The following is a 72,089-nucleotide window of genomic DNA, read 5'->3' on the forward strand; positions in this document are numbered from 1 at the left end:
GCTTTGCATGATCATGAGTTACGTTCGGCTTTGTGCATGCCATTTTGCATTTTGCCCCCTGCCTGCGGGCACATCTCTTTTACCTCCCCTGTTTGTCAAAGTCTTTGGCCTTGTCAAAAATAGGTCGGCTCTAGGCTTTGACATTCAATCCCGTCACTTATGACTTTCGAGTTCTATCAAAGAGGGGCAACTGTAGACACCCCATTTTTGACCGACCTTAAGACCCAGACGTCATCGATTGAGCGCTCGGTGATGACGCATGTTGTGCTCGTTCTGAGGTTACAGAGTCTCGGCTGAGAGCCTTGCCTCCGGACTTCGGGACTCTTTTGTGTTTTGCCTCGATTTGTGAACTAGGTTCTGTTTTCTCTTCCCGAAGGGAGGGAGAGGTCTCGTAGACCATCTCTCAGTGGCCGTAGGCTACTTTTCGTGGTCGTAGACCACTGTTCCCGTTTGGAGACCAGTTTCCAATTTTCGGAGCCGTCGGCCGTGCGCCTCAGTTCGGAACCGCTTAACTTTCTCCGTTTGCTCCGATTTTTGGCACACACCTTATTTCCTCTCTCTAGAGGGACACTGTGGCCCGGGAGACCACCTTCGTGGTCGCACGCCACTTTCGATGTTTAACAGTCAGTTTTCGGGGCACCCGCCTGGGCGTTTTGGCCCCCGAACCCTCGTTTTGCATCCGTCTTGGTTCATTTTTGGCATGGACCCTATTTTCATTGTTTGGGAGGTGGTACAAGGGTGGGAGACCACCTTTTCTTCTTGGATACCACTTTTTCCCGCCAGCCGATTTTTCTTGTCAGGTAGCTAGTCTCCCTGACTTTTGAGCCACATTTGTTGGTCTCCCACCACACCACTAGCTTGCATTGAGTGAAGAGACCACCCTAGGAGGCTGCCGACCAGCTTTTGGGACCTGAACCTTTTGACCCTGGTTGGCCGACCAGGGCAAGTGGTCGCCCGACCACTTGAACTGGTCGGCCAGCTTTCCCCTTTTCTGTCTCACTGAGTTGATTCCAGCTGTGCTAGCTGAAGGGCACAGATTGGATCCTCTATACACGTGTATAGAGGATCTTCAATCTTGGTTTTAAGCTTCTAGGAGAAGCTTTGGACCCTTGGCTCTATAAATGAAGGGCTCCTCTTCCTTTGCAAGGGTTCAAGAGTTGGCTAAGGCTCATACATACATATCCCTCTATATCTCTCCCTTTAGGCCTTGAAAGGTTGAAGTTCTTGACCCCTTTGCATACCATCTCCTAGCACAACACCTCCACTATCAACCTAAGCACCTTGGAGCTTGTTTTCAGAGGCTAAAGAGTTGCTGTTTTGGTCCAGAAGCTGCTGGAGTGCTTGAGCTTCAAGGGTAACACCCTATTCCCTCTTTTGGTCTTTATTTTGCTTCATCTTTTAGCTATACTTGAAAGCATATTTGGGCTTTGTCATAAACTGAAAAAAGTCTTATTTTGAGGTCCTTAACATGTTTGTTTAAGACCATTTTTCTATTGGGGGTCATCTACCCCTTTTGCATGCTTCATTTCATCTTATTTTGAGCCATGCCTTAGGGCCTTTGCATTGACCTTTGTTTGGTCTCTTAGCCACTGAAATCCAATGGATTTTTAGTGGCTAGCATGCTATTTTGAGCACCAAAATCAGAGAGGGGTGACCCTCTCACCCCTTGTCTTGTTTACTAGCATATTTGGCCTAACAAAGGAGCCCTTATTTGCATGCTTCCAAGCCATGTTTCAGGCCATTTTTGGTGGGTTTTAGGACCTGCATAGGCTTTGACCAGAGCCCATTTTTTCATTTTGGGTGTGCATGTTGCATGTGTAGAACAACCCTCTTTATAGCCTATCAAAGGAGCCTATCATTCTTGCATGCATAGACCATGTTTCAGTGGTTTTTTTGGGCTTTATTTGGCATGTCATACCTCTAACTTTTGTTGGTTTGGTGACCTCTTGATTGCCTCACATGCTTGTAGTGCAAATCCTCTTTACTAGCTTACATTGCATGCTATTTTGGCCTTTGATTCTAGCACTTTTTGGCCATGCTTTAAACTGATTTTGTGCATGTTTTGGACTATCTTAGCTCTATTTTTATGCCTCATGGTCGAATGATACTTGCTATGCATGGTTGTAGTTCAATACCCTTGCCTAGCTTTGAGTTTTGGAGCCTATTGCATGCTTATGTTGAGGTGTTTCCATGTTTTGGGACCATCATGCATCATATTTCAGAGCTTACATATATGCCATATTCCCATGTTTTCCCCTCTTTAAATGCGTTTGAGAGTCGTGCTTGTATGCCTCGTTTTTGGACCATTGCATGAGCTTCCTTTCCATGACTTTCGAGGCACCATTTTAGTCCATTTTCCCACTGTCTTGGATCTGCCTAGGGTCTGTTTGGGGCTGGTTTAGCCATTTGTGCATTGCTTTGTGTACCTCTAGTGTAATGCGCTTCACTAGTTTCGGTATTCGGGCCATCTAGCATGCATTGTGTGAGGTGTTTGCATGATTCGAGACCATCTTGCATGTCATTTCAGAGCTGGAAAACGTATGATTGTATGCCATATTTCATTCCTTACCATGCTTTGGTAGAATGGCATTTGATGCCTTAAGTTCGGTCCCTTGCATTGGGCATGTTTGCATAAGTGTTCCTGCTTTTAATTTCATCATGTTTGGCCACTGATTTGAGTGTGGCTGAGGCCCATTCACTTTAGTTTAAGTCTATCTTGCATTGTGTATGCCATGTCCATGTTGTCGCATGCTTGATCGTCGTATTGTGTATGCCTTGATTATGCCTTTGTGTATGTCCATCGTCATATGTGCGTTGTGTATGCCATATAGCGTCATTTGCATTGAGTATGTCATTCGTAGTTCATAGCATTGCGTATGCTAGTTGCGCCTTTGCATGTATTCCTTGCATGTTTGTATGTCTTATTTGCATTTCGTTTAGGATTGCATGCTAGTTGTTGCATTGTGTTTGCATGCCATGCCATTCTAGTTGTTGCATAGTGTTTGGAGTCGGGTTTAGTCCAAACACGGGAAACGAGGGACGTTTCGTACTCAAAGTGACGAAACGTGCTTCGATTCCCGGTCGCCGACACTCTTAATTACCCATGATGGAGTGTAGGCTTTATTGTGTTCATTTGTGCATCCATTTTACATCGAGTCGTGCAATCCGACTCCTCGGCCATCATGCATCGCGATGCATGATTGGTGGCACGAGGATCGAGGACTACACTCCCTAGAGCTTATGCAATGACGGGGAGAGTGGTCGTGCATACATATGTTGAAAATACCTTGCCATGACCCTTTCTTGCTCTCTGTTGTAGCAAAACCGGAAACCAGCAGCAAAAACTGGTCGATAGTATCCCTACAGCATGGTGGAGTTTCAACCTTCTAGAGTTTTGTACAGTGTTCTGGGACCAGTTGCAAACAGAGGCAAAATCGGGGCATTGCGATGGATTTTCCGGCAAGGCAACTCGAGCATGCATGCATCCCTATCATTTAAGACCAAGCCGAGGCAGTCCATTTCATACGTTTTGCATGCTAGCTTATTTATTTTAGTTAATTTTTCAATTAATTAGGGTTATGTAATAATTAGCTATAATTCGTTATTCATTCGGCTGTGTATTATTTATTCGGACCCTCCGAGGAGGGCAATGCTGTAATAAGTGTGCGTGTTTGTGATGTATGTCTTCCAACCCCACATCTTTCTCCCTTTTATTTACCAGCTTATGATGGTTAGTTTTAGAGCACGTTTAAATTAGCATCCTTATGCTCGTATGTTTGCATCCATTCATCTGTCTTGCATGCACTAGGCTCGGCGCATCATGCTAACTGCATTGTATTTCAATTCCAAGTTGAATATATGTATCGATTGTTGCATCTCATATGCCATATTAGAATAACTGAGCCTATTGTAGTTGCATTTTTGCATGTGTTGCATTAGGCATTCTTAGCATAGTTAGGATTCATACATGATTTCTAATTAGCTTCTTTCTTTGGCTTGGAGTACTCGGTAAGTGTTTATGCTTTAGCATCCTTGCATGTGTGCGAGTGACTGCCATGATAGCATGATTACCATGAGACTATGTGCTTATGTGATATAACTGCCTAAATGCCTGTGGGTGAAAGTTGGGTTGCTTGAATTGGAATAATTCATCGAAACCCGTGTTTTAGCCTGCTTGCGAGTAGCAAACTTCAATCTATTTTCAAAACAAACGGATATGCGATGCTTTGTTCCAACTTAGGCAATCTAGTCTATACTTGTATGTTGTACGCATCACATAGTAATTCTAGGCTAATAAACCGAAATAAGGGCACATAATGTTTTCAAAACTCGATATCATGGTTAGTAGAGGCCAATCTTTGATCGGGCGAGCAGGGGTGCTCACGAAGTGACCTTCCCCAATCGTACCCAAGTTCCCGAGCCGAGACAACTTTGGTGATGACGAACACGTGGCCTTAGGCACGAGTCAGGATTTTCTAAATTCCCTCAAAATAAAATATTTAGGTGGCGATTCTGTATCTAGTAAAGCAGTCCATGTTTGACACTTCTTTAAAAAATCAGTTTTTCAAAACGATTTGCCGGATTTGGACTCTTTGATGATTCATTGGTCTTGCATTGCACTCCGCGAGATTAGATACAGGACCATGGCATTGAGTCCTGAACTGTAGTAAGCTCAAATGAACAAAACGGGATTCCCTCCCAGGACGTTCGGGGACGTCTACACATACCACATTAAATTTTAAAGTAACCACACAATTAATAAATTTAAAAATAAAATAATAATAATAAATAATGATTTACAAAAAATTAAGGTGGCTACCTAGGTAGTCCATGTTGAAGGTGTTCACAGTGGCATGTGAAGTTGTTTGCTCACGTAAAAGTGTTGCTCGCGTGCAGAAGGAATGTGGTAGAAAACATTGGAAATGTTAATCTGTAGGGTGGCGTAGGAGACAAAAGAAAAGTAGTCTAGAAAATGGTGTTTTGGGATTTTCAAACTTTTTGTAGTTAATATCTTTTTAGTTATTTTTATCTTTTTTTATTTTTTGTTATTTTGCTTTGTTTGTTATTTTTAAATATTAAAAATCTTTTGAGGTGGAGGTGTAGGTTGTGAGTTCATGAGTAGTAGTAGTAAGAGAGTTTGTTCATTTTTTGAATCTCTTTCAATATATTCTACTTTCTTGTACTTTTAATTTCATGTTTGCAATGAAATTCTTTACTTTTCCAATTAACAAAAAAAACGTTACTGCTACGTGAGAAGAGAATGATTTGAGAGGGTAATTTTTGAGAAAAAATAGGCCGAACTGTGAGTTGGGCTTTGTGGTCCAAAGTGCGACGGACTGAGTAAAAAGGCCGTAATGATTACTCCGGCCCAATAGAAATAGTTACTCCGGCCCATGAATTATGAAGTTACTTCGGTTCAAGAATAGTAAAGCTGCTTTAGTCCGGGCAGGTTTGAGCTAGGCTGGTCTCGGAGTTAGTCCGGTCGAGATATATCTCTAATAGGTCGGTCTAGCAGTATCTTTGAGTTAAACCGACCTAGGAGTTATACCGGTCGCAATTTGTTAAGATTGGTTCAGCCGTGCTATGGGTTGAGCAGAGGAGAATCGAGATGAGTAAAAACAGAACCGAACTAAGAGTAGTTCGGCCTATTCAGCGGCTCTACATGGCTAGGCTTATCTCGGTCAAATGACAGTTCGGCCGTGATGAAAACCATCCCACTTGGTTTAAGCAGTGGGGGTGGGTGTAAAAGGATAAGCATTATCCTTAGGAGTATGAATCCTAGGAGGACTCTGCATGGACGAATAAAAGTCCTACTAGGATTGTGCCACATGAAACTTATAAAAAGCTCACAAACATCACCTTGGAGGAGGTAACAGAACACAACACAATTTTGCTTTCTGAGAATATAGAGCTTTGTCTATTTGTCAAGCTTACTGACTTAGGTATCGGAGAGGTTTCCGGCACACACCCGCCGGCTAGCTCACGTTTGTGTTTTCAGGTGATAAAGCGGCGTCGTACGGAGGAGCGTGGACTTGGTCAACAGGATTATACGAGAAGGCGTAATTCTTTCCCGTACAATAGGTTACTACTAATGAAGGTCTCTTTAGGGAGACAAGAAGGTCACAACAAAGTTAAGAGGGCAAAATTGGTATTTTGTTTCTTTTTTTTGGTGATGTCATCATTTTAGGTTAGTTCAACAAATTGTTGACTAACAAAATGACTTAACTGTTACGAGAGTTAGTAAAGGAAGGGATGACAATGATATTTTGGATAATAAAGGAGTGGACAGTGTTATTTCAAAGGTATTTACGGGATGTAGGTGTAATTTATTTTTTTTCTTATATATAACACTGAATTGCACCAAATTTCATATCTCAAATATTTCTTACATTGATTTTTACTTTGATATTTGATTGGAAGTAAAAAATATATAAATGTTTTTGTTATAGCTAGCAAGGTGATTTCGAAAATAGATTATAAATTTTAAACAACGGATTGGGTGATTAGCGAACGAATTGATATGAATTAGACGATTTTAGCAAATTAGCAGTATTTTATATAGTCCTAAAGGGAGTAGTCCCTTAAGACTCCATCCTCTTTATACATTTGAAGACTTTATTTTATGGGTTCCATGAGATCCACAAAAACAATTTGCACAGTTCATCTTGTAATTATCAAAGACAATAATATATATCTACAAAATTAGTTTAATTGAATATCAATAGACATACAAACTTATAAAATAGATCATATTAGTTTAAAATTATATTTACTATTTATTTTATAAAACAAAATATGTTTAATTAATTTGTCTATCGATAGCCAAACAAATTAATCCTTTTATATATGTTCTTCCCTTTGAGGATTACCAGATAAAGGTCACCTTTGTGTGCCTTGTGTAGCTCAAGAAATGAAGGGCTTGTTTGGTTTGTTTTTTAGAAAAAAATTTTACAAACAAAATTTTAAGAGTAATCAAACTAAATAAATTTTTTCAAAAAAAATTTCAAAATTTTGTTTGGTTACCTACTTTTCAAAAAATCTATCTCTCTTATACACATCAAATCAATCATTTTTTTTTAAAACTCTCTTCCCAAAACAATTTTTTTAAATCATTTCTGAAAAAAAATAAACCAAACAAGTTTTCGTACTTTTTATCTCAAAAATTACCCTACAAATACAAACCAAATTCAAGAATACGGAGATGATGGAGTCTTGAAGAAAGTCGCTCTCTGTTATAAAATTCCGCTTTGATAATTTTTTTATTTTTTTATTTTTTCATTTAAGTAATTAGAATAATTTATTTTAAAAGCATTAGTAGCTCTTCATCATTAGAATAATTTATTTTAAAAGCATTAGTAGCTCTTCATCATTATTTTTTATTTTATTTAATTTTAAATTTAAATAAAAAACTTAATGTGAAATGAATTGTTTAAATTCTTTCATTAATTTTTTTTGTTATTTTCTCTTATTATAAATTTTCCTTTTAATTAAATTGGATGAAAAAAAATTCATCTCAAATATTTTATTTTTTAAAATTTTTTCATCATTTGATGAATTTTAATTTGATAAAAAAAAATATTACTTTTTTTTATATTTATTTCCTAAACATTTAATGAAAGGATTAAACATGATTTTTTAGCATTTTTTCACCACATTTAAATTTAATGAAAAAAAGGATTCAGAATTAGAGATGTTTTAAGGATTTGTTTTGAAAGTGGCTTTTTTTAGTAGCCTTTGACTTTTTTTTAATTAAAATAAAGTAAAAAAAAGTTAAAATGTTTGGGAATGACTTTTTCAAAACGAAACAAAAAAAATAAAAACAAAAAATAATAATAATAAATAATAATAAAATAAAATACAAAAAGTAGAGGAAATGAAAATGAAATTTTGAATTTTTTTTATATAACGTTTTGGCTTCTGATTTTTTTAGTGGATTTTTTTTCTTTTTAACTATAACCGTCTATTGCCAAACACACCTTAAGTCTTCTTATAAGAGTAATTTTTAAATTTTTTAAGCATACAAATTAAATTAAATTAAATTAATAAATATAATGATTCACAAAATTTCATTAAATTTATTTTAATTAATGAATGATCGATCTATTTCAAAATCATATTTGTCATTCATTTTATAAAAATAAATTCTACAAAACTATGTGATTATGATATTAGATTAATTTGAATTTTTTTTTTACAAATCATTTGAAACGGTTAAAATCATTTAAGTGGGATGATAATAGAGATTATGATCATGTTTGTTTGGCTCCGTGAGTGAAGGGATTAGACTAATAGTGAGGGAGGACCATATAAAGAGTGTTTGGTTGTGCAATGTTGTAATGGGATTTACACTCCAAATTGACTAGCAATTCCCCTTCTTGATTGGACTAACATGGAAAGAAAACATACGGGATTAGAAATATAGTGATAGGATTATTGGATTAAAATGCTAAATAAAATGGATTAAAATATTTTTAATATTATTTTTTTTTCAAATAATTTATTTGTAAAAGAAATATTTAAATTTTTTAATAAATACTATAAAAATATGATTTTTTTTAATTATATTTAGTGAATTTTTAAATAATTTTTATGCAAAATTTATATTTTTCTAAGTGTCTCTAGATTAAGTGGACTTAAAAAGTATAAAAATAATAATTATTATAATATTAAAAAATACTAAAAATTAAATATTAATTTTATATATTAATACTATCTATAGTATTACTAATCCGGTTATGTACAAACAAATACTCTTTATCTTACATCTCCAACATAATACTATACTATCACATTAATAATATTTGCACTTAATCTCATCGTACTCTTAATCCTCTCCACAAATAAACGAGGCCTATGTGTTTAATTAGATTATTTGACAGAGACCAAGGTAGTGTTTGGTTTAATTTTTAATTTAACATGTGGATCAAAAATTCAAAAAAACATGTTTGATTAACAAATTTTCAAAACTTTTTTTAAAATTATTGTCTCTTTTATCTCTTTTTCTATTTTTTATTTTTTTATTAATAAATTTAATCAATCACTTTTTCTCTTTGTCCTCTCTCCGCTCTCCTATCTCATCGTCTCACATTTTTACACATCAATCAATCAAATTTTCTCTCAAATTCAATTACAAAAAAATAAAAAAAATAAAACAATGTAAGTAATCTAAAATTATTTTCAAAATTCACAACTAAATAAATTTTTAATTCTTAAAATTCTTTTCAACAATTTATCTTTCAAAATATAACTCAAAATTCTTTTAAAAAACTAGACTAAACTAAACCCAAATATTTAATTATTTTTATATTGCAAAATAAAAATACTACATGCAAGTAGGCGAAAACTAAAATAAAAAATTGACGAGTAACTAGATTGAGGACTACAACTAAAATAAATTTTAAGAAAATTTTACTATGTATACCCTTATTATATGCATCTCTAAATTGTATCATTTTCTTTTTTAATTATGATCAATTTTTTTTAGTTATAATTTTATTTTAATTATAACTTATAAAATCTTTAATTATACTTTATATATTATTTGATTATAACTCAAAAATATAAGGGTGATGCACCAATAAATCTCAAATCTTTATCTTATGACCCATTTGGTCCTATATTTTATCTTATGATCCAATTAGTCCCAAGGTAATGTTAATGACAAATTAACCCGTGTTACACTAATTTTTTGCGCCTTTTATTAAGGGTAAATGAGGAAAACCCCAACGTCGTATTGACTGAAATGCCCAAACCTGTACTCTCTAGAAATTTGTTTTCCTCCAAACAAACCCGTAATCGAAGAGTCGTGTATGGAAGGTTGATTTAATAACCCCGATCCACAATTAGCCACTAATCAGTAGTTAAGGATGTTAATTAAGTGAATAAAATAAATTATGGGTTTATTATGTGATTTGCATGATATTTGGCTTACTATCTGTTACTTGTAGAAATATCTGTCTGGAATTCCGTTTTAATATGTAAATTGAAAGCCTTATCGGCATTCGAAACCGAAATTGACTTGATTTATGTGCTAGTTAGAATTTATAGAATTTTATGGTAGGCTTAATTAAAATTCGGTTCGGAAAGATTAAATTTGATTAAAATAATGACATTTGTTTATTGGTGAGCCATGACCACTTATTAGGCTAATTGAGCCCCACTCACCTCCCTTAGCCATTCTTCATCACACTTGATCTTTGAGAGGAAGAAAACGTGGGAGAGAGTGAGAGAGGGAAGGAATTGGGATCAAGCTTGAGGATTGGGTGAAATTGCTAGGAGACCTTGGTGGTTTGCTCAAGAACATATCTAACCATAAGGAATTGAGAACTTTAGGTAAGAATGTTAGTCTCTAGCCTTGTAATTTAGTTGATTAATGCTTGAAATCAGTTATGTAGGCAAATTAACATGTGAATCGAATTAAAGGTTGGGAATTAAGAATGAATTCATGCATGCATGCATGTTTTATAGCATTTTGAAGGATGGTTTTCAAGAATTCCCTCATGCATGTGTTGAGTCTATTCTGATTTTGGAAACACAATGAGTTTCATGTGATTTGGTAGCATTTGATCATGTTTTGAAGAGCCTTAGCTCAAAAATGTACTTGCATGTGATGTTCATAAATTGATTTTGAATTTAAGTTGATTTTGTACAATTGATATCCTTTTGGGCCATGATTTCTTGAAATGATCTTTTAAACATGTTGTTCTATGAGTTATTAAGAGTTTTCCAAAGTTTTGGGCCCAGAAAATTGAGTTTGATGCTTCAAAGGTCGAATTTGAGCTTGGTGATCAAATCTGGAATTTCCGGAAATTTGATTCACGCTCGTGCGTGGGACTTTACGCTCGAGCGTGAACTCTGAGTACGTGCACTCCGCTCGAGCGTTGAAGTCTACGCTCGAGCGTGAAATGCATATACCCAGAAGTTCTTGTGTTTTATAATCCGCTCGAGCGAGGGAATCCACGCTCGAGCGAGGTTCTGAGTCTTACGCTCGAGCGTAGGTCGAGCACCCGTCGAGCGTGAAAAACATGCATCCAATACTTTTGTCAAGGTTTACAGTCCGCTCGAGCGGAGAAGTCCACGCTCGAGCGGGGCTTCATTGTCTGCATGTCCGCTCGAGCGAGGGAATCCACGCTCGAACGTGGACCTTATTTTCAACAAATATTGAGAAATGTTTTCCAATGCATTCTTGCATCCTCATTCCATCCTAGGCGTTTCTAAGCCATGTTTAAGACTCCATAATGAGGATTAAGGGTTAGAAACACACTAAGATCAAGCGACATAAGTTACGTACAATTCGAACGTGTATTTCAAGTATGTGTTCGTATGTGTGTTCATGTAGGTCACGCGCCTCAGAACAAGTGCAGGGTCGCCTTACCATCTAGTTAGGGCTACCAATCATCTGTGAGTAATAACTTTGTAAAGTTATGTTTAATGTTAAGTATTTTCTGAATATTATGATACGAAGTAATTAGTTCTCTGAAATGCCATGCTATGTTTGAAATGAATGAATGGTTGTCCAACATTCTAAAAGTTATTCGTGGCATCCTTAGCATCATATGATATGCGTCCCTTTATGGGTCATCAGGTCCCTTTATGAGTCATCAGAAACGTCTCTGTGCACATGAGTCATCAGAATGCCTTTAAGGCCATCCCTTTATGGGCCATCAGATTTGTTAACCCTAAGGGATGTACCACGTATGATTATATGCAAAATCTGAATATGGGAATGATTATGAATATGTGTATGAATCTGTTTCTGATAAGAATTTGATTTCTAACTCTGTGATGGACATCATTCATTAAATCCTTTATTCTGTTATTATTCACTAGGCTTTAGCTCACTGTTTGTATATATGTGTATATATAGGTGGGCATTCTGGAGATCGAGCCCGAAGGCTTTTGTCTAGAATTGTGTTTCTATTGTCAGCCAACTATTGCGCCTCACGTGGAGGTTCCCAAAGTGTTCCGTGTTCAGCCCTGTTAATTCTGTATATGTATGAGACTGGATTTGATTATGTTGGTTGTACTTAAGATACTGCAATGTGTGTGGGTATAATGTGTGGTTGACTATCGGTTATGTATATAAAGTTTGAAATACTCTGTTTCATGTAAGTCAGCACAGCTCATTGGATAACTATATTTATGTAGTTGCTTCCGCTAGGCCCTTAATCTTGTTAATCTGTTTAGAGGCCTTTGGTAGTCCAAGGATTACTGGCCGGTTACGATGCTAAACCTATAGGGGCGGGTTTGGGTTGTGACAGTTAAACAGTACGCCGATGTTAATGGCATAATGTTAGGCATTGCAGTTGTAGATTATTGTTTGACGAGGTGAAATTCGTGTGGACTGGGACAATAGGATAGGAATTTGTGTTTTACCCTAATCCCTAGCAAATACGCAACCCCTTCGTTCTTGATACATCAACATCGGCGGTGTTGGTGGCTGTGACACTGTTGTGCTTTGAAGCAGTGACCGAAAAATCTTCGTAATCCGACAACAATGGCTCCAGGTACGGTAATCGTTTGTATACATCAAGCCTTGCTTTCATTTGTGTTCGCACTGTTAAGATTTGTGTACGCTACACTGCCTAACATTACGCAGTTGTGGAGTTGTGTGTGTAATAGCAGGCGAACTGCATAATGTTATGAATTTTGTGAAACACATGAACATTGAGATTTGCGTACGTTGTTGTAGTGTTGTTATTTTTTTTTTGGGGGATTTCGAGAAATGCATGCTTGATGCAGAGGGTAAGGGGTGTGAATTTTCTGAATTTGTGGTAATGCTAGTGTGGTGAATGTAACTGTGATGGTAATGCACTTTTGTGATCAGGTGTGTCCTGGGTTTTTTTGTTTTGGGGAGGGAATGAGAAGATAGTTTAGCTATTTTGTTGGCGGTGTATATTATCATGTACCTATAGGGGTGTGTGTATGGTGTTTTTGTGCTTTTTACATTGAAGGCAATAGTAAGGGTGTTCGTTGCGTTTCTATGTAACGTAGTACAAAATAGTGAAATTAGTTAGTTGGGACGTGAAAATGGTTAGTTTTTTATAGTGTTGCATGTAATACGTCGTCTTTGTCCACTGTGTTATGAGAATTTAAACAGAGTTTAGTGTGTGATGTTACTATTGTGTTCATATTTTACATTTGTGGTATGACATGGGGCGTAAAAGTATGTGTTTTTTTGATGATTTGCCTGATGGTGGAACATGTCGTGGTGTAAAATTATGAGTTTTTCTTGGTTATGGCTCATGACATTTTGTGTGTGTTGTTGGGAGTTTTAATTTGTTCTTGCTGATTTGCATGTAATACATGTTCAAGTAGCAATGGCAGTAGGAATGGTAAAAGGAAAATTGGCATGAGATCACCGCAAACGTCGACAAGGTTGGCCAGTAAAAGACAATCAAAACTCCCATTCAAGAAACAGAAAGGGCCTGGTGATCCTGTTCGGAAAGGTGATGTTGATCCGGCAAAGTTAATGTACCGATCAAACATATCCGGACTAATTAGCACAGTTCTGGAATTGGAATTACGCGATGGCCACATTAAGCAGTTGCAGAAAACCCCGTTCTGGGTGATGATTGATGCTATTTGTGTTCACGAGCTGGATCCTAAACTATTCAAAAAGTGTGATGCGACGGTATGTCGGATAATACAAACTTACGACCCTGAAGATGAGAAGTTCCACATTGGTGGAGCTAAGTTGCCATTGCATAACAATGACATCAGGTTGATATTTAGGGTACAATGTGGGAAGGAGAAGTTGGATTTGACACAAGGTGGGAAAGGGCTGCCCGATTTCATGCAAAGACGTTGCGCAAATGTTAGCCAAATATCTTCAAAAGTTATAAAGGATTTGCTGGCAGAAGCAATCTGTGGTCGTACAGAGCGTGACGAAGAAGATGTGGTGAAATTGTTGTGTCTTTACATTTGTGCCAAGTTGTTTTTCGCAACGACCGGCGAGCATATAGGTTGGGCGTTTGTTTGTGTGATCGACAAACTAGACACGTTAAGACACTATGACTGGACTGCAACAATAAGGAACACGTTGATTGGGTCGCTAAATGAGATGCACAATAGGCCGGAGAAGGTGATTGGTTGCGTCGTAGCATTGCTGGTACGTACAATAACAACATGACAATCACATACATGGTTTAATGGTTGTTTGCTGGTTTAATTTCAGTGTTAAAACATAAAACACAGTCGTAAGTCGCTTTCACGTTTATTTAATGGTTGTTTGATGGTTTAATTTCAGTTTCTCATTTGTGAACATTCAAACATCGTCTCTCCGGAGCGACCTAACGTGACGCTAAGGTTCTGTCGATGGAACATTGGAGCAGCTGTGGGGAAACTAAGAGTAATAAATTTGTCGGCAGAAGGTTGCATTGAGGTATGGAATTAGAACCCTTTTTAATTGTTTTTAAAATTTTCCCAGCACAAACATTGAAGTTCTGGTGTGTTTTATTTGTAATTTTACTTAGGTGCATTGTGGCAAACTTGTTGGGACAATTACTGAGTGTCATACTCTCAAACTGGCTGCTGCTGCGATTGAACCGAAAGAATGTGGTAGAATTATGATGGATATGGATCCAGCTGAAGTGTGCGATGGACATAAGGTTATTATTGAGACAGATGATGTTGGCAGCGTGGAGCCAAGCTTCAATTGTTGGCAGCTGGACACAAAAACCGGTGGTAACATGAAAATAGAGAGGCAGAATGATTATGATAATAAGAATACTGGAACACCGACCAGAAAGGAAAAAGTGGGTGGGAAGCTGGCGTCACGTGGAGAAGTTTGGCCGGTATTGTTCCCGGATCTTCTAGAACTGTCCAGCACTCCAGATGGTGAAGCCGTGGGTGAGGAACAAGGGGGGTGAACGATGAGTTGATAACTTGTAAAGTCAGAATTATTGAGTTAGAGAGTGAAATCAATAGAAAAGATGTACAAATATGTGAACTGGAGCAACGTGTGGAAACACTGGAGAAACTGCTCGGGTGGTGTCACGACCCAAACCCGGCCCTATGGGTTTAGCACCGTAATCGGCCAGTAATCCGAGATTACCGAAGGCCTGCTTAACAGTAGTACAGTAAAACAGAGTACAGGGCCTGGCGGAAGCCAATACAGTAATTAAACCATGCCCAATGAGCTGTGACAGTCTGTATGCAAAAAGACTTTTCAAACATATATACATTCAGTGGAAAGGTATACACAGTATATACAATCATTCAGAATAGGGACTCAATCCCTATGTAACGGTACAGTAAACATTCAGTCTATACAAACCATTCAGTTATTACAAAACAGCAAGACAGTACAGAAAGGGGAGTCCTAAAACACCCCTAAGCCTTAGCATGATAGGCTCGGAACCTCGCAGTGAGGCACAGTAGTTGGCTTGACAAAACTGGAGTAACCCTGACGCTCCTAGCCGCGGTCTAGTGCCCGAACACCTACATATATATATGAGCAGTGAGCTAAAGCCCAGTGAATAACATAATGCGTAAAGAGGTTAAGAATGAATGTCCTTACAGTATGAAAACAGTTCATTTAAATAGTATTTCAGTTGTTCAGTCAGTACAGTCATATGTGGTACACCCATTAGCATAACAGTACAGTAAACAGTAGGTCTTAAAGACAGAGCAGTAAATGATGGCCATCAGTCAGTAAACAGTAGTGGTTCCAACAAGGGAACCGACAGAGATTTTTGTCACAGTAACAGTAAACAGTAGGTGCTAAGGATGCCACAATGCAGTTCAGAATATAGGAAATACATTCAATCAGTTAACAGTAATCAGTTTAAAACAGTACAGTTCAGTTGTTCAGAAATAATCATTTGTGAACATATCTTTACACAATCGTTACTCACAGAGTTTGGGCTACAGTATGCTAGAGCGTGCCTCCCCAGTCGCCAACCCTACACAGTTAACAGATTGAACACACTAAGCCACACAGCTGGGAAAGATAATAACTTAATCCCTAATTTGCCTCTGTGTGTTCTACATCTATGCCCTCAATAAGATGTCTTAAACTAGGCCTAAGAATGCCTAGAATGGGATGAGGATGCAAAGATGTACTCAAAAAGCAATTTCAGAATTTTCAGAAAACAGGGGTCACGCTCGAGCGTAGGTCACTCCGCTCGAGCGGACATGCAGACAAAGGTACCCGCTCGAGTGTATAATTACCCGCTCGAGCGTTCTGCAAAAACAGTCAAAAGTGCTGGATGGGTGGAATCTCCGCTCGACGGACGCTCGACGCCCGCTCGAGCTTGAGACACATGATTCCGCTCGAGCGCCCAATCTTCCGCTCGAGCGGACTGTAAAACAGTGCAGAGATACAGGATGCTCGGATTCCACGCTCGAGCGGCACTTCCCCTGCTCGAGCGGAAGTGCAAAATCTGGAAATTCCAGATTGCACCTCCAAGCCAAAAACCAAGTTCAAAAGCATCAAAACCAATCCTCTTGGGCTAATTTCTGGAAAAACACTTGTAAACACATAGTTAAACATGATTCAAAACTTAATTTGAGAAATCGAAGCCCAAGGGTGTTTAATTCAAACCCAATTTCAAACTAATTTCATGAACATGGAGAACATGCAAACATGCATGAATTCAAATCAATTCAAAGCTTCAATTTGATGCTCTAAGGAGCCAATTGTTTCCAAAACATGATGAAATCATGGACTTAAACATAATTGTGAACATGCATGTAACATTTTGCCATGAACTCAACTCAACATCTACAATACGACCATGCATGCAAGGATTGAGCTTCAATTCAACAACAATGAACCAAAACATGACTTAGTTCTACAATGAAGCATGAATCATGCAAGAACTAGCTCAAACACATCAATAAATGTTGATTTCTCTTACCTATGTCTTCAGTTAAAGGCAAGGGAACTAGATTAGCAACCACACTTCAATTTCCTCAAGCAATTCTATCAATGAACTCAAGATCAACTCAATTCTCTCTCACTCTCTATCTTGGTCGGTTGAGTCTAAGGAAAGAGCTGATGACAAGTGTATGAAATGAGGCTCAAAGATGAATCAAGAAGTGGCCACTAAGGCTAGTTCGGTAAATAAGGCCAACTTAAGCAATTGATCAATATTTAATCTAATTTAATCATACCTAATCAGTTTTCAGATAAATACACTATAAAATCACATTAATTCTAAGGATCATAAAACATCAATCAATTCCCGGTTCGGCCGCCGATAAGGCCTTTAATTAGCAGCTTAAACATAAAACATGAACAGATCAAGTAAACAATCAAACAGATAGAATGCAGATTAACACGCATACTCAGTCAATTCAGTTCCAGTTTTCAGTCAGTCAGTCAGTTTAGTACTTTAATCAGTTCAATTATCAGTCATGGTCAGTTCAGTTGAACGGTAATCAATGTTTATCGGTAAGCAGTGGTGAGGGTTATTACAGGCGGCATGTTGGGAATTTGTTTGCAGACTTAAATAGTGTGATTGTCGATAAGGATTCTGAAATTGCGCGACTCAGCAAGCAGGTTGACCGATTGGAGACAAAAATAAGCAATTTGGAAGATAGTCTACATGATCTTGAGGTGCACGAGATCACGCAATTTGTTGTGAATGATGGATCCAATCACCGAACACCGAGTAATAGTCTGTCAGGGAAAGTGAGCGGGTCTGGCAATGTGACGAGTAGCGAAAGTGCACAGCAGTCTGCGTGTCCTGCAGGCCAACCCGAAGATGCTGGAATCACCGAATTAGAAATTGTTGAGAATGAAACTGGGATTGAAGATTTGACAGATGACTTTGCACATGGGAATGTACATACGACTGTACAGGGGGTGGAGGGTAGCTGCAGTTCCTGAAATGCACAGACAGTATCTGGTGGCAATGTAAAAGATGGTGCAGCTGTCATTGGTGTGGAAGGTCGTTGTGAACACACAGCAGCTGCAACAAGTTCTGGGCCGAAAATTACGTCACTTGTCAAGCGGGTGAAGAACAAGCCAAGACGGGAATTTAGGTTATTTGACTACGAATATCCCGGCATATTTGGGTGTCCACAAGTAAACGCCAATGTGAGACTAGGTAAATCGTTTGAGCCCTGGGTGATTTACAGTGTCGAGGACGTCGAGGTGGAGCGTAAAACCTGGAATGGTTTTGGTATGAATATGAGGCACACTGTGTGGAACATGTTGAAGGATAAAGATAGGCAACTACTACAGAGAATGTACGGTTTAGAGGGGGACAAGTAGGTTGTTCGGATAGAATGTTGTATTCTTTGACATGTACAACTTGTATAACTGTGTTTTATGGTGGTTCTTAATTTTGGTTTATGGTGTGTAGGTTAATAGTATGGGATGGTGGACACAATGGAATACAAGTGCATTTCATAGACATCAAAGATTTGATGCAGCAGAACTCCATCAACGGCAATGTAAGCTGGTTTCGTGTAATTAATCGTAGAGTATTTTTTTTTTTTTAATTTTAAAACCATATGCAGATCTGAACATTGTTTACTTTGTGAAGTGGGTGACGTGGCTGTAATGAAATGGCAAATGAATTTAACAACACATAATATTTCCCTAAATTTTAATCATACTATTTTTTGTGTATTGTTTTATAATTAATTTTATATTGGATTAGTCATTAAAACAAATAGAATAATGCTATATATACTGATTAGTGTACTAATCAGTATATCAATTAATGATATAATATAATTTTAAATTTTTTTGATACTTATAATATAATTAATGAGTAGGATTAATAATAATATTATAATTAATATTGATACGTTAATTAATAAATTAATTAGTGCAAGTGCAGGTACTTCCACCTAAAAACAAATAACTTGGGAAATATAAAAAAGAAGGGCCTGGTCCAAACACAAAAGATCCAGAAACGACCTCGAAGAACGCACAGGCAACGAGAAAATCCTTATTTTTCCCAAACTGCCAGAGGTATGAATTTTTCTCCATCGATCTACATATATGTATGCAAATAAGTCGTATTTCCATACCTCATATACGATTTAAGGATCTACTATTGTTTATTTTTTTTTGATCAGAAGGATCTACTGTTGTTTTCGATTGCGAGTTCTCGCTTTTGACCTCGTCGTCCCTTTCCCTTGGAATCTTTTGATTTGGGTTTGATAAATTTCTTGCTTCTGTAATCTGTTGATCTGTATCCTTGAATATGATTATTTCCTTACTTATCATCTTATGAATGGGATTTTTTTTGTTTTTATTTTTATTTTTATTTTTATTGGGTTTGATTTTGTTTCTCGATTTAGATTCGTCTTCAACACACGTATATTTTCAGATCAATCTGTTTAAAATTGGAATATTTCTGTTGAAATTAATTATTATTGTTTAATATTTCTCTTTTGATCATAGTTTCAACAGATGGAATGTTATTTGATGAATTTAAATCAGAAAGTTGTATTAGAGCTGACTAAAGTTTTATGGTTGATATGTGATGGCAACCTTTGAAATTAATGATAAGGTTCAGATGGGAAGTGTGATTGACTCTGAGATGAAGCAAGATCATATGAGGCAGATTGGGTGAGAGCAGTGGCAATCTGACTTGAAAGGAAGAGAGAAAGAGAGAGAGAGAGAGCATTAATGGAGGTTTGGAGTAAGTTGTTGGAATTTCCACATAATGCCATAGTGGTGGTTGCATGGAAATGAAGGAGGAGGATTGCTAGGCCATGGAGGCTAGCTGACCTGAGTGTACCAGGAGCATGTGCCATAGTGACTGCAAGGGATAGGTGATTCCCTCTACAGCCTGACAAACTAGTGAGCAAACAAACCACGGTTGGTAGTGGTGCTGAAATCCTCATTGGCCACAAGGGCTGTAGAGGCGGTTGGGTGTGCTCCTCAAGTACGGAGAGATATTAAGCACACCAGGTGCCGTCTCATGGAGATCTTGAGAGAGAGATGAACACCTTGATGAATGTTAAACTTGTTCCACTAAGCCACCCAACCCCAACGATCCTGCACGAGGGTCGTGGGTTTGCTCGAGTGTCCCATGACCGTGACATCAACCTTCAAAGGTGTGCTTCGTTGCTCCTAATAGCGGACATAGGAGCATCATGACGTCATTGGAGAGTCAAGTTCAAGCCATATGAAAGACGTGCTTGGGTGGGGAACCACTCAGCTAGCTGAGGGAGATAGTCATGCTTGGATGATAAGTTCATTCCATTGAGCGAGAGAGGACCAAGCACGTTTGGGGCTCCTTGGAGTTTGCCTTGTTTATTGTGGCTCATGAATAAGGCATTGTGTAAGTTAGCATTAATCGAAGATGTCCTATTCTCAAGGAAGAGAGACGTGGTGATGCCTAATGTCTCATTGGTCATGATGTTACCTTGAGAGGCTGACATGTGGGACCAAAGCATACATAGGAGATGATATTAGCAATGTCATGGAGGTGACACATCTAGGCCACGTCAAAGGCGGACCCATATATAGCCTCAAAGTTGGTACTTACCTTTTGGTAAGCAAGAGGAACTAGAGGATTAATGGGTACTCTTAAGCTAACCGGTTAAGTTTTGATGGATTGGTTCCCCTAAGATCATAAATAAAGAAAAAAGTGGGGTTTGGATTAATAAAGTCAAGAATATGGCAAGAGACTTCTTCCTCCGGAGTGGACAAGTTGATCAACATGGACTTGCGATATGCTACCTGTTTGGCTAATCACCTAGCTCCACTATTGGGTAGTGTAAACAAGAACAAAAGTTGCAACATATAGACTAAGGTTGCCCTCCTTCGCTCTTTTTTGAAGGCCCTTTATGTTCTCTTTCTAGTATGGTTCCTTCATAAGAACTCTTAAACCGTCTAACTTCATAGAGTAGAGCTCTACCCCACTCACAACAAAGTGTGGAATCTGGATCATTTCTACCTACAAAACTAAAAAGAAGAGAAAGAAAAGGGAAAAAAGAAAGGAAGATAACAATAGACAAAGGAATTAGTGTTAAGTTATAACCATTACATACATTGTTATTATTTTTCCATATTCATTTGCCATATCAAATTTAGATGTAAATAAATAATTGTTGGATACTCTTCTATTGAAATGTCGAAAAGATACACAAACACGTGTCCATACTTTATGCTTATATGCGCATATATCAAAGTTTTCAAAGGCGAAAGCGCAAGGTTAGGCATTTTATTATTGATGAGGTGAGGTGTAATCCATAATATAATAAAGATGGACATTAACTTCAAATAAAGATAATACTAAAGGCAGTTCTCTTTTAATGAATGATGAAGGTTTTAGTCAATAAATTGGGAGTTGGAGAGTCCCATTGAAAAAGAGAGAGCTTTAAATAAAAAAATAAATATCATCTCCTATCATAAATGCTTCTGGCCAACAGAGAGAGTCAAAGAGTCCCCATTCTTTATACACAACGATAGAGAGAGACCCAACATAGAGAGAGAAAACAGAGAGATAGAGAACGAGAGAAATAAAGATGGAGTGAGAGACCAACGATGGAGAGAGAAAACAGAGAGACAAAGAATGAGAGAGAGAGAGAGAGAGAGAGAGAGAGAGAGAGACCCAATGAGAGACCCACTGATAATGTAGACACAAATTTTGAAACCTGAAATTTTTCAATGCATTTCAAAATTCATGTTACAAATGTTCATTATTTAGGTTTTTTGGACTAAATAGTGTTTGATTATTTGATAACGTGCTCCTATTTCTGATTTGTGTTTCAGATTATTAATTACACACTTTAAACAAATGAAACCTCTGATTAATGAAGAACATAAAATTTAGCAAAAGAAAATTTAAGAAAAAGAAATATTTTATTGAATTTTTGGGGATTTAAAACTCCTAAATACACAAAGGTACAATTGTTGGGCTTAGAACCCTTCGTCTATTACTTGCCATTGTACTATGTGCTTGTGTATAGAGTGTTGAATACTGATGCTTGTCGCTCTTCACAAGCAGCTTTTGAATTCTCTTGGTCTCGTTTCCTTCTTCTGAAAAATTCTTCAATCTCTGATTTCTTTCTTTCTTTGATTTTTGATTTATGATCTCCGATCACTGATCTTGTGTGATGGTTCTCATATTTATAGAGGGCTATCTATGTGATAAGGGCGCCTTATTTCCATTTCGAATTTCAAATTGTTATGATAACGCTGTATTGTTGTCATAACAAATTTGGTTGATCGTGTTGATCTCCCTCCCAAATTTTCTCCTGTGGTTTCTTTGCTCTAGACTCTACAGGTATCATCCTTTAATTGAGCCTACAATACTTCAAATCTCGTAGGCACCACGTGTCACTTGAATATCTTGAATAATATTGTTGACATACAACATTTTTTTCCCTTATCATGTACTTCAACAGATCATATTGATCCTTTTAAGAGGTGGTTTCCTACAACATTTCCACTGTAGGCTCTGTATGTGATGTTGATTGATTTGCTGTTGTTCTCCACGTGTCGCTTGGCTCATATGGGTTCAAAGATTTTGTGTTTCGGTGGACTCTTCATCCCAATGAATTTGAAATCTTATCATAAATTTGGTTGAAATTTACGTGCTAATTGAGAGAAAACAGAGAGATAGAGAACGAGAGATTCAAAAGCACGAACCTGAATGTCGATTATCTTCAAGTTGCATACGAGGTAAGATTCAAATTAATTTTTTTTTTCCCTAGATCACAAAATGCAAACGCTTTTCACGATTATGCGTGAAAAGTGCAAAATGCGGATGTTAGGCAAATGCCTCATCTCATGAAGCTTACGCTTTGTTGGTGTGGTGCACAAAAAATCAAGCGTCAGTGCGCTTTTGTTACGCCTCACCCGGAAGCATGCCTCAATAATCCTTTGAAAACATTGATATATATATATATATTACATATGATATGATACATGTCCATCCTTTATATTTTTGTACTTATATTTTAAAATCTGGTTTGCACTTGAGGATGTTTTGTCTTTCACAATAATGCTTCATTATTGCTGACTGTTATTAAGACGAGTACTCTAGTTGCAGATTTTACTTTTCAGTGAGGAAACTGTCATTTATCTTAGATAACGTTGGAGTTACATATTTACATCTAAGATCTATATTTCTTTGAGTAGATGTTATTCTCATTCCATTATTTGTTACATTTATACTTTCTTGTTTTGTATTTTATCCTTGTATTCACCCAAAAAAGAATTTTATCCTTGTGATGTATTGTTTGCTTTCTGATGCTTAGTTATGTTTTACATTAATTAAATTATTATTGTAATTGTAATTGTAATTTTTCGTTTTCTTATATTTCACCCTTGAGATGTGTAACCACCTTTCTCATATCTCATTTATGGATGTCATATAGGTCCGAGCATTACTACTCTTGGATCTGCCACTGTCTTGTTCTTCTTGTTGTGAAATACTATATTCATTCATTTTACTTAATAACAAGCTGAGCTGTTTTAATTTCAGGATAATCAGGACCACTGACAACTACTTGGCGTGCTTTAGGGATTTCTAACCTTACCAGATTACAGAAATGAAGTAATATACGCCATCTGGTTTAATTTTTTGGTTTGTTAAGATGATTGGTTTACTGAACATGTGTTGATGCTAGTACTTTCCGTAAGATTAAAGGACTAGGATGGATACCATAGGCAAGGACTCAAAACTTGGTGTTCCTTTTTTGAATCTTGTATAGGTCAAGAGTTATGTAATTAGTTATTTTGGGTAGTTAATTATATAAAACTTGCTTATGTAACTCGATGTTGTCAATAAGAGGCTCATAACTCGTAAGGGTAAATTTTGATTTCATCTAAGGGCAGCATCAAATCAATTGAGACCTTGCATGGTCCAAATCTATGAAGCACGGACACCTCTCTAGAGGTCACGTACGAGTGTTTGACATGTGTCGGACACAGACACGCTCCGGACACGTGTCGGACACTTGGAAAGGGTCGGACATGTTGGGACATGCTACAGACATGTGGAGATGCGGTGAGGACACATTGGGGACACGTTAAAATTTTTAATTTTTTTACTAAAATAACATACCTAAAGTTGATAAGTTTGATAAAATTAAATATTTGATATAAAATACATATATTAAATATTTAAAAATGTGACATATAATAAATATATAAAATTATATTTTTTGCACGTGTCCCCAATGTGTTGTGTCTTGTATTTTTTGAAAATTTACGTGTTCGCATGTCCGTGTCGTATCACATGTTTGTGTCTATGCTTCTTAGGTCCAAATATAGTTTAGTTGAGTTCTAATGTGTATTTGGTCCTTAATATTATTATGTTGTTGGTTTGTTTTATACAAGTTTCTTAAATTGTAAGAGTAGATGTTCTGGTAAAATTTGAATGTTGGACATGGACTTCACTAGTGGTTCATTAATCCTATTATGGTCAAATCACGTTAATCGGTCTTTATGTTTGTCTTGCAATTATTATTATTATTATTTGTTTTTATTTTTTATTTTTTTTGAATTCTATACTTTCCAATATTGGAGTTGAGTGGCGGTATCCTCGTAGCTCTTAACATTGAGGAATAGGAAAGAAGGCTTGGGTGGTTGATCTTACATCTCATAGAGAGGAAGAATACCAGGGATGATAAGGGCCTCCTACTAAACTCAGTAGTATGAAAAGGTGTGTGATGCTGATATAACTTATTCAATCAATGAAAAACATGAATTATAAAAGTTATTCTATCAATCTAGCACTTTGAGGATTGTGCTATGGAATTTTAACCTTATGTTTGACGAAGGGATTCTTACGGGTGATACCTACATTCTTCTACCATTTTGTTCTTCGTTGCTCTATTCTTTTTATCTATGAAGCACGGATACTTCCAAAAGAGAGTCGTATTTGTATCGGATACTGATTCTCCTTGGATACTTGGATATACAAATCATATACTTCCTAAACATATCTGATACTTGAAATTAATTTTCTTTGATTTTGAGAAGTATTAGATACTTTTTGGATACTCTAGGTCATATATCCAAGCTACTATGAAATTTGCAATAATTCTTACATAATATTAGAGTATAATTGTTAGGATAAATACAAGAATAATTTTTCAATACTTTGTTTACTTTGTACAGAAGATAAATACAAGAATATTTTTTATACTTTGCTTACTTTGTAAAGAAGATAAATACTAGAATAATTTTTTAATACTTTTCTTGCTTTGTAAAGAACAAAATAGTAGATTACTGTAGTATCCTACTTGTTTGAGAATTTATCAAATTGACTTATCCTGATGCTTTGTTTGGTTCACTGAAATGAGATGGAGTGGAATGGTCATTCCTTAGACTCTCTTATGGAATGATCATTCCATTACAATAGTGAATGATGATTACATTTGTAATGCATTTTTCATTATTTTTTTAGTCAACCAAACATGAGAATGAATATTTTGATGGAATCATCATTCCATTCCATTCAGTTCCAATGAACCAAACACTACCTTAGTGTGTACATGTGTCCCACATCCATATTCATACTTTATTTATAGAATAAATCAAAAATATAACGATACTAAAGTCAAATTTCAACAATTAAAGAAGAAAATAAACTTGTGTACAATATTTTTGTTTATTACTATTAAGTGTGAAAGGGAAAACACAATGACAATATAAATAGTTTATACTTGATATTTAAATGAAATTTTTATGTTAATAGGCAAAAAAGAAAGAAAGAAAGAATAATAAAAAAAGTAAACTGGCTACTAGTTCTTAAACTAACAACTAATTTTTGTAGAATGGTTTATCACCATCCTTTGAGGTTGTGTATAGTACAATACTAAAATTAATTTTTTTTACAAACGTATCATAGCCACACCCATATTCTACTTATTAAGTTTTGTCATAACACTGTACCCATATCATATCATACCTATATCATATCATACCTGCATCCTGTATCCGTATCTGTATCCATGTTTCATAGCTCTTATTTTTTATATTATTCCCCCCCCCCCCCCCCCCCCCCCCCCTGAAGTTTTTAGACTTTATGGCCAGACCACCTTAATTCCTTCTCTACCTTAAAAGAAAGCCTCTTTTACAAGCTTAATTGCTTTCCTCCTTATTCAACTGCAGCTCAAAAAAACAAATCCAAATTATTCACAAACTCGGAACAGCTGCAAAACATTGCTTTTACACCCCTTTCTCATGCTGATGCAAACCGCTAATGCCATCTTTTTTCTAACCTTTATCAACAAAACAAACTGGTGACATTGGCCCCAAGTGCTGTCCTAGATTAGTTTAGACATCAGTGTTTATGGTGGATAGTGCTTAGTACTTACCTTACATCAGCATTGTAAAGAGCTTACATCTGAATGTAATCTGAAACTGAAAGCTCCAAACTTGTTTTGTTATCCGTGATTGCAATGTTGGCTTCTTGTTGAGGATTCAGTATCATCATTTTACGGCTTTAAAGGTGGGTCATTGAGTCTGTAAACAAAGTTTCCCTTATTCAGTATGCCATTGCTGTAATGGTGTATTGTAAGAGAAGAAAGGCACCGAGCTATATGCTTCTGCTTTATGTTAATAGGCAATGAACTGATTGCTTATGATATGATTGTTTAGCTATCAATGTAATCTTTATAAAATGTTGGGCGTGTTGTTAAGGATTCAATAACCATCATTTTATGGCTTTAATAGTGGGTCATTGAGTCTATAAACAAAGTTTCCCTTATTCGGTATGCCATTGCTGTAATGGAGTATTGTAAGAGAAGAAAGGCACCAAACTGTATGCTTCTACTTTATGTTAATAGGCAATGAACTGATTGCTTATGATATGATTGTTTTGCTATCGATGCAATCTCTATAAAATGATGGGTGAGTAGCATTTTATCCAATGCATGAAATAATATCAAAATTGCGCTAATGTGAACATTTTTATCTGGGTACTAGGGGGCGTGTAAGATGGGATGAGGCTAATCTTGGGGAAATTGAAGCAAATAAACCCGTGAGGCAAAAAATCACCGAACCAAAGACGCCTTATCACCCTAGGATTGATGATGATGGTATGTTGATCAATTTCTTTTCATAATTGTGTGTATCTGTATTGCATATAGCTCTCTTCCTTGAAAAATGATTTGGGGCTTTGGCTTGATTATAGCTGTGTACCCAAATTTGTCCTGATTTTTTAAAGTTTATTTTTATTTCTGAAAAAGTTGTTCAGAGACTGCATGTCAATTGAAATTTTAAGGTCATGAATGTGGTTTTGTTGCATATGGATTTCTTTCATCAATTGAAAGTAATGTGCTGAAAGTTTTCCCTTACCATCATGGAGTCGCTTTGATTTATCCAAAAAAAAAAAATAAAAAAATAAAATTCATGGAGTTGCTTTGATGGTTCAGAAATTGAAGGCACTTTACCTGCTGATAATTTGCTATAGGATCTTAAAGCTTTTAAATTCCCTATGTTGTTACACTAGTATTTATTTGTGGGCTCTTGATCAGATTACAGTGTTGCATCTATGGGCTGCATAATAAGCAAAATACATGCAAAAGCATGCTTTGGAGGGATCAGTTCAGTCAATCCATAGATATGATTCATCTCCATCCATGAAACCTCGACAAGCCCTTGGTTGTAGCCTCCAAGCCAAAATCCTCTGATGATCCCGAGTGGTCAATGCCTAGTTACTGCTCTCAGCTTAGGATGCCAAAGTGGTGGTGGCAGTAATCATAGTAGTGGTATGTGTATGGAATGAGGCATGAGGGGTCATGGCTTTTCGGAGTTAGTTGTAATTGAGTTATAGTCTTCTTGGCACTGCCAAGTGGGCATGGCCAAGCGAGGGTGGCTTGGCTTGGCTGAATAGTCTTCTTGGCCATGCCTTTGGGGTCCCCATACTTTTACTCAATCACTAGGTGCTTTGTCCTACAACTAAGGCGCTGAGCCACTATACTTGGTGCTTGATGGACCCCTACTTAGATTATGCACATAACCCCAATAGATTGCTTAAAAGATGTTGTGGCTCACTCGAGGGCTTGCTATGTGGAGAGTAAATACGTTGAGATGTGAGATGACATGGCGTCTATGTACACTTGAGTTACATTTACATCCATAATAAATATAGGAAAGAAGAAAAACCTGAATTTACACGAGTGTCTGTGTCTATGTATTGGTTCCAGATATGTTGTGAGAGAGACTTGATTATTTATGCTTTACAATTACACTTTGATTATTTATGCTTTACAATTACACAAGACATGTGGGCAGAATCGGAAATAAGACTTGTATTGAAACTAATTGGTTTAGTTGAGGTTAAGACTTGTATTGAAATGCGTTGTTGTAGATAATGTTTATTTAATTATTATTTGAATGACTAATTGCTTTGTTAACGGATTACTATCATGGCTTTTAGTTGAAAATTTGTGTAATTGTTACAATCAGTATGAGCTGAATTTTCATTGTTATTGCAGGATCTCTATCTCCTGTAAGGAATAGTTCTGAGGAGTGCACTGTTGATGCTATTCACGCAGCAGCAATACGGTCTGCCTTGAATGATGTAGCTTCTTCTAGTGGGAAAAACTCTCAGCAGTCTGGCGGCTGGACATCATCTGATGATGAGGCAGATCCCATGGATCAAGATGAAGGTTTCTAATTTGTCCCTCCCCTTCTTGTTTTCACAAATATTTTTTTTTTCATGGACTAATTTCACATTACCTTCTGTAGAATAGTCTCTTTCACCACTCTGCTATTTTCTGTTGATTGTTTCTCATTTAGTAGTGGTAATTTGAGGCAACTTAAGGAAGGTGAAATACCAACTACTATGATTGAGCATGTCTGCAAGTTCTTGTTTTGTGCACTGAGAACATGTACTCTTAGTTCTAGGGAACAAGTTAATGTTATAAATATGATCTTAATTCTGACACATGGTTGCTGATTTCTTTGTTCTCTGCTATTTGATGTCACAGCCTTTTCGGATTCTGGAACAGATTCAAGCAGCATGAGTTTCAGGGAGCATAGGCGAGCTCATTATGACGAATTTCGGAAAGTAAAAGAACTGCGGCGAAAAGGCTCCTTTCTTGAAGATGCATCAGACGAGGAGGGTGACATGAAAAAGGATGGAAAGTCTGATTCATCATCATCACTAACTGCTGGTGTGAAAGATATAGACATTGAGGGCAGCTCGGATGTCCGTCGACGAACTTCTACACCTCCAGCTAATGGAGTTTAGAAGCTGTCCAAACAACATTCAGAAGTGAGACTGGTTCTCTTTTTTTTTTTTTGTTTTGTGCGCCTGTTATTCTCTTTTTAGTTTTATTGCCAATCAAGGGACAAATACCATGACTCTTATTTTGTGTCTTTTCTAAATGCAATTTTTCTTGTATAATCTCTGACAACCTTTCCTACATAAGTTCTGTTCTATTCTGTTGTGTTTCGTTGTTATTGAATAAATAGGAAAGCAAGTGTGGCTTTGATTATTAACTGGTGATCATCATTTACATGAAGGGTAAATTATACTGCCACCTTGAAATTTTTGTTTAATACAGATCTCTCTCACATTTAAAAATTTAGACTTCTTCCTTTATTAGATTAAAATGACATATTTGTTATTTAACTTTTATACATATAAAATAATGAAATATTATAGATATTTTGTTTATGTCGTTTTACGAAATATGACAATTATCTTTTTCGGTTTTACTCACAAAAAATTGAGTTTTTTATTTGTTGTATTTTTTATTTTTATTGAATATTTTAATATTTTATATTTTTTTAATTATTATTTTTTATGCTTTATATACATTTAATTTAGATGTACATAAAAAATATAATATTTTGTGTGTGTTTTTTTTAAATTCACCAAATATAAAAAAATAAAAATTTTAGTACATTATCTTATTTTATTGTATTTAATGATTTTTTTTAAATTTTTCTATATAAATTTTATACTTTTTAAATATAATAGTGGAAATAAAGATGAAAAATTTAATCTAGATATAATAGTGGAAATAAAGATGAAAAATTGTTTTCATATAAAAAAAAAATTTATACAAAAAATATCATAAACATGTTGTGATAGTGATATTATTGTAAATATAAATCATGTTTATGAATGTTTTGTTTTAAAGTGAAAGATCATCATTAAGTTATATTATTATATTTAAAAATTTTATATAAAATTTATATTTGTATATATCTATCACTCAATAAGAAATTGAAAGATGTAGAATATAATCAGGATAATAGGAAGAAGAAATAGTAGAAAAAAGAGCAAAATAGTTATTTAAAAAATTTTAAAACATGATACCATCAATTTATGAGATAATTTTTAATGAGATTATAAATGTCAGGAAAGAAAATATAATTTATAAAATGTGAGGGGATTCAACAGAACTGGTGTCAGTGTAATTTACCCTTAACATTAAGAACATTTCACGCTGGGAATAATACTCTAGTTCTGTGCAACAGTTTATGCAAACTACACACTCACACACACAGAAGTATGACATTCGGTCAGAGCATGAGTGTAGGGACACTGTGCATGTTGAGTATACGCACTAATGTGAACTTGGCTATGGAAGTCAAGTATGGAGGTCACAAACTTACTGAAGTTTTTCAAACCTAAGGTGGCTTGCCATTAACTTTGGTAGTTGGCAAGCAGATGTTGAGTTTGGCTCTCCCGTTTGTGTATAAAATGGGAAGAGGTGAGCTGAGTTAGTTCATTAAAAACAGAAGGATAGTGAGAGTGCTATAGAGAGAGAGAGAGTGAGGTATGAGTGTTGTATACTCCTTTTAGGAAAAATTCTATAGTGGATATCTCTCTCGTAGACGTAGACTATTATCGAACCACGTGAATTTCTTGTCTCTTTTCTATGTGTGATTGATTTCTGGTGTGCCTTAATCCTAACAAGTAGTATCAGAGTCTCGTTGGTCGATTTTCGAAAAAACATGGTGTATTTTTCGAAATTGCCAGAAATCAAGTTGCTCAAAATTCACTTTTGAGCATGTTGGAAGAAAGCTCTTGACAAGATGAGTCCAAAACTACAAAGCCGAGCCAAAGACAAGCTTCTACGCGTTCTCACACGCCACCTAAAGAAGGCGCATGAGTCTCAATTTCAGATACGCGTCAAACGCGCCGTTGACGGTACTGGCGCTTCACACCAGTCTCAAGCACGCGCTCGATGCACGACGGAAGGAAAATGAGAGCGGTGTGTGAGTGTTCGTGACGTCACCGCCATGTCAACACCATCTGGCAGTCGCATCATCGCCACGTCATCGCCATGCCACACTTACGCCATTGCCATGTTTCAACCACGTTTCACCACACCATCGCCACGTTTCAGCCACGTCTTCTCTACGTGTCGCCACGTCATCACATCGGATGACCAGTCAACCCATCAGTTCGACCCGACCTAGAGGCAGAGGGTTGTCTGGTACTACGCGGCTATGGTACATCCGCAGATCTGAACCGTTGAACTTATTTTGGCTAGATCTGAGCCAGTTGAAGTCCGATTTTGGTGGGCCAATAGTGGTTTCCAACTATTTGGAGTATTCTGGAGAGATCAGTACGATCAGATTTTTGAATCAGAGTTTTTGTAAAAAGTAAGAAGACGATGGAGAAATTCACTTCAATTTCAAAATCTATGATCAAGTTGAATCATTCTAATTATGCAATCTAGAAGCCGCGGATGGAAGACATCCTATATTATAAAGACCTGTTTGACCCTGTTGCTCTAAAAGGGGTTAAACCAGAAGAAGTGAAGAATGAAGACTGGATAAAGATGAACTGGAAGACTGTTGGTTGTATCAGACTGTAACGCCCCAAATTTCTAGCCCAAATAATAAGACAGTAATCATGACTCTTTCAAGGAAAACCGAATATAAATCTCCAAACTTACATTACATGATACAATAGTTCTTCATGCAACAATATATTAATCCAACAATAAGTAAATAAACAAATAAATACCCCAAAGGATTTACAAGTTTCTAAGGCTTGAGCCTAGTTACACAAAACGCTTATTCAAACCCACACAAACACAGCTCTTGGCTTATACACAGAGTCACAGCAAAATGAGAGTATTGTACTCCCAACACACATACTTCCACGCCCCTAGTTGGGTGAAATCACCACATCTTTTCCTGCACAAAAATCCCGTAGGGTGAGCATAAAGCCCAGTAGGAAATTCTTAACAAAGTATATACATTTTATACAAGTCTCAAGAGATGAAATGCACATGCCATACTATGCCTTTTTTGAAGATAAACACATTTTCATATTTTGAAAACCATCATGCTCAATGATATCATGTAATTTCAATTGTTTAAAACTTAACAATTTATTTCAAGGACGGTAAATACGACTCTGGTAATCCCTAGGTCAGTGTCTGTAAGTAGACTATACAAGTACTATCAATTGTCATTTTTACCGGTATTAATCGGAAGGCTCGACACCTATTCGCGCGGGTTTTCGGTCTTTCACCCCGGACTCTCAGGCCAACTTATTCAATATCATACACCACCTATCAAGACTTACCAACGTATTTATCCCAAAACCATTTTAGAAAACTTGTTTCTCAACATTCTTTTCTTAATGCCAGTTTTCAAATCAACTTTCAAAGTTTAATGTAATCAAATAAATTGTTATGCCAATAACACAAGATGAATATAAATACTTTTATTCCAATTCATCATCTAAGGACTAATACAATTCCTTCTTCTCAAGTATCATCAACAATTAATCATTTTAAGACTATTTCAACGTTTTGAACAATAATTTCCAAAATGAACAACAATTCTCATATTCCCTGAAATTCATCATTTATATAAATATAAATAAGAAATTTTCCAAACATCCATTTATTTTGAGACACAAAATAAATATAACAATATCATTTATGGATTTTCAATCTCTTTTAAAAAATTCTCCAAATTCTAGGTTTTCTTGCCAAGACTATATAACTTAAATCTTTTGAAAGAACATTTTCCAAAATCATCTTTTCTTTAATCAACGAAGATCAAAACCTATAAGATCATTTTTAAAAGAACAAGAGACAAACCCACTTTCAAAATCGCTAAACTTCTTGAATTAACAATCAATTTTCAAAGCTATTGAAAGATGATTTCGAAAATTATATAGATCTTGCAAATATATATATATAACTCTAAGAAAATCCTTACCTCAAGTTTTGAAGAAGAAATGAGATGAAACCCCCCAAATAAACGGTGTTGAAACTCGATCTTCACCGCACACAATGAAGCCCTAGAGAAGTTAACCAACTTTGATGAAGAACTTATGGCAGAACTCTAATGGATTTTTGAGAAATCAAGGTTTTGATCTAATTTGGCATAGGGAAATGTAGAGAGAAGGGAGAGGAAATGGTTTTTATATATAGAGAGAGATATGCAAAAGTGATCTGAAATATCAGATTCACGAACTGATATGACATGATTCGCTCGAGCGTGGAAAGCCCCGCTCGAGCGTCAAATACACTTTCCCAGTACTTTTGCAAACAGGTCAAACTTCTAAAACCAAACATTCTCTACTCAAGCCCATAAACGGCTGCTTGAGCGAACAAGCAACTTCCAATGCATTTTTTATTTTTGCTTCTGGGACGCTGCCTCTCAACCCCGCCAGGGTGCTGCCCTAGGACCCACCAAGGGACGTTGGCCCCTGGACCCCCGCAAGCTGACTAGGCAGCTCGATCCTCACCAGGCCATTGCCCTTGGACCCACCAAGGGGAGCTTCCCCCTGGACCCCAGCGAGCTGACCGGGCAGCTTGATTCCCGACATACTCAGCGAAGTGGCAAAACTGAGATCGCTACACAGACAATAGATAGACCACAGTGTGTTCCACCATGTCACCCAGGAGATAGGTGCATATGTTATTTGGACAATGTTAGAAGGAATGTATCAGTCAAAGACCGTCCAAAACAAAGCCTTGGTGATGAGAAGGCTTGTAAATCTGAAGTTGAAGAATGGTATGTCTATCGCCGAGCACACTAGTGAATTCAAGAATCTGGTGAATCAGCTTGCAACCGTCAAGATGCCCTTGGACGATGAAATGCAAACCGTACTACTATTCAGTTCTTTACCGGACAGTTGGGAGACGACAGTGGTTTCTCTCAACAACTCTGCACTAGAGGAGAAGCTGACCATGAGTATGGTCACAGATGCCATGTACAATGAAGAGACATGAGAGGTAATGTCACGACCCGAACCCGCCCCTATGGGTTAAGGCCATAACCGGCCAGTAATCACGAGATTACCTACGGCCTCAAACCAAATAAGACAAAACTCATCAGAGTAAAGGGGCCAAACGGAAGCAAATTTAAAACTTTGTCCATAGAGCCGTGCTTATATGCACATCATAACATTCCACATTTACATATGTTAATAACTCACAACAGAAAGTATAGTAGCATAAGGTTCTGTACCGACAGGATCATTCAAATCTAAGTCAGCCAAACAAAACTATACATAGACGTATACCGAAGTCCTCGCCAATATGACGAAATACACAGAACGACAAAAGGGCGAAGACGTGTCTCGTGCGTGAGACGCGAGGGCTGACTCTTCAAAACTTTGGTTGTTTCATACAGACTTCACTGAGACTGGGCCTGGACCTCTTTAGGCTCACCTACAAACACATGAATGAGCGTGAGCAAAAGCACAGTGAATAATATCAAATAAAGAATATACATTGGAACAATATACATCAAACGGCCTTGGGCCTATTTTATATTTCTAACTAATACATACATACATAGACATATGTAAGTTAAGTAACTGCGGTTCCAAACACATCATACGGCCTCGGGCCCAATTCTTTAGTATCATTCAGGTCAAACTAACCTTTGGCCCATTCATTCGTTCCTGTCAAAACGGCCTCTGGCCTATCAATTCATTCTTGTCGAAACGGCCCTTGGCTCATTCATTTAAGTCAAAACGGCCTTCGGCCTATTCATTCATGTCAATCGGCCTTCGGCCCAATCATTTATGTCAATCGGCCTTCGGCCCAATCATTCATGTCAATCGTTCGGCCCAATCATTTATGTCAATCGGCCTTCGGCCCAATCATTTATGTCAATCGGCCTTTGGCCCAATGATTCGTGTCAATCGGCCTTCGGCCCAGTCATTTATGTCAATCGGCCTTCGGCCCAATCATTCATGTCAATCGGCCTTTGGCTCAATCATTCATGTCAATCGGTGTCCACCATTCAAATTAATGAACTTACAAAACTTACATAGAAGTAAACAATTGGACAACAACATATTTCAAATATCTTGTTAAGACATTACTCACAGTGATCGGCTTGTGGGTTTGCCCTGAAGCTTGACCTTACACATCATATAGCACATATGGGTCACAAACGATTCAATCCATTCTTTAACTCACATATTCCTCTTTAGGCTTCATTCTTATCTCTTTAACTCAATTACAATGCTCAATGCATGCCTAAGAGTACTTGGAAGTGAAAGAGAACAGAAAATGAAACACAGAATGCCTTTTCAAAATTTCAGAAAACAGGGTCCCCGCTTAAGCGTGGACTTCCCCGCTCGAGCGGACCCTTGAGGCCTGCAAAAGTATTGGATATATCAAAATTACGCTCGAGCTCGAAGTCTGGCGCTCGAGCTGAAGGCCTGTCTACATAGCTCCCCGCTCGAGCGTGAACTCCCCCACTCGAGCGGACACCATATCTGCAGAAAAATACTGGGAGCACGAAATTCAAGCTTGAGTGGCGGTTTCTCTGCTTGAGCGGACATCAAATTTTCTGGGTTTTCCAGAACATGTTCTTGAGCTTCAATTCGATGTTCAAAGGTTCCAAATGCATGATTTTGGCTCAAACTTCACATATACATATTCTAACATGGTATAAACACCAAATTACAACACAATGAAGCTCAATTTCACAATTTAATCACATGCATGTCTCAAATTAACTCAAACTCATCACCAACACACTAGATTCAAACATGCAAGACTCAAACTCCCATGATTTGCACTTGCATGTGAAATATACACAATATTCTAAACTTAATTGGTGAAGAGGTGATCAAATACATGGTCATTAATCGAAACTCAACATGGATCATACACATTGTGCTCAAATATGGAAATTCATAGTAATTTCCTACATGCATGCATCTATTGACTTTAAATTCAACAAATACAACTCAATTTCCTCATAATCAAACTAATTCATGTTCTTGGCCATTAATCAAACTTGAATTCACAATTTACAACATTAAACTCACGAATTCCCTTACCTAGGAGCTCAATCTTCCAAACTATAGCAAATTCTTGAGTTTTAACCTTCCAATTTTTCAAACTTGAGCCAAACACATAATTTTCCCCCTTGCTCCTTCTCTAGCCGACCCTTTCCCTTTCTTAGAGTTTATAATCAGCCAAAATGAAGATAAAAGGGAGAAATTGAGTGTATAGTGCCTTTATTAAAAGTCCCTTTGGTCACATTATTTTAATATCAAATGATGGGGCACTAATTCGCTAATTAAATCAATTTAATCTGATTCGAATCAATTTCTAATTAAATTTCACCGTAGGCTCTAAAAATTATGCCAATCACAATGGCGTAATCAATTTCGGTTTCGGTGGCCGATAGGGCCTTCAATTTAAATTCCAATGCAGATAATCAAACAGATATTCCTACGGTGAACATATAGAAATTCAAAACTACATATTTTCACATAATGGTACACAAAATCATATCAAAACATATAATAACATTTGTATTAAGGACCAATTAGCATAATAAGGGATAGGGTTATCACAATCTTCCCCCCTTTAGGAAGTTTGGTTCTCCAAACTTATTTTTCCTTTAGCTGAAAGCAATTCAGAATACTTTCTTATTCAACGGTTCCAATCATTCTGATAATTATCTGGTTAGTTTCAAAATCAAGCAACACTCTGTTCTCAATCAGTCAGAGACTTACCCTTCCCACCATAAAAGGCTTGTATAGTGCCATACCGAAACTAGAGTGTGAGCTATTGTTGTAAGCGAAACCTGCCAACGATGGATAGATTTTTCCAATTCCCCGAAAATCTAAAGCACACATTTGGAACATTTCTCCCAGAGTCTAAAAAATTCTTTCTAATCATACATTAATCTGCGGATGGAAAGCAGCGCTGAATCCCAATTTAGTTCTCATCACCTCTTGAAGGCTTGTCAGAATTCAAACATATTTTAGGATTCTTGTCTAAAACAATAGATACTGGGACCTCATGCAAACAAGCAATCTTATCGATGTAAGCAATGGCTAGTCTACAAGCATCACACGAAAATTCTACAGGGAGGAAACGAGCAAACTTAGTAATTCCATATACAATAACCCAAACAGGACTCATACCTTGGGCGTCCGAGGTAGTCCCACAATGAAATTCGTAGTCACATATTTCCATTTCCATTCTGAAATAGAGGGAGGTTGCAGTAGTTCCGCCAATATTTGTTATTCAACTTTGACTCGTTGGCACCGAAAACATTCAGACACAAATTCAACAATTTCCTTCTTCACAATAGGTCGCCAACATATTTGTTTCAAATGCCAACTAACCTTACCATAGAAGTTTGATACATTTCCTTGTCACAGAAGTTCAATTCATTCCTCAATAATTTTGCAATTCACAACCCAATTCAGTACTTAGTTTAGTGACTCATCACAGTTATCCAAGGTTAACCAAAAGTCTTCAGGAATATGAAGTGGATCTAGATACTGATTCCCGAATCAACAAAGGTAGCATCGAAGTAATCAATTTCTAACACAATACACGTGTCCTCAATTCATTCAACAGTTTACGGTTTGCAATTCAGTCCACATTCAATCCCCTGTTCTATCGAGTCTTTCCATATTATCTGATAATCGTCAAAAGCATAAGGCAATGCATATACCAATCCCTATGATATCAAGGACAATATCAAAGGAGTCAATCACATATTAAGCACAATTTACACATCCCTAGAGCCCCAATTACAGAATATAATGGCACTGAGTAGTTATTTACACAGAGCGTACTGAATTCACACACTTTCGGATAATCAGAGTTTTTCCAAAGCTCCTTTGATGCTAATAACATCCACATAATACCAAATGATGACATTCCGGACAAAACAAAGGAATAATCATCTCGGAATCAAAGCACACCCGTTCACGATCGTCGGTGGCCGACTCGATATCTATTAAACAAACCCACCCGCACAAAACCGTCGATGGCAAAAGAGATATCTTAACAAAGGTGCTACATAGGCTTAACGTCCCCTAGCACGAAAGGACGCCCCAAGAATGTCATAAAAACAAACATAATACCACTCACCATAACCTGATTTCCCAAAATCTGATAACGCTGAAGCAACTACTCTTCCATACAAAACATATTTTGATTAGTCAAGGATAAATGTTCAGTATTGCTCATAGTCAAATCAATCTGCCGTCATCGGTTCCCATAGCGTCAAACAAACAAGAATGTGACAATACACAAGCATTGTTCCATAAAACTCCCAATCACTGGATTTGCTCAATCCCGTTCACTTGTAACACGTATGTCTCCAACAACTATATGTCGGTTCTTCATAGTGTTCATGGTTAGATCGGTCTGTTGATAGCCCATAAAAGGTCTTTCAAATAAGTCAACTACTCCAAACGGATTCAAGTTTTGGGTCTATTAGTTTTTCTGTCAAGAATAATTTGGCCATTTATTTATACACGATTCTTAATCCCCTTTTTACAAAATCAGATTAGATAGAGGGTCTTATCAATCAATCCAAGCAAAGGTCTTGCCAAATTAAGTCAAACAAAGGTCCCATCAAATTACATCCAATGAGAGTTCCACCAGGCCAAATCAGACAAAGGTTCTATCAGATCAAATCAAATAAAATTTTTCTTAAATGGAGTACATTTGGTTCTGTAAGGCATACTTCGTTTGCTTAGGTACATGGTTGATAGTTTGACAACTGTTCTAAGTTCATCAGTCCTCAAAGTCATATCGGAGTCATTCATCACATCCTTTCATATCAAAGTATTTCAAGTCATGTACAATATAGCATTGTCCACATAAGTTCAGGTGTAGTTACATATGCATGCAGTTGTTCATATCAGGAGGTATGTATCATAATCAATGTAGCAGTTCTCAAATAAGTCTTAGATGCAAGCACATGGTACACAGTAACACATTAAACAAAGTTCTTCGATTACATATAATATAGGATTTGTCACGCAGGGGTTCCAAATCAGTCACAAAACATAGATTGACGAGTCAAGCTTAATATAGTCACATAGTCCAGTAAATTTTCTACCAATCAGAATACATGATCTCGCAATTTATAGAGTTCATTATTGGGGTGCTCGACCCGGTCACACAATTACAGAGTCATAATTCCAGTGGTTCAGTCTTTAAAGACAGTAATATAATAAATTACCTCGAGCCTAGGTCCAGATGTACATGTGCATGTACAAAGTTAATCGATATCTCAATACATTCAATGAATACGATCTCGATCTTGTGGGTCTAACCAATCTAGATACACATGCAGCAGATACAAAAAAAGATGCCGATCAAAATCAATTAATATCCCAAGCAAAGATGTGCACATGTACTAATTCAGAATCAATCATCACATAAGCATTCGTTTATAAACAGTATAGATACCTGGGATAACGGTCGCAGTATTCTGAGTGCTTTCTGGGATGAGTGCAATTACTCTATCCTGATTAGCAATTCCTACCATTGGTACGAATCTAGCTGAGGTAGAAGATTTATTCACATTTTGTCCAGTTCGGGGACAATTCCTTACCATATGGTCCATTTTACCACACCTAAAACGAGCCCAGAAGTCCAATAATAAACCCCTTGGCGTTTCTTACACTGATGGTGGCAAAGGTTCTCACCGTAGTGGCAACTGATGTTGTTGTCTCAAAATCTCTGCCATTTCTTGTACTATTCTTTACAGTCTATAAAGTCGGGCTATGGAAGAGTCTGCCAACTCGTATGCCCTTACTTTATCCGTGTTCTACACAAATTCTTATTAAGCCTTGCCAAATACCGGGATGCCCAATACAAAGATGAACACAGATACACATGCGTACATTCGTACATAGGCACATTGTTATTTTCTCATTTTATGTATCGAAAAGACACAATTAATCACATACGTAACAGATGATTGCATACTTAACAGATATCGCCTGCTGAGCATTTACTAAGTAATTATATACTCAAATCATGTTCATATTTCCCATAGACACCCATTTGCAGAATCGAATGCACATAAGCAACTTTTTATGACTCATATGTTCATATATGTGCCTTATAACAAAACAAACTTGTTGTACACATTAGTGCAACAATTCACATCTCATATTATCACATGTTCTCAATATTTGATTAAACTTGCATTATACTTTGTACAAAAGATTCACAGGTATGCATATACTAAAAAGCATACGTATTCAAACAATTTGCAATGCAAGAGAATCACAAACTTATAATATATATTTGTTCATATTAACATTTAAGCGTATTCTTGATGCTTTCAGATTCAAACTTATTACATGAATGCATCCTAGATCTCCCCTAGATGCTTATTGCTCTTTTGGACAAGTGTGTGAGTTATTAACTCGTGCTTTGATACCACTCTGTCACGAACTGAACCCGCCCTATGGGTTAAGGCCATAACCGACCAGTAATCACGAGATTCCCTACGACCTCAAACCAAATAAGACAAAACTCATCAGAGTAAAGGGGCCAAACGGAAGCAAATTTAAAACTTTATCCATAGAGCCGTGCTTATATGCACATCATAACATTCCACATTTACATATGTTAATAACTCACAACAGAAAGTATAGTAGCATAAGGTTTTGTACCAACAGGATCATTCAAATCTAAGTCAGCCAAACAAAACTATACACAGACGTATACCAAAGTCCTCGCCAACATGACGAAATACACAGAACGGCAAAAGGGCGAAGACGTGTCTCCCGTGTAAGACGCGAGGGATGACTCCTCAAAACTTTGGTTGTTCCATACAGACTTCACTAAGGCTGGGCCTGGACCTCTCTAGGCTCACCTACAAACACATGAATGAGCGTGAGCGAAAAGCCCAGTAAATAATATCAAATAAAGAATATACATTAGAACAATATACATCAAACGGCCTTGGGCCCATTTTATATTTCTAACTAATACATACATACATAGACATATGTAAGTTAAGTAACTGCGGTTCCAAACACATCATATGGCCTCGGGCCCAATTCTTTAGTATCATTCAGGTCAAACTGGCCTTTGGCCCATTCATTCGTTCCTGTCAAAACAGCTTCTGGCCCATTAATTCATTCTTGTCAAAACGGCCCTTGGCCCATTCATTCATGTCAAAACGGCCTTTGGCCCATTCATTCAAGTCAAAACGGCCTTCGGCCCATTCATTCATGTCAATCAGCCTTCGGCCCAATCATTTATGTCAATCGGCCTTCGGCCCAATCATTCATGTCAATCGTTCGGCCTAATCATTCATGTCAATCGGCCTTCGGCCCAATCATTTATGTCAATCGGCCTTTGGCCCAATGATTCGTGTCAATCGGCCTTTGGCCTAATCATTTATGTCAATCGGCCTTCGGCCCAATCATTCATATCAATCGACCTTTGGCCCAATCATTCATGTCAATCGGCCTTTGGCCCAATCATTCATGTCAATCGGTGTCCACCATTCAAATTAATGAACTTACAAAACTTACATAGAAGTAAACAATTGGACAACAACATATTTCAAATATCTTGTTAAGACATTACTCACAGTGATCGGCTTGTGGGTTTGCCCTGGAGCTTGACCTTACACATCATATAGCACATATGGGTCACAAACGATTCAATCCATTCTTTAACTCACATATTCCTCTTTAGGCTTCATTCTTATCTCTTTAACTCAATTACAATGCTCAATGCATCTCTAAGAGTACTTGGAAGTGAAAGAGAACAGAAAATGAAACACAGAATGTCTTTTCAAAATTTCAGAAAACAGGGTCCCTGCTTGAGCGTGGACTTCCCTGCTCGAGCGGACCCTTGAGGCTTGAAAAAGTACTGGATATATCAAAATTACGCTCGAGCTCGAAGTTTGGCGCTCGAGCGGAAGGCCTGTCTACATAGCTCCCCGCTCGAGCGTGAACTCCCCCGCTCGAGTGGACACCATATCTGCAGAAAAATACTGGGAGCACGAAATTCAGGCTCGAGCGGCGGTTTCTCCGCTCGAGCGGACATCAAATTTTCTGGGTTTTCCAGAACATGTTCTTGAGCTTCAATTCGATGTTCAAAGGTTCCAAATGCGTGATTTTGGCTCAAACTTCACATATACATATTCTAACATGGTATAAACACCAAATTACAACACAATGAAGCTCAATTTCATAATTTAATCGCATGCATGTCTCAAATTAACTCAAACTTATCACCAATACACTAGATTCAAACATGCAAGACTCAAACTCCCATGATTTGCACTTGCATGTGAAATATACACAATATTCTCAACTTAATTGGTGAAGAGGTGATCAAATACATGGTCATTAATCAAAACTCAACATGGATCATACACATTGTGCTCAAATATGGAAATTCATAGTAATTTCCTACATGCATGCATCTATTGACTTCAAATTCAACAAATACAACTCAATTTCCTCATAATCAAACTAATTCATGTTCTTGACCATTAATCAAACTTGAATTCACAATTTACAACATTAAACTCACGAATTCCCTTACCTAGGAGCTCAATCTTCCAAACTATAGTAAATTCTTGAGTTTTAACCTTCAAATTTTTCAAACTTCAGCCAAACACATAATTTTCCCCCTTGTTTCTTCTCTAGCCGACCCTTTCCCTTTCTTAGAGTTTATAATCAGCCAAAATGAAGATAAAAGGGAGAAATTGAGTGTATAGCGCCTTTATTAAAAGTCCCTTTGGTCATATTATTTAATTCGCTAATTAAATCAATTTAATCTGATCCGAATCAATTTCTAATTAAATTTCACCGTAGGCTCTAAAAAGTATTCCAATCACAATGGCGTAATCAATTTCGGTTTCGGTGGCCGATAGGGCCTTCAATTTAAATTCTAAAGCCGATAATCAAACAGATATTCCTACGGTGAACATATAGAAATTCAAAACCATATATTTTCACATAATGGCACACAAAATCATATCAAAACACATAATCACATTTGTATTAAGGACCAATTAGCATAATAAGGGACAGGGTTATCATAGGTAATTAGTCCCATGCTCTTGTCACAGAAGATAGAGGCAGAGACAGAGGTAGAAGAAGAGGCAGAGGAAGAAGTAAGAGTAGAGGCAGATAGAACAATAGGAGTAAATCTAGAGACAGTAAAAGTCAAGGTAACTCTAGCTTCACTTGCTTTCATTGTGGCCTGGAGGGTCACATAAAGAGGAACTGTCCAAGCCAGAAAGATAAAGGCCAAAGTAGTAAGTCAAAGGGAGATGAGAACATGACAGCCACAACAACTGATGAAATACTTCTTGTAGTTGGTAAAGAGGAGGATTGTCTTCACGTGGCTGACCACAGCTGTACAGAGTGGGTGATAGACACAGCTGCATCCTATTATGCGACTTCCCACAGAGAACTATTCAGCTCGTACAACGTTGGAGATTTTGGCATTGTTCGAATGAGAAATTCTAGCTATTCGAAGATTGTGGGCATTGGAGACATTAGTATTTAGACTAATGTCAGACACAAGATGGTTCTCAAAGATGTGAGGCATGTTCCAGATTTGCACCTCAATCTTATCTCTAGAAGCACTCTGGACCAACAGGGCTATACAAGTACATTCGGAAATGGCCATTGGAAGTAACAGGAGGAGCTTTGATAATCGCCAGAGGAAAGATGTTTTCAACACTGTATAAGATTCAAACGAAGATCTGTCTGGAAAGTCTTAATGTAGCAGAATACAAGGAGTCACCAAACTTATGGCACAGAAGACTGGTTCACATGAGTGAGAATGGATCTGCATCTGTTGGCAAATCAATCCAAGATACCCTTATACAAAGGAAGTGCCTTAAAGTCATGTGATCATTGCCTTTTGGCAAGCAGCATTGAGTATCATTCAGTTCAAAGAGCAAGAGAAAACAGAAGTGTTCAGTATGGTATACTCGGATGTTTGTGGCCCAATCGAAGTAGAGTCACTTGGTGGCTACAAGTATTTTCTAATCTTCATTGATGATGCATCAAGGAAGTTGCGGGTGTATTTCCTGAAGACAAAGAATGATGTATTCCAGCACTTTCAAGAGTTCTATGCAATGGTGGAAAGAGAGATCAGGAAGACGTTGAAGTGTCTTCACACAGACAACGGTGGCGAGTACACTTTCAATGCTTTTGAAGCATATTGTGCTAGCAGAGGTATCCGGCACGAGACAATTGTTCTCGGTACCCCACAACACAATGGTGTAGCAGAGAGGATGAATCGCACTATTGTTGAAAGAGTTAGATACATGCTCAGAATGGCAAAGTTGCCAAAGTCATTCTGGGCTGAAGCCGTCTGTACAACCGGTTATCTCATCAATAGGTCGCCTTCAGTCCCGTTGAATTTTGCGATACCTGAGGAAGTCTGGTCCAGAAGAAAGATATCATATTCTCACTTGAGAGTCTTCGGGTGTAAGGCGTTCGCACACATCTCCAAGGAAAACAGATAGAAGCTTGATGACAAGTCCACTCCATGTATATTTGTGGGCTATTCAGATGCAGCATCTGGCTACAAGTTGTGGGACTCAGTGAACAAGAAGATGTTTAGGAGTAAAGATGTTGTGTTTCAGGAAGACTAGATAGTAGCAGATTTTGAGAAGTCTACAAATTCTAGAGATATCATCACTCCAGACTTGTTCCCATCTCCTGAGCCATCACAAAATGCTAGATGTGATGATGTGCAACAAGAAGTACCAGAGTTGCAGGATCCTATGCCAGAAATTGAGGATCAGGAGGAAAGAGATGAAGACCTGGATAAAGAGGGTGTTGAGCAGAGGGAACAACCCCCTCAACCAGAGGCAACTGGACCTCAGTTGCGGAGATTTGGAAGAGCTGTCGTGCCATCAACCAAATATCCCGTTTCTCAGTATATTCTAATTACTGATGAAAGGAAGCCTGACAGTTTTTCGGAAGCAAAGAGTCATACAGAGAAAGATTGCTGGATGCAAGCCATGAAGGAGGAAATGAGTTCTTTGCAGAAGAACCACACTTATGAGCTTGTTTCACTTCCAAAGGGCAGGAAGACATTGAAAAACAAATGGGTTTACAAATTGAAGAAAGATGGCAACGGTAAAATACTGCAGCATAAAGCTCGCTTGGTGGTCAATGGTTTTGGACAAAAGAAGGGAATTGATTTTGATGAGATCTTCTCTCCAGTTGTGAAGATGACTTCTATTCGAGTAGCTCTGGGATTGGTAGCTCGCTTGAATCTGGAGGTAGAACAAATGGATGTCAAAACTGCCTTTCTCCATGGTGATTTGGAGGAAGAGATCTACATGGAGCAACCAGAAGGATTTGAAGTTAAAAAGGAAACAGAACCTAGTTTGCAAATTGAGGAAGAGTCTTTATGGCCTGAAGCAGGCGCCGAGACAATGGTACTAGAAGTTTGATTCATTCATGGTAGATCACGAGTACATAAGAACAATAGCAAACCAATTTGTATATTTCTGAAGATTTTCGGATGGAAACTTCATCATCCTACTGTTGTATGTCGATGATATGCTGATCATCGGACATGATATTGCTATGATCAACAAGTTGAAAAAGGACTTGTCGCAGTATTTTGACATGAAGAATTTAGGCCCAGCACAGCAGATTTTGGGCATGAAGATTGTTCGTGATAGGAAAGCTAAGATGATATGGTTGTCACAAGAGAAATATGTTGAATGGGTGATTGAAAGGTTTAACATGAAAGATGCCAAGCCAGTCAGCACACCACTGACCAACCATTTCAAGGTGACAAAGTGTTCGTGTCCCACGACCAGCTCTGAAAAGAAAGAAATGGAGGCAACTCCTATTCCTCTGCAGTAGGAAGTTTGATGTATGCAATGGTGTGTACCCGGCCAGATATAGCTCAAGCAGTTGGCGTTGTGAGCAGATTCACCGCAAATCCAGGAAAGGAGCATTGAGAGGCAGTCAAATAGATTCTTCGGTACTTGAAGGGAACTTCAAAGATATGTTTATGTTTTGGAAGAGCTAAACCAGCCTTGGAAGGCTATATTGATTCAGATATGGCAGGCGATCTTGATGGAAGGAAATCTACATTAGGATTTCTATTTTCTTTAGTAGGGGGAGCTGTGTCTTGGCAGTCCAAGCTGCAGAAGTATGTTTCTTTATCCATAACCGAAGCAGAGTATATTGCCGCAGCAGAAGCTGGGAAAGCAATGTTGTGCTTAAAGTGGTTTCTCCAAGAACTGGGACTAAAGTAGGAAAAGTTCATGGTACACTGTGATAACTAGAGTGACATAGACCTGAGCAAGAATTCTATGTACCATTCTCTCACAAAGCATATCGATGTTTGGTATCATTGGATACGTGAAGTGATGAAAAAATAGTTATTGGAACTGGTCAAGATCCACACAGATAAGAATCTAGCTGACATGCTTACAAAGGTGGTCTTGAGAGACAAACTCGAAGTATGCAGGGATATTGTAGAGATGGACTTCTAGTAAGGATCCTACTCCCTATAGGTGTGGAGGGGGAGAATTGTTGAGTATCCACACCAATGTGAACTTGGCTATGGAAGTCAAGTATGGAGGCTACAAACTTGCTGAAGTTTTTCAAACCTAGGGTGGCTTGCCATTAACTTTGGTAGTTGGTTGTTGGCAAGCAGAGATTGGCAAGCAGAGGTTGAGTTTGGCTCTCCCGTTTGTGTATAAAATGGAAAGAGGTGAGCTGAGTTAGTTCATTAGAAAGAGAAGGAAACACAGGGAGTGTAATATGTGAGTGAGAGTGCTATAGAGAGAGAGTGAGGTGTGAGTGTTGTAAACTCCCTCTAGGAAAAATTCTATAGTGGATACCTCTCCCGTGGACGTAGGCTATTGCCGAACCACGTAAATTTCTTGTCTTTTTTCTGTGTGTGATTGATTTCTGGTGTGCCTTAATCCTAACAGTGCAGCACAAAAGTGTCGATAGTGAGTCCAGGTTCGAACCCCAGCAACACACCCCACTTGCAACCTTCACTGGTAATGGCCTTTTCTTCCTCATTTCTTCCAAAACGAACATCATAATTGCACTTGACATGTTCCCGTGCTCACTAAGCACATGCCGACTGGCTCTCAGCTTGTCCTTTTTTAAACCCAATTTTTGTTAAATCTGGTCTAGAATTTTAGAAATAGCGAGTTCCAATCGCCGCTAACACCGATTGGACCAAACGCTTTAACCAAGCACTTGTCAATGTTATCTGCTATCATATTAGGCACAGTATTTGACAGCTGCAAAATGAGGCCTATTTCACATAAATGGACTTCAATCGTACCCTCGGTGCTGACACAATTTCAAAAAGCGGACGTTCTGTGGAGGTATCAGGGTCTGCGCCAATAATCATCACCAAAAAGAGAGTCCCAACTGGTGGAAGATGGCCCGCGGAATGAAACAACAAAGTTTTCAGAGCGGACAACGAGAACCCGTGCACCGGCATTGTTCTCGGCAAGATCCTTGGCATGGAAGCGCTGACAAAGCAACTAGAGCTGTTCATCATGAAGAGGAGGTGGGTGATACTTGAAATGGGTTGGCCTCAGTGTTTAATTGCAGTTGAGTCTTGGTCTGGAAGAGCTAAAATAATCTGGTTTTTTGGTTATTTTAGTTTAATTTTTTTAGTCTCGTTTGGTTTTTGTTTTTGGTTTTTTTGACTTCTGTGAGAGAAAAAATATAATAATTATGGTTTAAGTGTGATATTTTATCTTATTGACTTATGTAATCAATTTTATTTTTTGTCCTTTTTTAACCCAAAAAAATCAAAACCAAACATAGCTTGAGGCTGCTTTTGCACCCAGTTTTGGTGTTTCTATGTCTTGCCAGGCATCCAAGGATCATGCCTTGTGACCGCATATGTTTGGATTCTCCTCTACAATTTTTTCACTTAGGTGCATGTGTTGCTTTCTAATCATTGATTTGTTGCTTGTATGTACGTAATGCACTACTCTATCTGTCTTAAAATATTAGTTTCTTATTTTATTTTTTATTATCCCAAAATATTAGGCCATTTTCAAAAATCAAGTACAAAAATAATATAAATTTCCTATTTTGCCCTTCTTCTAAATTCATCAACAACATAAAAAGTACAATTATGACATTGATATTCTCCAAAAAATATTCTATCAAAGGGTAATTTTAGAAAATCAATTTTTTTAAAGTGCAATAATTGTACTACCAAAAAAAAACTAGATTTCCCAAAAGGGACCATTATTTTGGGACGGAGGGAGTCATAAAATACAAACATATATATATATATATATTCATAATAAAAAAGTTTAATTCTTAATATTTTTAAAATGAGTAATGCTACGTACCTTGAATTTGAGTTTGCCTCGAATGGCTCGAATTTCATTTTGCTTGTTGTTCGGTCGGTCATCCGGCAAAAAGGCTGAGAGCCGCGATCGACAAGGTGACAACTGCGGTAGACAAGTGTTTCACCCGGTTGTCTGGCTGGTCGACCAGTGAACAGAAATTCGTCGCATTCGAGGCAGCTCAATTCAAGGCACCTAGGATTTCCCTTTTAAAATTTACCATTAATTTAAAAAATTGTCTTTTAAACTTACACTAATAAATTATAATTTCCCCAAGAAAAAAGAAACTAGCAAAACAGTACACAAATAGCAAAGAATCAGGTAAACATTTAAAAATAGAGTGATGTTAGACAGTCCTAATTTTTGTGGTTCAACTTGGCTCAAATGATGTGGCTTGATGATGTGGAAAATTATTATTATTATAAATTTTTTGTTTTGGAGGCATAGGGCTTTAGCGTTGGCAAGCTTTCAGTTTACAGAGGTTGCTACCCTCAACCTTTCCTTTCTTAGATCAAGCTCAACACAGATCTGTTTCATTTCCTACCTCAGACCGTAACTTCAGAAACTACTTCTTTGGTTATGAAGGAGACCTAAGATCAACAACTTGATATACAGTAATAACACACTCTCTTCTAAAAATGAAAAACTTTTCTATTTATTAAACAAAGATTTACAAGGAAAGGGGTGTTTGTAGACTGTTGGATTGCTAGAGTATTGTTTGCTCTAAGAAGGCCTGAGAACCAGACTTCTTTCTTAGTGTCAAGTATACTCTAAGTAATCTGTCCCCTTTTTTTCTCCCTTAAGGCCTTTATATAGGTACCTTGTGGACTTTTAAGTCCGGATTTCAACCTATTCTATATAATATTTTATATATTATATTTTATTGTTACTAGAAGACAAACAAGAGACAAACAAGCAGGTGGCATGGCTACATGCTGATTTATTTATTAACAAGAGACACTTGGTGGGGTAGTCACATGGAAGTGTAGTCTTTAGCCCATGGTTTGCCAAATTGCCCATGGTTTTTTCAACCTATTGCATTTTCTAGATTCCACACCCCTTCATCACCTAGTTCTCATCATACTCTTCAAACATCTCATCCCATCCTTCTAGATCTTGTTCCATAAGATATTTCTCCAGAATTTTACATCTTTTTTAGATAAATATGTCCCTGATTCTACTCGTTCCAAATAATCATATAATGATTCACAAGGCAATCCTGGAACAATTAATTTTTCTGCCAAGGATAGTGTTATGACAAATGTTGTTCTTCTATAATGAACTAATTTGAATCCAACCCTTGCTAATTCTGTAGTTTCGTGAGATATTAGGAAAATCCTCTCGCCCTTGCTTCTGTTGGATCTAATATAAAAGGTTCGTCCCAATCTTGGAACCAATCACATTTGTAGGGGATTACATCTTGTTTTTGACTTTTATCAGATAATGAGCTACCTTTAGACGTTCATCCTTTACCTCTATTTGGGCAGTTGTAAATGTGATGGGTGCCATGCTTGGATATTCTTCAAGACTTTATAAATTCTTTTGAACATGAATTGTTGGAATTTGGTGAGTTGAGTGAACATAGTACTCTGTGGGTGAGGTGGAACGTTGAATGTATTGATTATTCCTAATTTCCACATTTGAACCAAAGGATCTTTTGGGCTGATGAGTTTATCTGGATTGACTAAAATTTTTAACATTCTATAACTATACAATGTAGTTCGTTTGTTGAAGTAGCGTCACTGAGTTCCCAGATAGGTGACACATTCTTCATACCATTTCAGAAATAATTTAAGAAATGTACATTTTTTTATTATTTTATCTTGGAGGTCAGCAAGGAGTTGAAGAAATGAATATAATATTTCTAATCTTAAAAAGGTTTTTGCTACTAAATGGGTTGTTCTAATAAGCTTGTTCATAGAACGGTTCTTTCCTGCAGCCTGCATTTTTTTTGGATAATTTCAGCACTGTCTTGTGTCACCAAGTCCAGCACTTCTTGAGTTTCTACTAGGAGTGTTTCCTTCTCTGGCGGTGTAAGTCTTGTGAATGTGGATGCCATCTGCAAGTTCTCGAGTTAGAGTATCTGCTAAACTGCTTTTATTACCATTAATATGTTCTCTATCAAACGTAAATTGTTTTAACCAAAGTTGCCATCGTAAAAGCCTCCCTTGCACCTGCATGTTAGATAAATTCTTATTTATGAAACCTAGTTGGCCTTTGCAATCAGTTCTTATTAAAAACAGTTTTGGTGCCAAAAATATTAAAATTTTTTCTATTTCTTTTACTATGGTTAATAATTCTCTTTCCATGGTAGAATAATTACATTTAGCTTGATTAAAACTTCCACTACAATATCTACATAATTAATTATTTTCTTTTATTTTCAAACTTGCGCTCTAGTGATTGTTACTTGCATCAATTTCTAGTACTAGCTCATCATTTTCATTAGGAAGAGTTAGGGTAGGTAAATCTTTTCATTTTTCTTTTAAAATTTTTACTAAGGTGGAGTCGGCTGAGTTCCAAGTCCAACTCTCATCATTTTTTAGTTTCTTTTGTAAAGGTTTTCTTATTTTGGCTAAGTCTTTTATAAAATCAGAGGCAAATGTTAAACATCTTAAAAATCTTTCTAATTGTTTTCTATCCGTGATTTTATCAGGAAATTTATTAATTTTTTTGAGAACATGACTTTCCATTTTTATTGTTCCTCCTTTGATTTCAAGTCCTAAAAATTCTATTTCATTTTGTGCATACACGCATTTCTTTTCACCTAATATTATTCCATGTTTTTTTTTACATTTTTCTGTTATTATTTTAATATCTATTCTACGTTGTTCTATGGATCTGGAAAAAAATTAAAATATCATCTATATACACAAGACAAATATTATTCAATTCTTTAAAGATGTTATCCATTCTTCTTTGAAATATTTGAGGTGCATTTTTCTAACCCGAATGGCATTACAAGCCATTCATAATGTCCTTGTGGTGCACTAAAGACTGTTAGTGGGATGCTTTCTTTATCCATTTTTATTTGCCAGTATCCACTTTTACAATCCATTTCGGAGAACTAAGAGGCGCCTTGTATTCTATTGAGAAGGACTTGCTCATTCGGAATAAAATAACCATCTCTTTTAGTATTATCATTTATTTTTTTGTTTTTATTGCCATTCTAGCATTTCCCCTTTTAACCTCAGCATGATTTCTGACCATAAATGCTGGATTACTATGTGGACTTTCACTATCTCTAATTAATCCTTTTCGTTTTAGATCTTCTATCTCTTTTTTGAATTCCTCTATATCATTATAAGTATATACCATTTGTTTTACTCTAATTATTTTATTAGGATCAATTAAGTCTATTTTAGATATACTTTTATCTTTATGCCAAAATTTTAATGGATCTTCACTATATAAATTTCTGCATATTTATTGTTGTTTTTTTTTTTTTAAATTTCTTCTTGAATACTAATTTCTTTAATACTTAGTGCAGTTTCACGCCAAGTTGGAGAGATTACCTCCTCACCACGCTTGCTGCGTACGAAGTCAATATTGTGATGTGTAATAGCCGCTTTTAGTTTTAAGACTTCAACTGGCGTATTGTTATTTGTAAATATAACACAGTGTAACGTTTGTGTACAATGGTTGTATAATCTTTGAAAATTATTACCTATAATTATATCATGTGATGGTTGATTGGTTGCCCAAAGTTTGGGAATGATAAAGGTCACTGAATTAATTTTGATAACTAAATTTTCTATAGCATCAGTATGTATCATCGTACTATTGTTAGCTATTCAAACTATTAATGGTAGATTTTGCTTTTTTCACATATATTCGGGAAAGAGTTTTCTTTTCCCAAAACATATTGAGTATCCACTATCTAAGTAAGCACATAGTTCGTAGGTATTAAATATTTCTATGTGTATTTTTATTGGTATATATATACTATTAGCATTAGTATAAGATAATGACATTTTATTTTCTTCATTCTTTTTGTTATACCATTTTACAAATGTATCATATTCTTTTTGTGCCTCTTCTTCATTATCTTTTGTCCATGCCATAAGATTCTCCTCATCTTCATATATTGGCACACTGGTAGTTCTATATCCTATTATTCTTTTGCTAACTGAACTCCGTCCAGATTGTATACTAGAATTATCTATAAAGTGTTTTCCTTTCGATATGATTACATTATCTATTTCATCATTATTTTTCTATTGTGCTAGAGTTTCTATTTTAATATTTTCAGTATTATCGATTTTAATTATATTTTTTCTTTTTGTAATATTTTTAGGATTATTAAAACTTGCTATCCATTGATTATCTAACTTGATCTCATTAGGATTTTATTCTTTTAGGTGTAATTCTATCTATTAGTGTGAGACCATGAAATATCCTCTCACATGGATTGTAGAGATCCAACGAAGAGATGAACTTAGTCCTGGTATACCTGCAAAGATGAGCATGATCGGTGCCACCCAACCGGGGTTGCCGGCCGGAGGCACTCCGATGGTGAAGTCAGTCACCTGTTAAGCAGAATGAAAGTCTAGAAAGTATAGAGTGCTTGGTGTGTAGTGTAGGGAAAGAGAACCTACCATTCCTCTGGGATGCCCCCCCTTTATATAGAGGGAGAGGGGGTGTGATATTTGTCTGGGTTGGACCCATTGTAGGCCTTCTTTGGGTTAACCCCAATAAGTGGATATATATATATATATATATATTTTTCTGGTTCCCACAATTGCCCCAAAACTTTCATTGTCTGCGGTAGAAGGAATGAGAGTTTTTCCTGCCAAGTTACACTGTTCAAATAGTTGTTAGGTTTCTTTGATAAAGAACACTCTGGATAAATGAATAAAATGTATGAATGAATGACTGCATGAATGCATGTATGCTTGAATGTATGTATAAATGTACATATTTCTATCACATGAGTTCCAAACAAATCATAACGATGGGCCACGGTATTGTTACCCCCTGGCAAGGGTTGTAGGCCGCAGTATTATGACCCCTGGGCGAGGATGTAAGCTGCGGTATTCTAACCCCTGAGTGAGGGTATAGTATATTGACGAGTGCAAAGAGCGCTTCAAACTATGGACTTTCGTGCCAAGCTAGAGATATTTCTATGTGCCGAGCACGAAAATGATTGCCTGAACCAAATAATGTAGATTAAATAAGGTAGATATAACAGCCAAAAAATGGACCGCAATATTATTATCCCCAGGCGAGGGTGTAGACCTACGGTATTCGAACCCCTGGGCATGGGTGTAGGCTTGCGGTATTCTAACCCCCGGGCATGGGTGTAGGCCTTTGCTGATGGCACTCCATGCCGAGTGTGAAGATTACATTGTACTCGGAGACTTTTGCTGATTTTAAGTGGCAACCAAGTGCAAATATGGCAAGGACTTTGAATAATGCATCCTGTACTGAATAAGGTGGACGTGTTAATCACCAATAATATTGCTCTTGTAAGGAATTGCCAAGTAGCTGTTGGGCCAACTATTTAATTGTTGAGTTGCTCGGTTTGCGTTTTGCTCGGTGTGTTTAGTCTAAATTAGACTTGCCTCATTGCTTTCGAATGACAGGTGTTAGTTGAAAGGAATGCAAATTCCCATTGCCCTATGTTGTAGGGAAGATTTGGCTTTGGTAAAATGACGGTGCACAAAAATATGCGAACTGCCGACTGCCAAATGTGAATTGTCGACTGCCAAGTGCTTAATGTATTGCCCCAAAACTGGCACTTGCTTGGAGCAGTGTGAAAAGGAGCGGGAGTGTGTGACTCAAGTAAATGTCGTAATGTTTGTACCAAGTTGGCTGAGTATGTATGCATATCAAAGGTGCTGAGATGATGATCGACTGATGTGCCCCAACTGGAAAGCGAAAAATTGACTATGATGTCCTAGTGGGCAATTGTTTTGCCGAATAATATTGTTAGGCGAATAAAGTTGCCGAATACTGTGGTCCATGTTGCTGCATAAAGTTGACAAATAATGTTGTTTAGCCGAATAAAGTTGATGCACGGCCAAATAATGATCATGCATAATGTTGAATTAATAATGGTGCTGAATAATCTTGCTGAGTAAAGTTGATGCACTGCCGAGTAACTAGTGTCAAAGCATCGGTGTTCATTTCATATATAATGTGATTTTTCCAAAATGTTGGTCAGCTACACTTGGGTCGGTGATTGTGCCGATCCTTTGGTCGGCGATTTTTCTTAGCTTCGCGGTGTGTCGACATCCCTTCGGAGTTGGATTTGCTAAGAACTTGATTGGCAATGGTTGCCAATTTATTGAAGTTGAGTTTCTTGTCCAACGTACATTTCTTATTGAAGTTGAGTTTCTTATCAACGTATATTTGTCCCATTGATTTTGAATAAGATTTGTTATTTGAAAGGAATAAAATTGACTGGGGCCAAAATTGCTGAGTAGGCCGATAACAATTTGAAATAGATTCCATGCCCCTGTTCGGTGCCGTGGCGATATCGAAATGGGCGATATCGAAATGGAGCCGAGACAAAGTAGTGATAGGCAAAGTGAGAACCATTGCGCTCAATTCTTTGAATAAAATTTGCGTTTTTTGTTTTTTGTTTTTTGTTTTTTTTTTGAGTTGAATTTGAAAATTTTGTTCGTATGGATGGGCCCGAAATACATCGAACAGCTAGAAATGAATATCGGATCATTAGAATCGGACCCCTGAGGGCGTAAGTGCAGCCAAAAATAGATCAGATGGCTCAAATTGGTAAGAATTGAGCTCCGTGAAGCGCTGGATAAGTTCTCGACTTGGCTTGGTGGCTTTGGCAAAAAATAAAAAATATAGAAAGATGGTGCCAAAAAGACTTGAACCCTTGCCTTTGAAAGGAAGAAAGAGTATTGAACCGTTGTGCCAAGACAAAGCCTTATGTTTGTATTCAACAAAGTTTATATATGAATGTGATTGTTCAGCTATTATGGGATATAGCTTAACCACGATGCACCGAATAATTTCTTTTGTTTTCCATGCAAACTTGGTCGTCTTCTTCGATGAAATGGGTGAATTTCTAGGCAAACTTCGATTGGCCAGTATGACTTCGTTTTAGCACCAATTTCGACGCGGTTTGTTGCGTTGGATTTGTCTCGATGAGTACTTCACATTGGGCTGATCAAAACTTGATTTCGACAACTTTGAAAATTTTAGTTTTTTTGAAAATTTGGTCCATTACGCAACTACCGACGAACTGTAGTTAGTTCTTGGCTCCTCGGATTGGTGGGTTTGGACTTCTTGATTGACAGGAATCTGCCAGTATTTTCAGATGTGGGTTTCGGCAAGCCGAGATGCTAGTGTTACGCCGAGATAGTAGTGCCGAGCAAGATTGTGTAGTTGACTTGTAGCTGCTAATATGCCGGATGTCGAAACTGTTGATAATAGGCCGAATAAATGTTGTTGAAGCCGAGTGATAATATGCAGAGAATGAAAATTGCCGGATAAGTTGTCGAAGCTTTGTTGATAATAGGCCGAATAGATGTTGTTGAAGCCGAGTTATATGTAGAGAATAAAATTGCTGAATAAGGTGTCCAAGCTTTGTTGATAATAGGCCAAATAAATGTTGTCGAAGCCAAGTTATAATATGCAGAGAATGAAAATTACCGGATAAGTTGTCGAAGCTTTGTTGATAATAGGCCAAATAAATGTTGTCGAAGCCGAGTTATAATATGCAGAGAATAAAATTGCCGAATAAGTTGTCCAAGCTTTGTTGATAATAGGCCGAATAAATGTTGTCGAAGCTGAGTTATGATATGCAGAGAATGAAAATTGCCGGATAAGTTGTCGAAGCTTTGTTGTTAATAGGCTGAATAAATGTTGTCGAAACCGAGTTATAATATGCGGAGAATAAAATTGCTGAATAAGTTGTCAAGGCTTTGTTGATAATAGGCCGAATTATCAATAAGTTGCCGAACAAGCCAATAGGTTGCCGACTTGCTCGTTGGGCTTGGATGTAAGTTGGTTTGTTGGTGGTTGCCAAATAGGCATAGTTGTGATAGCCGAATTTTGAGGTATGTTTTGGACAGTCTGAGCCGAAATTGAAGTCGAAGACGATGCTAAAGTCGGAGATGGCAAAATCGAGCTCGGAATTGTTTTGACCATGCACCGTTTGTTATTACATATATAGTCTCGGTGTCGGCGTCGTCCTCGTCTAAGTTGTTTGCCAATCTCTCGAAGCCGATTCATCCTCGTTGTCTCTGAGTGTTCTTGCTGTGTGAGTTGCTTGGGTAACAAACTTGGGAGATTGATCGGTTTGGGTCGGAATTGTTGTCGATGGGGTTGGAACTCGGCGATTGATTTTTACCGATCAATCCATGCCTGAGACGAAGGATCTGAGACATCGAGAAAATTGTGTACAAATTCATAGCCATAGATCTTCCGATGTACCCATTTGTCCTGCATGACTGAAGTTGCCGAATTGAAGTTAGGGCGAGTCGGCCATTTGGCTTATTGAACCACAAAATAATTCTTTAATTCCTGTTAATTGTTAGCACATGCATATGTATATATATTCCAAGAATCAATTTTCATCTAGAGAGAGAAAAAGTGAAGACCAAATTTTGTTTTTAACATAGGTACACATCTACGTTAACAATCAACTGTAAGGTAAGTGTTGAGAAATAAAGAATAAATAAATAAATGGTAGACCACATATGAATTTGGCCGAGCAATCCTGTTTGTAATGCCGAAAAGATGCTTTCACCAAAAAAAGTGTGAAACCCATATTTAGAGAGAGAATGAAAATGCAAAAGTAAATCCAACTAATATGTGCCGACTACTCTTTTAGAGAGAATGTCGAGATAGATATTAAACAGATGTTTGGACCAAATCTATGAGCATAAATGCATACAAATATAGATATGTATATAGATAGATATATCTGTGTGTATGTATATGCATATAGACAGCAAGATTGAATTTCAAAAATAAATTCAAACAAAGAGGAAAAGGATAGGACCAACCGTGGGTCATGTTTCTAGTAACTCGTAATGATGATATGAGCATCTTAAGTATGGTGTTTGTCATCTCCTTTGTTGAATTCTTACAGACGTTTCCCACAGACGGCGCCAATTGTGAGACCATGAAATATCCTCTCACATGGATTGCAGAGATCCAACGAAGAGATGAACTTAGTCCTGGTATACCTGGAAAGATGAGCATGATCGGCACCACCCAACCGGGGTTGCCGGCCGGAGGCACTCCAATGGTGAAGTCAGTCACCTGTTAAGCAGAATGAAAGTATAGAAAGTATAGAGTGCTTGGTGTGTGGTGTAGGAAAAGTGAACCTACCATTCCTCTGGGATGCCCCCCCTTTATATAAAGGAGGGGGATGCGATATTTGTCTGGGTTGGACCGATTGTAGGCCTTCTTTGGGTTAACCCCAATAAGTGGATATATATATATATATATATATTTTTCTGGCTCCCACAATTAGTATTCCATTTGTAGGTTCAAATTTATCTGCTATGGTATTATCTAACTTGTATATTATTTTCCAAAATATCCTTAATGGATAAGTGGTTTCATGCATATTGATTCCTACGGTTTTTATTTTTGGAGTTAAAAAATTTATTTATGAATCTATCTTTTAAGCTAATATAATATCCTGGTCTGCAATTAAAACCTAATGGTCCTCCGCATAGATTACTTTTTATTCCACTAATTATGGATCTTCCAAAATTTCGTTGTCTAATATCACACAAAAATGCATATATATATATATATATATCTATGTTTTGTCCTTTGTCAAATAACGGTGTTATTTATATTTGTACACTCCCTATATGCATATATTTATATTTATTATCTTTATTATTCTTTAATATATTTTCATAATTTATTGAATTTATTTCACCTATCTCATATTCACAATCCTTAATTTCAATATCTCCTTCCATCTTTTCACATATATATTTACTTTTTAATTTGAATATTGATTTTTGATATATTTCGTCTTTTCATATTATTGGTAATATCCACTCTTTTTCTATTTCTTTTTCTTGAGAATTTTCTATGACAAATTGTTCTCCTCTCAAATTTTCTATACTTATTTTTTTTGTCATCATAAAATTTGACTCTTCCTCGATGTCGCTATATCCTTCGTCTTTTATTTCTATTTCTTCTTTAATTAATTCTACTATTCCTTTATTATTCTCTAAAGCTAATTCTAAAGCTTCTTCTTCTTCTAATTCCGCATAATCCAGACTTCCTAAGACTTTTATTTTATTATTCTTTTTATTTCTACATTGATTAGCAAAGTGGCCTATTTCTCCACATGACCAACATTTATAGGTCTTTTTTCCTTCTGGACAATAATTATTATTATTTTCTAAAAAGCCTTCTTCTTTTGTTGAAATTATAGGGTTTTTTTTATAATATTTTCTTTTGTATTTTTCTCCTCTTTGCTTATTAAAACTTTTTTTTTTTATAAAATGTTTTCTTTTTCTTATTATATGTTTTTCTTCTAAAAGGCTCACATCCTCATGAATTAGATGTTTGCCAGCAATGTAAATATTATTTTTATTTTTATTTTTCTTCTTTGTTTCATTCTCATGCATTTTTGCTCTACCCATTCTCTTAGATATTTAATTCTATGACCAAGGTGTCACTTGTGGCATGTCCTAATTCTTTTAACCATTTTTCATATTTTTCTTCTATATTAACATTTATAGGATATGGTAATTTATGAAAAAATATTGTTAAATGAATTTTATTTCTACCTATTTGATAATAATAATAGGAGTATTCATATATAATTTTCTATATATTCCATATTACATATTTCTATATTACTTAATTTCTTGACCCATTCTCTTTTTCTTTTATCTTCATCCCACTCTTTTCTTACAAATTCTTTTTCAATATATTTTACAATTATGTTTAACATACCTTCCGGGGTAGTTTCTGTTGTTCATTTTTCTTTGTCACTTTCTCTTAGATTGTCATACCAGCTTGCTACTATAACCGTAAGGCTATGTTCAATATAATTTAAGATATGGTGCATGTCTCTCTTCCATTGTTTATTACTTCATTGGGGTTTGTAGTACAATCAATATCTAATAAATACCCTGTATTACTTATGTTAGCCCCAAGGTTATTCAACTTTAGATTTCTATTGATTTTGATTATTGACAAATATTTTGAATTTATTTTGTTAGTCAAAGTTTTCAAAATAATAGTATAAAAATTTTGCTTCATGTTTCTAAAAGTTATATGGCTTTAGAGTGTTGTTTTTCAATGGTTTTTAGCCCCTCAAAACATGATATTAGCACTTGGTTGCAAAACTCTATCCATGCTTAAAACAGGTCTAAAGGTCGGCACCAAGATAGCAAGGGTCGACACCAAGACAGTAAGGATCGACACTAAATTTCAGAATGCAATCTAGCAGTAAGGGTCGACACCAAGACAGCAAGGGTCGACACTAAATTTCAGAACACAATCTAACAGCAAAGGTTGACACCAATAACCATAAGGTTGATGCTAAAATTCAGAATGCAATCTGGCAGCAAGAGTCTATACTAAGAATGATAAGGGTCGGCACCAAGAACATTTGAAACTCAACGCAGAGAAGAGAGAAAAGAAAAGGATCGACACCCAAGTTGTAGGGGTTGACACCTGCAAATATGGGTTTGAAAAATTCAGCTACCAAATCAGATCTGGACTGTCACAGACCTTTTCACAGCCACTTTTTCAGATTTGTGTACAGAACATGTCATCATTTCTGACCTCTGAGCAGATCTTCTGGCACCACATCTTCTCCAAGAAGTTGACTTATAAGGTTGAGCATTAAAAAAAAAGTTTATACATTTAATGATCCTTCTTTTCCCAAGACCTACATACAGTCTGCTTTCTCCATACTTTGATCAAACACAGTTGGAAGATATTTTCCTTGTTTTGCTCCAACGGTTAGGAGATTCAAATCTCCTCTCTTCAACAGCTAGAAACCATTAATGCTATAAAGATGATGCTCTCCTTGTTCATTCCACACACTTCTTTAATACAACAAATCTAGAGTATTCAAGAGCAACTAAGAGCCTTTAATACACTACATTGTATTTCCATTTTCATATCTGAGTGAGACTTAAATTACCTTACACTTTCATATCCATTTTTTGAGAGAGAATATTTGTTAAAGAGGACAATTGTACCTTTTGTTATTGTTCCTTATTCTCTGAATGAAACACTTATAAAGTGAGGCATTTTGTTGAGAGGTCCTCAACAAATTGAAGTAAGTCCTTTGTAAAAATCCACAAGCTAGGAGAAGCTTGGTGGTGCATTGATTCTTAGTGAAGAAATTCTCAAGGAGGTCTCTTGAGGAGTAGATGTAGGCTGGTGAGCTGAACCACTATAAATCCTTGTGTCAAGCTGTTCTTTCCTTTATTTTATTTTCTATGTACTTATTATTATCTACTGCATTTAATCTCTTAGTCTTTGAAATTTATTTTCTGGCTAAATTTTCTATTACCCAATTCACCCCATCTTGGGTTGCTTTATTGTATAACAATTGATATCAGAGCCTCGTTTTTAATATTGTGACTTAACTGTCTCAGAGTGATCTATGGCAACCCCTAGCTCTTCTGTTCCTGAATGTCAAGCCTTAAACAGACTACCCTTCTTCAACGGCACAAATTTTAACTATTGGAAAACCAGTATGATTATGCATATCCAATCTATTGACTATGAGGTTTGGAAAATCATCTGTGATGGTCCTAAGGTCCCCACGAAAACCATAGATGGTCTGCTAGTACCCAAACTTGAGAGTGAGTGGATAAGTGCTGATTATACAGATATTCAATCAAAGGCCAAAGTTGTTAATATAATGTATTGTGCACTTGATGCTACTGAGTTTTAACAGAATATGCACTTGTACCATAGCGAAAGAAATTTGGGATAAAATTATTGTAACTCATGAGGGAACCACTCAAGTCAAAGAGTCTAGAGTGAGCTTACTGGTTCATAACTATGAGCTCTTCAAGATGAAATCAGATGAGAACATATCCCAAATGTTCACTCACTTTACAGATATTATAAACAGTCTTAAATCTCTTGGGAAGACTTATACAAATGCAGAAATTGTCAGAAAGTTTTCCGATCATTGCCAAAAAGTTGGGAGAACAAAGTTATTGTAGTAATAGAAGCAAGAGACTTGTCAACATTGAGTCTTGATGAGCTAATGGGATCTCTCCTAACCTATGAAATCATCATGCAAGAAGGAAAAGAAGAAGAAGACAAGAATAAGAAGAGAGGGATAGCTTTCAAGTCTACCTCAAAATCTCAAGAGGAAGAAGAAGATGCTTCAGAGGAAGATAAAGAAATGGCTTTCATTACTAAAAGATTCAAAAGGTTTGTGAAGAAGAAACAATGTGTAAGGAAGTTCTTTAGAAAAGACTTCAACAAAAATCTTCAAAAAGGAGAAAGTCGTAAAAAATTTGAAGTTACTTGCTATGAATGTAATAAGTCGGGACACTACAAATCGGAATGTCCAGAGCTCAAAAAACAATTCAAGAAGGATAAGAAGAAAGCCATGATCGCAGCATAGGGGGAAGACAGTGATGACAGCGACTCGGAGATGGATATTTGCAAAAATAAAGTCGCAAATCTATGCTTGATGGCACTTGAAGATGAGGTAAATGATGACTCCTTTACCTTTGATGAATTACAAACTACTTTTGATGAATTGCATGCTGAATTTAAAAAATTAAGTATAAAAAGTTGTTGTCAAAAGAAAATGATCTCAAGTTTATCTCAAGAAAAGGAATCCTTGACTTTTAAGATCAATACTTTAGAAAATGAAGACTTGACAATGGAAAAAGGAGAAAGAATTTTCAAAGGAGAAAGAATTTTTCATTTTTGAAAAGAAAGTAGATGATTTACAAAAGGAAAATGAAATTTTGAAAAAGGAGAAAATTATCTTAAATGAAAACATAGAAGATTTAAAAAATGTTCTTTCAAAATTTACTCAAGGTAGAGATACCTTAGATAAAATTCTCAAAAGTCAAAATCAAACCTTTGGATGAATGGGGATTAGCTATAAACCTTTTTCAAAAGCAAAAAATTCCGAAAAGACCTTTGTTTATGCATCATGTAACCATTCTCATCTCACTTGCCGTTATTGTGGAAGAAGAGATCACATCTCTCCTTCATGTCCTGCTAAGAGAAACTCATTTGATAGAATGAAAAAGAAGTGGGTTCCTAAAAACACTTCAACTCCTAACACTCATGGATCCAAAAAAGAATGGGTACCAAAAGGCTAACAAAAATCTAATTTTTGTAGGTGTGCTTTAGGTCAAAATCTAGCAACAACTGGTGATACCTTGATATTGCGTGCTCAAGGCACATGACTGGCGATAGAGTAATGTTCTCAACCCTTAAATCCAAAGAAAGAGGTCACGTGACCTTCGGAGACAATAGTAAGGAAAAGATCATCGGCGAAGGTAGTATTGGTAAAACTTCTTCACCCATCATCGAAAATGTGTTGCTTGTTGAAGGATTGAAACATAACTTGCATAGTATTAGTCAAATGTGTGATAAAGGAAATCATGCCACTTTTGAAAAATCCCACTGCACCATTAAAAATTCTGCTGAAAACAAAGTGCTTTTTGTTGGTCATAGGCATGAAAATGTGTATATATTTGGTTTGCATAGTTTATCTCTTAATCATAATGTTAAGTGCTTATCTGCTATAAATGAATCCGAATGGCTATGGCATAGGAGGCTAGGACATGCTCATATGGATTTGCTTTCAAAACTCTCAAAACTTGATTTGGTTGTAGGTTTACCAAAAATTGATTTTGAAAAAGATAGACTTTGTGATGCTTGTCAACAAGGAAAACAAACAAGAGTTTCTTTCAAATCTAAAAATATTATTTCCACTTCTAGACCTATTCAATTGTTGCATATTGACTTGTTCGAACCTTCTAGAACTTTGAGTCTTGGTGGTAAATCTTATTGTCTTGTTTGTGTGGATGACTATACTAGATTCACTTGGGTGATTTTCTTGGCACACAAAAGTGATACTTTCTCTACACTCACAGCTCTTTGTAAACGTATTCAAAACATGATTAGTCTTACTATTTGTAACATTAGAAGTGATCATGGTAGAGAATTTGATAATGATGAGTTTATTCTATTTTGTAATGAGCATGGCATTGATCATAATTTTTCTGCTCCTTGGACTCCTCAACAAAATGGTGTTGTAGAAAGAAAAAATGGAGTTCTTGAGGAAATGGCTCGGACTATGCTTTGTGAAAATAATTTGCCAAGATATTTTTAGGCGAAAGCCGTCAATACAGCTTGTTATGTTATTAATCGTGCCATGATTAGACCCATACTTAAGAAAACACCATATGAATTGTGGAAAGGTAGAAAACCCAACATTGGTCATTTTCATGAATTTAGCTATAAATGTTTTGTACTTAATAACAATAAAGAAAATCTTGGGAAGTTTGATGCAAAATCTAATGAAGTCGTGTTTCTTGGCTATGCAAATTCTAGTAAAGCATATCGTGCCTTTAATACAAGAACTTTACTCATTGAAGAATCCATACATGTTGCTTTTGATGAATCTAACTCCTTTACTTCCAAGAATATTGCTATTGATGATGTTGCAGATTCTAATCCAAAAATTGAAGGCATTTACTTATCATAAAATGATGAACTTCATTCTTTGGAATCAAATATTGAAGTCTCTATGGAAGACCTTTAAAAAGAATATGCCCATCCAATGAAGGAAAATGATCTACCTAAAGAATGAAAGTATGCTCATGGACATCCCAAGGATCTCATTATAGGAGATGCCACACAAGGTGTAAGAACTCGTTCTTCTATTCATAACGTTTGTGACAATTTAGCTTTTGTTTCTCAAATTGAGTCAAAAACTTTTTCTGAGGCTGAACACGATGAAAATTGGATTTTTGCTATACAAGAAGAGTTAAATCAGTTTGAAAGAAATGAAGTTTGGTTCTTGACTCCTCATCCTAAGGATCATTTCGTTATTGAAACTAAATGGGTTTTTCAAAACAAAATGGATGAATCTGGGGTTGTTATTCGAAACAAAGCTAGACTTGTAGCCCAAGGTTATAACCAAGAAGAGGACATTGATTTTGATGAAACTTTTGCACTAGTTGCACGTCTTGAAGTCATTCGCATGTTGCTTGCATTTGCTTGTTTTAGAAACTTTAAACTTTACCAAATAGATGTGAAAAGTGCTTTTCTAAATGGATATATTTCAAAGGAAGTGTGTGTTGAACAACCTCTCGATTTTGAAAATCACAAACACCCGGACCACATTTTTAAACTCTCAAAAGTTTTGTATGGTTTGAAACAAGTCCCTAGAGCTTGGTATGAGCGTTTAAGCAACTTTCTTATTGATAAAGGTTTTTCTCGCGGAAAAATTGATACCACTCCCTTTGTAAAAACCAAAAATGATGATATGCTTATTGTTCAAATTTATGTTAATGATACCATATTCGGTACTACTAATGAATCTTTGTGTGAGGAATTTGCTAAGGATATGCATGGAGAATTCAAAATGTGTATGATGAGAGAGTTGACATATTTTCTCGAATTACAAATAAAACAAACCCATGATGGCATTCATCTATCTTAAGCCAAATATATCAAAGATCTCCTCAAAAGGTTTGAAATGGACTTGTCCAAACCTGCAACAACTCCCATGAGCACATCGATTAAAATCGACAAAGATGAGCAAGGTAAGCCGGTATACGAAAAGAAATATCATGGTACGATTGGTTTCTTACTCTAACTAACAGCTAGTAGACCCGATATCATGTTTAGTGTTTGAATGTGTGCTCGTTTTCAATCATCTTCAAAAGAATCACATGTCACCGTAGTAAAGCGCATTTTCAGATATCTCATTGGTACTCCACTTTTGGACCTTTGGTACCTTAAAACAAATGTGTAGACACCCCATTTTTGACTGACCTTAAGACTCAGACGTCATCGTTTGAGCGCTCGGTGATGATGCATATTGTGCTCATTCTGAGGTTTCAGAGTCTCAGTTGCAAGCCTTGCCCCTAGATTTCGGGTCTCTTTTGTGCTTTGTCTCGGTTTGTGAACCAGGTCTTGTTTTCTCTGTTTTCTTTTCCCGAAGGGAGGGAGAGGTCTCGTAGACCATCTCTCAGTGGCCGTAGGCTACGTTTCGTGGTTGTAGGCCATTTTTCCCGTTTGGAGACCAGTTACCGATTTTCAGAGCCGTCGACCGTGTGCCTCTGTTCGGGACTGCTTAACTACCTCCATTTGCTCCGATTTTTGGTATACACCTTGTTTCCTCTCTTTTGAGGGACACTGTGGCCCGAGAGACCACCTTCGTGGTCACACGCCACTTCCGGTACCTAGCAGCCTCTTTTCGGGGGCCCCAGGCCGCGTGTTTTGGCCCCCGAACCCTCGTTTTGCATCGGTTAGGGTTCATTTTTGGTATAGACCCTATTTTCATTGCTTGGAAGGTGGTACTATAGTGGGAGACTAGCAATTCTTTTGGAAATCATTTTCTCTCTCCTCCAGCCGATTTTCTTGATAGAAAGCTGGTTTTCCTCACTTTTGGGCCATAATTTCTGGTCTCCCATACCACCATTGTGTTGTACTCATCTGGGAGGCCACCAATATGGGTAGGCCGACTAGATTTTCTTCCTGACCCTTTTGAACCTTGCTAGAAAGCTGATTTTCCACTCTCCTGGGTCACAACTTCTAGTCTCCCACCATACAGCTGTGTTGTACTCATCTGGGAGGCCACCTTTCTGGTATGGCCGACCAGCTTTTCACATTGAACCTTTTGAACCCTGGTCGGCCGACCAGGACAAGTGGTCAGTCGACCACTTGAACTGGTCGACCAGCCTTCTGCTTTTTGGCCTTCTTGAGTGCAACACAGCTGTTCCAGCTGTGAAGCATTTGACCCTCTCTCCGAGATTTCACCCTCTTGTTTGTCTTCTTAAGGAAGCTTTGGTCCATTTGCTTAGCTTCAAGGAGAAGCTTGACCCTTTTGCCAAGCTTCTTGAGGAAGCTTGACCCCTTTGGTCTAGCTTCCTCAAGAAGCTTGACCCTTTTGGTTAAGCTTGTTTGAGAAGCTTTGACCCTCTCTTGAGGCTTCTCCAAGAAGCCTTGGCTCTCTTCCTCTATAAAACAAACCCTCCTCTCCACTTGCAAGGGTTGAACATTTTGGTCTCAAGATAGATACACTCCTCCATATATCTCTACATCCCAAGCCTCCAAACTCCATTATTCTTGGCCATTTACACTACACCTCCTAGCATAACACCTCCACCATCCATCCAAGCACCTTGGAGCTGATTTTCAGAGGTTGAAGACTCACTATTTTGGTCCAGAAGCTGCTGGTCTTCTTCTCTTCAAGGGTAAGTCTCCGTTTCCCTCATTTTGACATTGTTTTGCTCCATAGTTTAGCCCTGTTCGCAAGCATTTTTGGACTTCGACATAAACTAAAAAAAGTCTTGTTTTGAGCTCTTCAAGTTTTTTCAAGGTCATTTTTATGTTCGGGGTCATCTACCCCCTTTCATGCTTCATTTCCTCATGCTTTGAGCCATGCATTTGAGCATTTGCATTGGCCTTGGTTTGGCCTTTTAGCCACTGAAATCCAGTGGATTTTCAGTGGCTTAGATGTGTTTTTGAGCCCTAAAATCAGAGAGGGGTGACCCTCTCACCCCTTGTTCACTTTACTAGCTTTGTTGGCCTTCCAAAGGAGCTCCATTTTGCATATTGAGAAGTCTTGTTTCAAGCCATTATTTGTGAGTTTCAAGGTCTCCCTTGACTCTGCCCAAAGCCCTTTTGGCCGTATTTTGTGTCTTTGATGCATGTGTAGAACAATCCCATTCAACGCCTTTCAAAGGGGCCTTTATTTGCATGTTTCCTAGACCCCTTTCAAGCTCTTTTTAGTGGGTTTTGGGACCCTCAGAACCTCTGTCCAGAGGTGGATTTTCCATTGTGTGTGTCCATCATGCATGTGTAGAACAGCCCCCTTATTGGCCTTTCAAAGGAGCCCATCATTCTTGCATGCATTGACTGAGTTTCAGTGGTTATTTGGGCATATTTTGGCATGGCATACTCCTATTTTGGCTGGTTTGGTGAGCCTTCATATGCTCCATATAGTTGTAATGTAACTCATGGTTCACTAGCTTTCTTTGCATGCTTTGTTGACCCTTGATTTTAACACTTTTTGGCCATGCCTTAAACTGATATTGTGCTTATTTTGGACTTCCCTAGCTCTGTTTTTGGGTCTCATGGTTGAATAATGTTGGTTTTGCATAGTTGTAGTTCAATACCCATGCTTAACTTTGAGTTTCGAGGTTCATTCCATGCATATGCTGAGGTGTGTTCATGTTTTGGGCTCATTATACATCATATTTCAGAGCTTGTTTGAATGCCATATTGCCATGTTTTGTACTCTTTAAATGTGTTTGAGAGTCGGACTTGTATGCTTTGTTTTCAGACCATTGAATGAGCTCCATTTCGTTGCATTCTGAGCCATCATTTTAGGCCATTTCCCCACTGTTTCAGACCTGCCTAGGGTCTGTTTGGGGTTGGTTTTGCCTTTGGTGCATTGCTTTGGGTACCTCTAGTGTAACGCACTTCACTAGTTTCGGTACCCAGGCCCCCTAGCTTGCATTGTGTGCCATATTTGCATGTTTCGAGACCATATTTTATGCCATTTCAGAGCTGTATCATGTGTCATTTTATGCCATGTTTCATCCTTTACCATGCTTTGGTAGAGTGGCATTTGATGCCTTAGGATTGGTCCCTTGCATCGTGCATGTTTGCATGTGTTTCGGTTGTCTCATTTCCATCACATGGCCACTGATTTGAGTGTGGCTGAGGTCCACTCATATTGGTTTAAGTCCACCTTGCATTGTGTATGCCATGTTGCAATGTGTTGTGCATGTTATGTTGTTAGCATTGTGTATGCCATGTCATTCCTCACATTGTGTATGCTAGGTTGTTAGTCGCATTGAGTATGCCATAGGTTGTTAGTCGCATTTAGTTCATAAGCATTATGCATGCCATGTAGTGTTAGCATTGTATATGCTAGGTGCATGTTTGCATTTTCATCCCTTGCATGTTTGCGTTATTCAGTGGCATTGCATCTAGGATTGCATGTTAGAATTGCATTCATGCATATCATGCATATTGCATTGTGTTTGGAGTAGGGTTTAGTCCAAACACACAAAATGAGGGACGTTTCGTACTCCAAGTGACGAAACGTGCCTTGATTCCCGATTGCCGACGCTCCGGATTATCCATGATGGAGTTTAGGCCTTGTTGTGTTTATACTTGCATTCATTCCATTGAGTCATGCAATTCGACTTCTCGGCCATCATGCATCGAGATGCATGATTGGTGGCACGAGGATCAAGGTCTACACTGCCTTGAGCTTGTGCAAGGACGGAGAGAGTGGTCTTGCACACATATGTTGAAAATATCTTGCTTTCTCTCCCTCTGGCCTTTGTTGCAGAAAAACCAGAATCCAAGGGCAGAAAGTGGTCGGTCGACCAGTTTTTCTGGCAGGCTGACCACCTTTTTTGGTTTCCACCACAAAGGGTGGTCGGCAGGTGTTTCCCAAGCCAATATCTGGTCGGCAGCCTTCCCAAGGTGGAGTTGCAGCCTTCTGGAGCTTTGTACAAGTTTCTGAGATCAATTGCAAACAAAGGCGAGGTGAGGCATCGAGATGGAATTTACCGACAAGGCGACTCGAGCATGCATACACCCTTCGCCATCCAAAACAGAGCTGAGGCAGTCCATTGTATTTAGTTTGCATGCTAGTTTATTGCTTACTTAGTTAATTTGTTGATCAATTAATGTTGTGTAATAATTAGCTGTAATTTGTTATTTAGCTTAGATTAGCTAGATAGTTTGTAATATTCTTTCGGATCCTCCGAACGAGGGCACAATTGTAATAAGTGTGCATGTGTGTGATGTATGTCTTCTAACCCAACGTCTTTCTCCCTTTTATTTATTAGCTTATGATGGTTAGATTAGGGCATGTTTCAATTAGCATACTTATGCTCGCATGTTTGCATTCATTCATCTGTCTTGCATGCACCGGGCTCGGCGCATCATACTAACCGTATTGTATTACAATTCCGAGTTGAATACTTGTTAGTTGTAGCATTTCACATGCCATCTTTAGAATAGCTGAGCCTACTATAGTTGCATTTTGCATGTGTTGCATTAGGTATTTCTGTATAGTTAGGATCATGCATAGATTTCTAACATAGCTTTTGTTTTGGCTTGGAGTACTCGGTAAGTTTTATGCTTTAGCATCCTTGCATGCGTGTGAGTGACTGCCATGATAGCATGCTTACCATGAGGCTATGTGCTTATGTGATATACCTGCCTGAATGCCTGTGGGTGAAGGTTGGGTTATCTGAATTGGAATAATGCATTGACTGTGAGTTTTAAGCCCACTTGAGAGTGGCAAAATCATGTTTTCTAAGCCCACCCGAGGGTGGCAAAATCTGCATTTTAAGCCTACTTACGAGTAGCAAACCATTTTCAAAACAAACATGAGATGCTTTGTTCCAATTCAGGCGACCCAGTCTATACTTGTATGCTGTGCGCATCACATAGTAATTCTAGGCTAATAACTGGAATAAGAGCACATATGTTTTTAAAACTCGATATCATGTTTAGTAGAGGCCGATCTTTGATCGAGCGAGCGGGGGTGCTCACGAAGTGACCTTTCCCAATCGTACCCAAGTTCCCGAGCCGAGGCAACTTTGGTGATGACGGACATGTGGCCATAGGCAAACGAGTTAGGGTTTCCTAAATTTCCCAAAATAAAATATTTAGGTGGCGACTCTGTATCTGGCAAAGCAGTCCATGTTTGGCACTTCTTTCAAAAAAATATATTTTCAAAAACGATTTGTCGGATTTGGACTCTTTGATGATCCATCGGTCTTGCGGTGCACTCTGTGAAATTAGATACAGGACCGTGACATTTGAGTCCGAACTGTAGTGAGCCCTAAATGAACAAAATAGGATCTCCCTCCCGGGACGTTCGGGGACGTCTACAAAATGTTTTTGACCTTTCTGGTTACTTGGATGCCTTCTTTGCGGGATGTAAACTTGACCGTAAAAGCATTAGTGGCAATTGTCATTTTCCTAGAAATTCACTCACATCTTGGTTTTGTAAGAAACAAAATTCCGTGGCTTTATCTACAACTGAAGCGGAATATATTGCTGCCGCTAGTTGTTGTGCTCAAATGCTTTGGATGAAATAACAACTTCTTGATTTTGGACTTCACTTTGATTACATACCTGCTAAATGCGATAACACTAGTGCCATTAATCTTTCAAAAAATCCCATACAGCACTCACGCACTAAACACATTGAAATAAGGCATCACTTTCTACGAGATCATGTACTTAAATGTGACATTGAACTCGAATTTGTGAATTCAAGTCAACAATTGGCCGATATCTTTACAAATCCTCTCAATGAGAAACATTTCTACTTTATATGAACTGAGCTTGGTATTTTAAATATTCCCATGTGATGTTAAACTATGTGTTATTATGCTTCTTTGAGAAATTTGATGTGAAAAACACTAGTTTTTGCCTTCTAGGACCTTTAAGGGTCGACCCCCTACTCTATAGGGTTAATGTAATGACCCCAAAGTGCGTATAGAAAGTTATCCTTATTTAATTAGGGGTTAATGTGCTTGCTATTGGAATTGAAGAACTATCCGTTGGGTTATGTCTTTAAAACTGGAATTGGTGACCTTTACCAAACAATCTAAAATTTTTCCCTCCGCTCGAGCGGAGTAGTTGGCGTCCAAGCGTCCTTTTGGGGTTTCCAGTAATTTTGCAGGCGGACTGAAATTCTGGGAGAGGTGATTTTCCGCTCGAGCGTATAAGTGGGCGCTCAAGCGGGTCGCCTGGTTAAGTTTGATTCTGAGACACATGGACTCATTTTTGATGTTCTTCTTAGTGTGTTTGGAATAGTCTTACCTTATTTTGGGGTATTGATTGAGATGATAAGATGATGGTAAAGTAAGATTGGATCAAAAACTTTAATTTGAATAATTCGATTACGACCAACCGTCACTCTTTTTACCTTTTCTTGTTCCACACTTGGAATTTGGATGTGAGGTTAGAACCATTGGAAAGCTTATTTTCGGGGCTTCAATTTGAGCACAAGAATCCGGATGAGAGAGTTACGCCTGTTTGAAATTTTCATATCTGTGCTGAAAACAGGTACACTCGAGCGGGAATTCCTCCGCTCGAGCGGGAATTACGGGACGACAGCTTAAAATGAGATTTTTTGGATCATTTCTTACATTTTCCTTTTCCCCTCTTCATCCCTCTCCCCTAGGTCCGAAAACCCTAGGTCCTTAATCTCCAAAACCTTCCATTTCTCTTAGTTTTGATCAAGATCATCCATCAAAAAGTGAAGAAGCATGAAGATTATTATGTTCTACCGGTTGGAATTTCGAGATTTTGGAGGATTCTTCTCAATCCTTGCTCCTTTGTTTGATTCTTGAGGTAAGGGTTTTAATACTCTTCAATATTTACATCCATAGATAGATTTGAGGTATTTTCATTGTATAATGGTTCAATTTTCATTAATGTTATGTATATAGAAGAAATTATG

General features: G+C 37.2%; 1 protein-coding gene, 1 long non-coding RNA gene and 1 pseudogene across 20 annotated transcripts in view; 2 read left to right on the top strand and 1 right to left on the bottom strand.

The window, feature by feature from the left end:
* Positions 1-18,799: 18,799 nt before the first annotated feature.
* LOC114264265 (protein phosphatase inhibitor 2) lies at positions 18,800-29,380 on the top strand. Of its 19 annotated transcripts, none has more exons than XM_082881510.1 (9): positions 18,869-18,931; positions 19,039-19,117; positions 22,052-22,202; positions 22,324-22,600; positions 23,406-23,477; positions 24,452-24,587; positions 26,858-26,970; positions 28,372-28,545; positions 28,867-29,380. In XM_082881510.1, the coding sequence occupies exons 6-9, from the start codon at positions 24,580-24,582 to the stop codon at positions 29,127-29,129; spliced, it is 558 nt and encodes a 185-aa protein (XP_082737636.1). In that variant the 5' UTR covers positions 18,869-18,931; positions 19,039-19,117; positions 22,052-22,202; positions 22,324-22,600; positions 23,406-23,477; positions 24,452-24,579; the 3' UTR covers positions 29,130-29,380. The 19 variants fall into 19 exon arrangements, with proteins under 19 accessions (XP_028060673.2, XP_028060668.2, XP_028060669.2 ...); XM_082881519.1 differs by having other exon boundaries at positions 24,474-24,587; XM_082881554.1 differs by lacking the exon at positions 24,452-24,587 and having other exon boundaries at positions 18,845-18,931; positions 19,042-19,117.
* A 17,669-nt stretch (positions 29,381-47,049) lies between these two features.
* Positions 47,050-49,960, bottom strand: LOC145813093 (chalcone synthase pseudogene; annotated as a pseudogene).
* Positions 49,961-71,775: 21,815 nt separating this feature from the next.
* Positions 71,776-72,089, top strand: part of LOC145796448 (uncharacterized) — a 2,953-nt gene continuing 2,639 nt past the window's right edge. The window contains exon 1 of the long non-coding RNA XR_014336859.1: positions 71,776-71,980. This is a non-coding gene — a long non-coding RNA (uncharacterized LOC145796448). The remainder of the gene's footprint in view (positions 71,981-72,089) is intronic.

This window comes from Camellia sinensis, chromosome 1 (genome assembly GCF_055761805.1).
Source record: "Camellia sinensis isolate YWXY chromosome 1, ASM5576180v1, whole genome shotgun sequence".
Taxonomy (NCBI): Eukaryota; Viridiplantae; Streptophyta; class Magnoliopsida; order Ericales; family Theaceae; genus Camellia; species Camellia sinensis.

What these genes read in the sequence shown, in the direction of transcription:
- LOC114264265 (XM_028204867.2), top strand. An exon ending in CCCTAGGATTGATGATGATG is followed by an intron (nt 26,971 to 28,371) that starts GTATGTTGATCA and finishes TTGTTATTGCAG; the next exon opens with GATCTCTATCTCCTGTAAGG. An exon ending in TCCCATGGATCAAGATGAAG is followed by an intron (nt 28,546 to 28,866) that starts GTTTCTAATTTG and finishes TTGATGTCACAG; the next exon opens with CCTTTTCGGATTCTGGAACA.